Source organism: Lissotriton helveticus, chromosome 9 (genome assembly GCF_964261635.1).
Source record: "Lissotriton helveticus chromosome 9, aLisHel1.1, whole genome shotgun sequence".
Classification (NCBI taxonomy): Eukaryota; Metazoa; Chordata; class Amphibia; order Caudata; family Salamandridae; genus Lissotriton; species Lissotriton helveticus.
Window position 1 is genome coordinate 746,485,699 of NC_136070.1, and position 72,089 is coordinate 746,557,787.

Here is a 72,089-nt window from a genome sequence, read left to right on the forward strand (position 1 = left end):
TTAAAGTTGGAAAATGAAGAAATTATGAAATTGGAAGCAATTGATAAAATAGAACATGAAGGAATCAGTATTATTTGAGTGAAAAGTTGAAGAGAAAATTGGATTGTTTAGAGAAATTAATAAGTAAAACTGCTGGTTTAGAAAAGAATTTGTATGCATGTGTAAATTGTAGGGTAATTTTGAGACATAATTTGAATGTGGAAAAAGGTTTAGTAAATGGAGCAATGGGTAAAATTGTTGATTTTGTTAATTATGTAAATAGAGGAGGGATTGAATTTTTGAAGATCAAATTTGATGAAATTGCTGAAGTACAACAAGTTAGTCATTGTGCAGCTCATTTTTTACTTGTAAAAGAATTGTATGTCTACAGAAAACAGTTTCCTGTTTGTTTGGCATATGCGGTGACCATTCATAAATCTCAAGGTTTAAGTGTAGATTGTGCTTTAGTGAATATTGGAAGTACGTGTTTAAAGAAGGTATGACATATGTTGCTTTGTCTCGAGTCAGAACTTTATCTGTATTGTACTTGATTGATTTTGATGAGACAAAGGTTTGTGCAGATGCAAATTGTGTGAAAGAGTATAATAGGTTAAGAAGAGAATATGATCCCAATTTAGGTCAATATCCAGTAGAAAAAGAAGATTTAAGAATATCTGTTGTGAAACTGTGGAGAAAGAAAATAAACAAGATGAAGTTGCGCTTGGAAGCAAAAAGAAAAAGGACAGTGTTGAAGAGATTGTTGGTTATCGGTTTGAAAATAGTTGTGGTGTCAACTGCAATGCTAATGTAGTTGTTAATGTTGTTTTTTTTTCTTGAACGTTTGCAGCAGCAAATTGTAGAAAATCGGGACAAAAGATTCTGTTCATTGTTGAATTCTGTTTATGAGAAATGTAGTAGTGATAAAAGTAAAATACAAAGTGTTTCAGATATTCGAAATGTTTTGGACATATGTTCTGGTTCTACTCAATGTACGCAGAATATTCAGCAAGATTGTCAGGAATTTTTAATGTTTATGCTTGGTGTACTGGAAGATGAAGGTATAGATATTGAAAACCTTTTTGGCCTTTCTTATAAATGGCAACATGACTGTCAAAATTGTTTGTTTACATGTAGCACTAACATAGACACTGAAAGATTCATATATTTGACTTTACTAGACTGTGAATCAGTGTCTTTTAACAATCTAATTAGAGGAGCAAGTCAAAACATGGAGTGTAGCCAATGTAAATCAAAAATGTCATCAACATTACTTATACAAAGATATGGACAGTATGTTATTGTAATGCTGCAACGTTGCAGAGCTGATGGAAGAAAATTGGAAACGTTAATTAAAAAATTTGTAGCTGGTCAATGTTCAATATCAGGAGAACTTTTGTAGCTGTTGCTATTATTTTTCATGATGGACCTTCTACCACATCTGGACATTACATTGTTTATTTAAAATGTCTGAAAGGTTGGATATATTGTAATGATACTCAATTAGTTTTTAAGCATCGTTTGCCCAAAGAGTTACCAAATTCTTACCTAATATTTTTAAAGGCAAAATTTTAAGATCAAAATTTGCCCTTTAGGATTAGTGCTGTTAAGGTAGATTAGTCTGGTGTTGTAGAGTATTTTGTAAGTGAGGGTGAGGAGGTTGAAGGTGATCCTTTTGTTGATATTGAGGCAGTGTAGGTGTATCATGTGGTGGGTGATGTGGGTGCAGCCGGGGACATTGATGATCACTCAGGTGGAGGTCTTTTGGATTTTTTATAGTTGTTGTAGGTGTTTGGCTGGAATTCATGTGTAGCGTGTTTTGCCACCGTGTAGTCTGCTGCTGATGAGGGCCTGTGTCACTGTTCTTCTTCTTTTGGTTAGGATCCACTTGTAAATGTTGCGGAGCATGTGGAGGGTGTTAATACAGTACGAGGAGACGGTGTAGACCTGGTTACACATGGAGTGGGAGGAGTTGAGGTTGAATCCTATGTTGTGGACATGGTTGGTAGATGTTGGTACTGTTCACAGTGCAGTCAAGTAGCAGGAGTTGTCTGAGGCTGAGGGGGTGGGTCTGAGGATGAGTACCTTCATCTTGTGCCAGTTTGTGTTTACAGTGCTGCTCTTTATGTAGTTGGTGACGTCCTTCATTGTGTCATGGAGGTTGCTTTTGGTGGTATGTGGCTTCTTGGTGAGGAAGAGGATGAGCTGGGTCTTCTTTGTGTAGGAGATGTTGTTGAAGTAGTGATGGTGGGCTACTTGTGTTAGGGTGGCCATGTATATGTTGAACAGTGTCAGACTGAAGGATGAGTCCTGGGGGACCCGTAGATGATATCGGTGGTTTTGGATCAGAAGGCTGGGAGGCGGACGTTCAGGTTTAATATTGAACAACTGCCAAACAAAGGACTTGATGCATACTATTTGGCCGTAAGGAAAAGTGTGTGAAACCATTAAGGACTTTATGCTGTGTATTTTCTCAGCATATATTTGTAAGTAACATTATTTACAGTGTAAGAAAATTAATCATAATGTTTTGTTATTTTATGATTTTTTGAGATGTTATATTTATGTAAGAAATTGCTCTTAGAAAAAAACATTTAAGATATGTTTTATTTTTTATATTGTAATTGAGAATGTTGACTGGTTTTTTTTAAGATATCCTTATGGATTGTCTTTTCTTTGCCTGCTGTTATGTGATGAGTACTATTGAACTCACTGTTTGTAGTGAAATTCAATATATTCTGAGAACATCAAAAAAGGCAAATGAAATGTTTTACAAATTATTTTGTGTTGTAAAATATATATTGTAACTGTGTTTTTTTTGTATCTTCCACAGGTGATAATTTTATAATATATAATTTTTTTATTATTTATTAGGCTTAAGGTAAGTACAAGTATCTGACTCAGCCGCGGCCCGTGGAAGGAGTTGTGGTGGGGTACGCAGGTGGGGCGGGGAGGGGCAGGGTGGGGGGTTATAAACAGCAGAATCTGGATGATTACAGGTAAGTAAACAATTAAATTAATAAAATGAATTTCGTATCCTGCGCCCTGCATCGCAAAATGCGATGCAGGGCAGGGAACGAAAGGGCATATTATCAACAAAAAGCGATACATTATCGCCGCTTTTATCGGCAGGAAACTGCCGATAAAGCGGCGATAATGGCTTGATAATACGGCCTTGGAAATTCCCATAGCAGCCCAGGTTTTGGTGCTAACTTGGGCTGTTAAGGGAATTCACAAGGGCCTATTATCAAGCCCTTTATCGCCGCTTTATCGGCAGTTTTCCTGCCGATAAAAGCGGCGATAATCTAATATGCACCATAGTTTTACCACGCATACTTTTACAAGTACTATCCATTTCCCACGCATAATCTTAATAATGTCTTTGTGTTGACGAACACGCGTTGAAATGGCTGTGACTTACGTCCTTCAAATTAGTTTTTAGGTATACGTGTGACCAAGTCTGATAACATCAGAGTTTAAGGACAAACACCGTGGTGTCTGTGCCTCGAAATCTCGATCACAAAGAAAATAGGACGGCGATAAAATGAAAGTAACAGATATAATAAAAATAACGCTGAAAAACTACTAAAATGGTGGTGGACGGAGTACGTGATCAACGTATGGCACCTCGGCACTACGTTCCAAATAAATCTAGATAAAATACGATTATTAATATATTACAAAATTACAGCAGCGGGTGACACAAACGACCCGGAAAACAAAGCGGCAAATTTAATACCTGAAACAAAGAAAGGTTTGCTTGTTGAACTTCAAGAAAAAGAAAAAAACATGGGCTTCGAAACGAGTCTGCGCATGTTTAGAGAGTACAAATGCTACACAAAAAAAGGAAAGTTTTACATACTATCATAGAAGTGAAGGGGCATATTATCAACAAAAGGCGATACATTACCGCTGCTTTTATCTCCATGTAACTGCTGATAAAGCGGCGATAATGGGCTTGATAATAGGCCCTTGTAAATTCCCATAGCAGCCCAGGTTCTGGTATTAAAATGGGCTGCTATGGCAATTCACAAGGGCATATTATAAAGACCATTATCGCCACTTTATCTGCAGTCTCCTGCCGATAAAAGCGGCAATAATGTATCGCCTTCTGTTGATAATATGGCCCATTGCTCTTTTTTTGACCAGTAAACTTAGGTGCATATTATCAAAGACCGGTGTAAAAATTATCGCTGTTTTATTGGCAGGAAACTGCGGATAAAACGGCGATAATGAGCTTGATAATACGGCCTTGTTATTTCGCATAGAAACCCATGTTAACACCAGAACATGGGCTTCTATGGGAATTAACAAGGACGTATTATCATTGCCCACCCTCCCAACATTAATAAAAAAAAACAGACAGTGCAGGTACCCGGAGCTGGAAGATCATTTTACATTTTACTGCCCTTAAAACGTAGTGTTCCCCGCAATGTGTACGGGGATAGAGGGAGAGAGAACTCAAAACATATATTTTTTAAAAAGGACCCGAGGGGTGCCGCTCCCCGAGACTGCTGGGATTAGGACGTAACCCCCGCATCTTCAAAATAAAACCACAGGAGTGCCGTTCCCCAGTGCTCGAGGCACCTTACAAGCCCCCATTATGCAAAATATTTGACCCTGTAATTTGCCCCTCGGGACCTAATGAATAAATCAGACTTCTCGTTTTTTTTCCACCTTTTCCACCGCGTACAAGTACTGCACGAGTACCCCGCGATTTTTTATTTAAAAAAAAAAAATTGAGCCTAAAGATCCATGTACCACCCCCTGACCAAGACTATAGGGTCAGAATGTTTCTACCCTGCCCCCTTTCCTTATTTCTCAACTTTGTTTTACTGTTTTCTTGTGACTCGGCTCTTGTGACAAATAAGATGGCTGCCAACACTTCCTGGTTTGGAGAATTGACAGCCAATCAGCATCCAGATCCTGCTCGTAATTGTACAGATTTCCGTACGCGTTTGCCGCGATTTTTTCTTTATATAAAAAAAACATAGAACCTAAACATCCATGTACGACCCCCTGAGCAAGCCTAGAAGTTCAGAATGTTTCTAGCCTGCCCCCTTCCCTTATTTCTCAACTTTGTTTTACTGTTTTCTTGTGACTCGGTTCTACCGAGGCACAAGATGGCCGCCAACACTTCCTGGTTTCGAGTGTTGACAGACAGTTCACAGCCAATCAGCATGCAGCTCGCGCTGGTAATTGAACGGATTTCCGTATGCGTGCTGAACTCCGTCTCTAGATATCGCTATGATTTTACTTGCAATTGTCTCAGAAACTACTGAACGGATTTACACCATTTAACAAAAAGCACAATCTGCGTTTCAGAGACCAAGTCTCCACTTCCACTCATGAAAAAGGAGACTTGGTCTCTGAAACGCGTCGAGTTTGCTGCTAAATAAAAGCACGCTGAACCTAAGGACTGTGGCCTGGACTTCGTTTTCTTAAATTAGCTAAAATCGAGAACTGTTGGATTGCCGGGTGTTGCGAGCCCGTCCTGGCCCGCCGCTGCGAGTGGCTGAGGCAATTTTGCCGAAATTGAGTTGGAGATATATATACATATATATATGTGTATATATGTATGTATATATATATATATATATATATATATATATATATATATATATATATATATATATATATATATATATATATATATATATATATATATATATATATATATAAAATATAATTAAGGGGTGATTACACCACCTTACTCAGGATGCAATTGCAGACCTGTGGTATCAGTTTGGAAGGTTAACCAGGGGTGGCACAATACATGCTGCAGCCCCTGGTAGGCGTAGGGTGTACCTATGCCCTGGGTACCTAGAGTACCATATACAGGGGCTCACAAAGGTGACCCAGTAACCAATATGATATGTACCTAAAGTACATGGTATCAATTTAGAGAGAGAACTGTGGGCCTGATTAGCAGGGCCACAGCCATACTAAAGTCGAAAAACCAGTGAATCACAGCAAAAAGTGGGGGTAACCATAGGAAGGAAACCCTACTCTCCTACACAACCCCCCCAAACGCAGGGACATTAAACCTTGACCAGTTGAGTCTTCATGTTCTAAGTGGAAATATCTGGAGAGTCCATCTGCATTGGCATGGTTACTCCCAGTTCTATGTTCCACTGTATAGTCCATTCCCTGTAGGGAAATGGACCACCTGATCAGTTTGAGATTTTCACCCTTCATCTGTTTTAGCCACAAGAGGGGCTTATGGTCTGTCTGAACTGTGAAGTGAGTACCAAACAAGTATGACCTCAGCTTCTTCAGGGCCCAAACCACAGCAAAGGCCTCCCTCTCAATAGCTGACCAACGTTTCTCTCTAGGGGGTCAGCTTTCTGCTAATAAAAGCTACTGGCTGGTTTTGCCCTTCTTTATTCAATTGTGATAGCACAGCCCCTACCCCCAACTCATAAGCATCTGTTTGAACAATGAATTATTTGGAGTAGTTAGGACTTTGCAGAATTAGTGCAGTTCCTATGGCCTGCTTCAGGTCATCAAATGCCTTTTGACTGCTGACTGTCCACTGAAATTTCTTAGGCATTCTTTTAGAAGTTAAGTCATTCGCGGGGTGTCACAATGGAACCATACCCCTTGACAAATCTCCTATAGTACCCAGTCAGGCCCAAGAAAGCTCAGACCTGAGCCTGGGTGGCTGGAGCAAGCCAGTCCATTATGGTCTGGATTTTGCTCTGCAATGGTTGAACCTGGCCTCCACCTACAAGGTGGCCCAGGTACACAACCTGACTCTGCCCTATCTGGCACTTAGTAGCCTTGATGGTTAGGCCTGCCTTCTGCAGGGCCTCCAAAACAATTTTCAGGTGGATCAGGTGATCTTCCCAGGTGGAGCTAAAGACAGAAACATCATCAATATAAGCTGCACAGTAGTCATCCAGGCCTGTGAGGACTTTGTTCACCAACCTTTGAAATGTGACTGGTGCATTTCTCAGACCAAAGGACATTACCACAAACTGATAATGTCCACTAGGGGTTGAAAATGCTGTCTTTGGCTTTGTATCATCAGCTAGTCTGATCTGCCAGTAGCCAGCTGTCAGATCAAATGTGCTCAGAAATTTGGCAGATAACAACTTATCTATGAGCTCATCTGCTCTGGGTATTGGATGGGCATCTGTCCTAGTGACAGCATTGAGACCTCTGTAGTCCACACACAACCTCATCTGTCTCTTACCACCCTGGGTGTGAGGTTTTGGCACAAGGACTACTGTACTGGTCCAAGTGTTCTCTGAAGGTTCACTAACTTCAAATTCCAACATTCTCTGGACTACTGTCCTGATACAGTCCCTGACATGATCAGGTTGCCTGTAAATCTTATTTTTAACAGGGAGACTGTCCCCAGTGTCCACTTCATGAGTGCACCAGGTAGTCTGACTTGGAGTCAGGGAAAACGTATGTCTGAACTGCTGCAGAACTTGCCTGCTGCTGATCAGTGAGGCTGCCTGCCAAGGCTACACGATCTACTTACCCATCATCAGGGTTCTGAGAGAGCAGGTCTGGGAGAGGGTCACTCTCTTCCTCCGTCCTTCATTAGTAGGCATTAGCAAGCCCAGGTCTGCCCTGTCAACGTATGGTTTCAGTCTGTTGACATGAAGCACCCTATTGGGGCTCCTGGGAGTTCCAAGATCTACCAAATAGGTAACTTCTCCCTTCTATTCAACAATAGTGTGGGGTCCACTCCAATTGTCTTGGAGAGCTGCTGGGGCCATAGGCTCCAACACCCACACTTTCTGTCCTGGCTGGTAAACAATCAGTACAGCCTTTTGGTCATGCCAGGCCTTTTGCAATTCCTGGCTAGCCTCGAGGTTTTTGGTTGCCTTTTTCATATACTCAGCCATCCTGGAGCGGAGACCAAGTACATAGTCCACAATGTCTTGTGTGGAAAGTTTGAGAGGTAACTCCCAACCTTCCTTCAGCAGACAAAGGGGTCCTCTTACAGGATACCCTGTAGTGTAGTTCCTATTATCCCAATAGGCTCTGCGCATTGGAATAATACCTTCAATAGTATAGGCCTAGACCAGACGTTAACTAGGTCTTCTATTGTCGATATTAGACTTAAAGTTTTGGGTTTGCCAGCTAGCTCAGAGTTCACTAGAAACTTTCTCGAATAGGCAAGGAGGAGTTGAACCTCCCTGGATAGACAAGAAGGGATTTAGTTTCTGACAACCATAGAAAATGACAACTTTGCTCTCCCCTAATCAAGAGTGTATCTCTAGAGTCGTGTGAAAACAAAAGACAACTTATTTTACTCAGTCAGTACGTGCATTCTTAGTCTCACCAGATTGTAGAGAAAAGGAAGAGACGGGCGTGTTCAATAAAAGATGGTATTTATTGATCAGTCTCTTTTCTCATACAAGAGAAATGGATCGATATTATCGCAATACTTATGGTTAAGTAAAGTGCATACAATAAAAGCAGAAGTATAAAATAATACTGTAAAAACATTTATATGGTTTCTAAGCCATAAGGTGGTTTAAAATGGATAAAATAGATACATACACATATACATTTGACTAATCGTACTCAACTGGTGTTTCTAACTACGCCTACCCCAGTGTACCTGACCTAAGCCTAATACGTGGGCGGGAATAGAAAGTAGTAGTTTAAGTTAAGTTTGTTTTGCCAAGTGACTGACTCAAGAATTCTCTGCAAGGGGTTATTCAGTTCTGTACCTTGAATCTAGGATGGTTGAGAGATGGTATCTCTCGTCTCTGGTCTCGATATTCCAAGCTGCCTGCGAGGGCTGCTCGGAAGCGCCGGAGATGGATTTCTCGGCAGGAGAAAACAGCGTCTCGTTCTCAGCGCGTCAGGAAGGCGGGGCTGCGCCAGCGGGGTCTGCTCTGCTCTGGGCTTCGGCAAGTCTGGCTGCTCCGATCTCGTCACCACCGCATGTGTTTGCTTAAGGCAATACCGGTAATATTTATACCTGTAAGGTGCCAAGATTGACGTAAGGATGGACATAGATATGTCAATAAGGATGTCATACGAGCTGGTCGTTAGCACATTCTTTTGCTGAAGTTCTCGGTGAAATCAAAACAATGGCCGCAGGGTTTTTCCCAGGTTGTCATAGGTTTGATTTGTTTTGAGAAATCCGTATGCCTTATCAGGGGCTGGAGGAATATTGCTTGTCTAATTAGATGGCAAGCGTTATGACCTAATCAGATAACACGTTCCTGTGCCGTGGTGTGGCTTATCAGATAACGGTTTCTGCATCATGGGATGGCTGCTAGTTAACTTGTTAACCAGAACAGGGTCAGGAATAGGGGGATCGATACAGAACCTATAGGAATACATCACACCCACTCCACGCTAACTATGGCCATATTTACGAATCTAGGCATAGTAAAACATACTGTAGAGTATCGTGTATACCTTACCACCCCAAAATACATATAATGCATTTCGAAATTATCTAATATACGGAAAAAGCAGTCACATGTATTATATGCACTCACGCTGTAGAATAATGCTAAAGTAATCACGCATATGTATACACTATTGCTAAGTTGTATATGAGAATTTACACATGAAATGGCTCTTAATACAGAAAAAAAAGTTTGAGACCACTTCATCACAGAATAAAAATAATTATGAACATACCAGCGGGCAGCTTCTATAAAGTTTCTAAAAATAGAAATGTTTGTTCTCTAAGAATAGTTCTTACTTTAAGCAGATGATTAGTGTCCCGAAAAATTGTAAAAATATTTTGGGGCTGCTGAAAAAATTGCTGTCCGTGAACTGGAGGGGAAATTGTTCATGAAATTTTATCATTAAAGTTGAAGGCCAAATTCAGGGTGTTGGGAACGCCGTGTGCTAGCTTGCTCAAAAGTCTCTATTTCTGCTCTGGTGAGAACATCATATCATTTAGACTGTCGAAAAAGCTGTCAACAGCTTCCTGGGAGAGTTCCACTAACTCGGAAAAAGGTGTAACCATGCATTCGTGCGCATGATTGTCTCCATTGATGTTTTGATTAGTATTGCTGACAGAAGGTCGTACCTGATCGATGCTGCTTTCATCTTGAACTTCACTACCCCTTAATCGTAGTGGTGAAGTTTCCACGAATGCCGTCATCAGGATTGGTAGCCGTTGAGGGCAGCACAAAGCATGAGCCGTTATTGGACTCAACAATGTTTCTGCATCCATTGGCGCATCTGATTGTAGCGTCAGACAGGTGTCCAACACGCATTCTTCTCCGCACAGCAAGCACCTTAATACAGGTAAAACACATCGATGCCACATTGGTCGAAATGAAAGAAACCAAGTCATGTTCAGGTCTCTAAGCCGGGAAAGTCCCAGGATTTTTGATATCCGGTCCCGGTATCCAATGGCTCGGATTGTTTCTTCCCTTGTCGCAGGTGTTTTGTCTGTGACATGGTTTGCCATAACGAAATATAAGGACTAAGAATAGGATTCCTGCAATTAGTCCCAAAATGAGGGGAAGTCCGCCAAAAATCGAATGGACGAAATCTGGAAAAATACCCAGTATGGCTTTGAATGGTGTTAATGCCATTGAAAATACTGTCTTAAATACTTTTGAGACTCCACTGGTATCAGAAATATTTAAGATTTCATTCAGGATTTCTGCGAAATGTATGGGGGAATTAGTTGATAACAATGAGTGAATCTCTGCAGTCGTCCTTGCGACTAGGAGATCATACGTTTCTTTTGATGACGTGAGCCTGGTCGGCGTCTTAAGAAGCACTGTTTTCATTCTGCTTAAAGTATCTATTCGAATAGAAGTAATTTTCAAGTTAGGCCATGCCCTGGCCTCCCTGTCTGGAAAGGAGCTGGGGAACAATAAGCGTCCACAGCACTTGACCTTCGCAGTCGTAGTTACGAGATAAGGAGTCCCGGGCATAAGACTACAACATCTGCGGTCCATAATTAGAATGTAACTCCCATTATAGAGTCTTTGAAAAAATGGTTCTATCTCTGTTGCAGGTGTGCCTAGCTGGTGACATGAAAGGTTATTTGAGTTCCCTTCACAGGCTCCATGCAAACTAATTCCATTACACAGAAGTGTACCGCTTAGTGACATCGCACAATTATTGCCACTAAGAAACACTTTCTGTCCTTTATTACTGACACATGCATGTGAATAGGGCAAATTCCATGTTGTCTTAATGTACCCTTTTCCCAATTTTTCGTACATGCCAGCCTGTATATATTTTTGGCAGTATTGAAACCTGAAGGTTGATATTGGAATATTAATTATCCCATGTATTATCCATTCACTGACAGGTCGTTCTGACATTGTCACTGGTAATCTCTCGAGTTTCTCAATTCTCAGGATTGTATAATCAGCACCCTTCTGTGCCATACTGACTTGTTTATCAGTAAGATTAAAGATATTGAATAGTGACGTTGTGTTGATTAAACGCCAATGCACATAGCCTGAACGCAGATTTTGTAACGTCCAGCCAAGCTGTACAATAGAACGCAATTGAGACTGACCGTGTTGTAACAACAGTAAGTCTTGCGATATTATGTCGATTGCTGAAGACACAATGCTGTCCAAAGAAAAAATTCTGGAGGACAGAGTCATTAACCCATTGTCCACTACAGAAAGTGATTTTTCCAAATTAATACGGTCAATTTCCCGTATACTTTCTGCTGTCTCAATTTGAGTAACCTTCCAGGCCTCGTTGTAAGCTGCATATACAGAGGCTGCTATGAAGCGTTTTTGACGCTGTTTGCGCGGTCCCATAATGAAATCACGCAAGTCAGCACCATCAGTAAGTAAAGTTAGGTGTTGCTTAATTTCTGTCAGTGTGGAAGTTTGTAGCCATTGAAGGCATAATTTGCCCACACTGTAGGTGGTTATTATCCCTGGGTGTTGTCTTTGGGAATATCTAGGGTCTGGCCTGGTCAATGTGAACCCCTGTGTTTTGTTCAGGATTCTATCTTGACAGTTATTAGTATCTGTGGGCCAGATCAACCATTGTTTCCAATCAGGATGTGTTCTGTTTTGGTTTAGTACATAGGCTACGTCTATCTCTTCATCTGTAGAGCTATTGCTGTTCATTGTTGGCTTTGGAATAGACGGTTTATTTAAGTCTTTGATTTTGGCTAAGCCAAGACAGGTGGTTTGTTGAACAGTGTCATTTAAAAATATAATTTGTTCTGGGGATCATGCAGGCTCTAAACAATGATTCTATACCTTGTACTTGCCATTCTTTTGTACCCCAAACACTTTTTACTTCAAAATTTTTGTCCCAATAATCAAAACCAAAAGTATTCATTTGTTCAAAAAACGAGTCTGAATATATCAATTTTGTGTTTGTTATCATGGTCTTTGTCCCTGTCTTATTTGACAATTTGAAATAAAATGTTTCAGCATTACTTGTGTTGAATCCTGAAAAGTATGAATATTTGTCATAAAAGGTTCGTGAGCTTCCTTTTGGAGGGGTTGCACAATGTTCCCATTGATTATAATTTAAAACATTTCTAGGTTGTGCCGATTTATGTAAAAAATGGTTACCATAGTGGTTGTAACAGTACATACTATCATAATTAGTCGAACCCTGCAAATAATCATGTTTGGTAAATTTAGCATTATTTACAACAGGGGGTGGTGATGGACAGAGTCTCTGAATTAAGCAGAGTACTCTCACCCAGTCAAGAGATCAGGGCTAGACCCAACACCGTTTTTTAGCTCATTGCACCATCCCAGTTTCAGAACCTGGCTGTATGCAAATTAGTCTGTCCCTGGCCCAGTGCATCATGGGAACAGGGCAGACCAGACTACAAAAGCCAATTCTTACACTGGGAAGGAAACAAGCTTCCGGGGACCGGTTTCTGGCATTACAGCCGTCTTCGGCCCGGCTTGCTTGAATCCTGATGGTGCAATGAGCAAGGGACTCACATCTGAGTATACCCTTCCACGCTTAGGGTGGACAAAATTATTTACAACAGGGGGTGGTGATGGACAGAGTCTCTGAATTAAGCAGAGTACTCTCACCCAGTCAAGAGATCAGGGCTAGACCCAACACCGTTTTTTAGCTCATTGCACCATCCCAGTTTCAGAACCTGGCTGTATGCAAATTAGTCTGTCCCTGGCCCAGTGCATCATGGGAACAGGGCAGACCAGACTACAAAAGCCAATTCTTACACTGGGAAGGAAACAAGCTTCCGGGGACCGGTTTCTGGCATTACAGCCGTCTTCGGCCCGGCTTGCTTGAATCCTGATGGTGCAATGAGCAAGGGACTCACATCTGAGTATACCCTTCCACGCTTAGGGTGGACAAAATTATTTACAACAGGGGGTGGTGATGGACAGAGTCTCTGAATTAAGCAGAGTACTCTCACCCAGTCAAGAGATCAGGGCTAGACCCAACACCGTTTTTTAGCTCATTGCACCATCCCAGTTTCAGAACCTGGCTGTATGCAAATTAGTCTGTCCCTGGCCCAGTGCATCATGGGAACAGGGCAGACCAGACTACAAAAGCCAATTCTTACACTGGGAAGGAAACAAGCTTCCGGGGACCGGTTTCTGGCATTACAGCCGTCTTCGGCCCGGCTTGCTTGAATCCTGATGGTGCAATGAGCAAGGGACTCACATCTGAGTATACCCTTCCACGCTTAGGGTGGACAAAATTATTTACAACAGGGGGTGGTGATGGACAGAGTCTCTGAATTAAGCAGAGTACTCTCACCCAGTCAAGAGATCAGGGCTAGACCCAACACCGTTTTTTAGCTCATTGCACCATCCCAGTTTCAGAACCTGGCTGTATGCAAATTAGTCTGTCCCTGGCCCAGTGCATCATGGGAAAAGGGCAGACCAGACTACAAAAGCCAATTCTTACACTGGGAAGGAAACAAGCTTCCGGGGACCGGTTTCTGGCATTACAGCCGTCTTCGGCCCGGCTTGCTTGAATCCTGATGGTGCAATGAGCAAGGGACTCACATCTGAGTATACCCTTCCACGCTTAGGGTGGACAAAATTATTTACAACAGGGGGTGGTGATGTACAGAGTCTCTGAATTAAGCAGAGTACTCTCACCCAGTCAAGAGATCAGGGCTAGACCCAACACCGTTTTTTAGCTCATTGCACCATCCCAGTTTCAGAACCTGGCTGTATGCAAATTAGTCTGTCCCTGGCCCAGTGCATCATGGGAACAGGGCAGACCAGACTACAAAAGCCAATTCTTACACTGGGAAGGAAACAAGCTTCCGGGGACCGGTTTCTGGCATTACAGCCGTCTTCGGCCCGGCTTGCTTGAATCCTGATGGTGCAATGAGCAAGGGACTCACATCTGAGTATACCCTTCCACGCTTAGGGTGGACAAAATTATTTACAACAGGGGGTGGTGATGGACAGAGTCTCTGAATTAAGCAGAGTACTCTCACCCAGTCAAGAGATCAGGGCTAGACCCAACACCGTTTTTTAGCTCATTGCACCATCCCAGTTTCAGAACCTGGCTGTATGCAAATTAGTCTGTCCCTGGCCCAGTGCATCATGGGAACAGGGCAGACCTGACTACAAAAGCCAATTCTTACACTGGGAAGGAAACAAGCTTCCGGGGACCGGTTTCTGGCATTACAGCCATCTTCGGCCCGGCTTGCTTGAATCCTGATGGTGCAATGAGCAAGGGACTCACATCTGAGTATACCCTTCCACGCTTAGGGTGGACAAAATTATTTACAACAGGGGGTGGTGATGGACAGAGTCTCTGAATTAAGCAGAGTACTCTCACCCAGTCAAGAGATCAGGGCTAGACCCAACACCGTTTTTTAGCTCATTGCACCATCCCAGTTTCAGAACCTGGCTGTATGCAAATTAGTCTGTCCCTGGCCCAGTGCATCATGGGAACAGGGCAGACCAGACTACAAAAGCCAATTCTTACACTGGGAAGGAAACAAGCTTCCGGGGACCGGTTTCTGGCATTACAGCCGTCTTCGGCCCGGCTTGCTTGAATCCTGATGTTGCAATGAGCAAGGGACTCACATCTGAGTATACCCTTCCACGCTTAGGGTGGACAAAATTATTTACAATAGGGGGTGGTGATGGACAGAGTCTCTGAATTAAGCAGAGTACTCTCACCCAGTCAAGAGATCAGGGCTAGACCCAACACCGTTTTTTAGCTCATTGCACCATCCCAGTTTCAGAACCTGGCTGTATGCAAATTAGTCTGTCCCTGGCCCAGTGCATCATGGGAACAGGGCAGACCGGACTACAAAAGCCAATTCTTACACTGGGAAGGAAACAAGCTTCCGGGGACCGGTTTCTGGCATTACAGCCGTCTTCGGCCCGGCTTGCTTGAATCCTGATGGTGCAATGGGCAAGGGACTCACATCTGAGTATACCCTTCCACGCTTAGGGTGGACAAAATTATTTACAACAGGGGGTGGTGATGGACAGAGTCTCTGAATTAAGCAGAGTACTCTCCCCCAGTCAAGAGATCAGGGCTAGACCCAACACCGTTTTTTAGCTCATTGCACCATCCCAGTTTCAGAACCTGGCTGTATGCAAATTAGTCTGTCCCTGGCCCAGTGCATCATGGGAACAGGGCAGACCAGACTACAAAAGCCAATTCTTACACTGGGAAGGAAACAAGCTTCTGGGGACCGGTTTCTGGCATTACAGCCGTCTTCGGCCCGGCTTGCTTGAATCCTGATGGTGCAATGAGCAAGGGACTCACATCTGAGTATACCCTTCCACGCTTAGGGTGGACAAAATTATTTACAACAGGGGGTGGTGATGGACAGAGTCTCTGAATTAAGCAGAGTACTCTCACCCAGTCAAGAGATCAGGGCTAGACCCAACACCGTTTTTTAGCTCATTGCACCATCCCAGTTTCAGAACCTGGCTGTATGCAAATTAGTCTGTCCCTGGCCCAGTGCATCATGGGAACAGGGCAGACCAGACTACAAAAGCCAATTCTTACACTGGGAAGGAAACAAGCTTCCGGGGACCGGTTTCTGGCATTACAGCCGTCTTCGGCCCGGCTTGCTTGAATCCTGATGGTGCAATGAGCAAGGGACTCACATCTGAGTATACCCTTCCACGCTTAGGGTGGACAAAATTATTTACAACAGGGGGTGGTGATGGACAGAGTCTCTGAATTAAGCAGAGTACTCTCACCCAGTCAAGAGATCAGGGCTAGACCCAACACCGTTTTTTAGCTCATTGCACCATCCCAGTTTCAGAACCTGGCTGTATGCAAATTAGTCTGTCCCTGGCCCAGTGCATCATGGGAACAGGGCAGACCAGACTACAAAAGCCAATTCTTACACTGGGAAGGAAACAAGCTTCCGGGGACCGGTTTCTGGCATTACAGCCGTCTTCGGCCCGGCTTGCTTGAATCCTGATGGTGCAATGAGCAAGGGACTCACATCTGAGTATACCCTTCCACGCTTAGGGTGGACAAAATTATTTACAACAGGGGGTGGTGATGGACAGAGTCTCTGAATTAAGCAGAGTACTCTCACCCAGTCAAGAGATCAGGGCTAGACCCAACACCGTTTTTTAGCTCATTGCACCATCCCAGTTTCAGAACCTGGCTGTATGCAAATTAGTCTGTCCCTGGCCCAGTGCATCATGGGAACAGGGCAGACCAGACTACAAAAGCCAATTCTTACACTGGGAAGGAAACAAGCTTCCGGGGACCGGTTTCTGGCATTACAGCCGTCTTCGGCCCGGCTTGCTTGAATCCTGATGGTGCAATGAGCAAGGGACTCACATCTGAGTATACCCTTCCACGCTTAGGGTGGACAAAATTATTTACAACAGGGGGTGGTGATGGACAGAGTCTCTGAATTAAGCAGAGTACTCTCACCCAGTCAAGAGATCAGGGCTAGACCCAACACCGTTTTTTAGCTCATTGCACCATCCCAGTTTCAGAACCTGGCTGTATGCAAATTAGTCTGTCCCTGGCCCAGTGCATCATGGGAACAGGGCAGACCAGACTACAAAAGCCAATTCTTACACTGGGAAGGAAACAAGCTTCCGGGGACCGGTTTCTGGCATTACAGCCGTCTTCGGCCCGGCTTGCTTGAATCCTGATGGTGCAATGAGCAAGGGACTCACATCTGAGTATACCCTTCCACGCTTAGGGTGGACAAAATTATTTACAACAGGGGGTGGTGATGGACAGAGTCTCTGAATTAAGCAGAGTACTCTCACCCAGTCAAGAGATCAGGGCTAGACCCAACACCGTTTTTTAGCTCATTGCACCATCCCAGTTTCAGAACCTGGCTGTATGCAAATTAGTCTGTCCCTGGCCCAGTGCATCATGGGAACAGGGCAGACCAGACTACAAAAGCCAATTCTTACACTGGGAAGGAAACAAGCTTCTGGGGACCGGTTTCTGGCATTACAGCCGTCTTCGGCCCGGCTTGCTTGAATCCTGATGGTGCAATGAGCAAGGGACTCACATCTGAGTATACCCTTCCACGCTTAGGGTGGACAAAATTATTTACAACAGGGGGTGGTGATGGACAGAGTCTCTGAATTAAGCAGAGTACTCTCACCCAGTCAAGAGATCAGGGCTAGACCCAACACCGTTTTTTTAGCTCATTGCACCATCCCAGTTTCAGAACCTGGCTGTATGCAAATTAGTTTGTCCCTGGCCCAGTGCATCATGGGAACAGGGCAGACCAGACTACAAAAGCCAATTCTTACACTGGGAAGGAAACAAGCTTCCGGGGACCGGTTTCTGGCATTACAGCCGTCTTCGGCCCGGCTTGCTTGAATCCTGATGGTGCAATGAGCAAGGGACTCACATCTGAGTATACCCTTCCACGCTTAGGGTGGACAAAATTATTTACAACAGGGGGTGGTGATGGACAGAGTCTCTGAATTAAGCAGAGTACTCTCACCCAGTCAAGAGATCAGGGCTAGACCCAACACCGTTTTTTAGCTCATTGCACCATCCCAGTTTCAGAACCTGGCTGTATGCAAATTAGTCTGTCCCTGGCCCAGTGCATCATGGGAACAGGGCAGACCAGACTACAAAAGCCAATTCTTACACTGGGAAGGAAACAAGCTTCCGGGGACCGGTTTCTGGCATTACAGCCGTCTTCGGCCCGGCTTGCTTGAATCCTGATGGTGCAATGAGCAAGGGACTCACATCTGAGTATACCCTTCCACGCTTAGGGTGGACAAAATTATTTACAACAGGGGGTGGTGATGGACAGAGTCTCTGAATTAAGCAGAGTACTCTCACCCAGTCAAGAGATCAGGGCTAGACCCAACACCGTTTTTTAGCTCATTGCACCATCCCAGTTTCAGAACCTGGCTGTATGCAAATTAGTCTGTCCCTGGCCCAGTGCATCATGGGAACAGGGCAGACCAGACTACAAAAGCCAATTCTTACACTGGGAAGGAAACAAGCTTCCGGGGACCGGTTTCTGGCATTACAGCCGTCTTCGGCCCGGCTTGCTTGAATCCTGATGGTGCAATGAGCAAGGGACTCACATCTGAGTATACCCTTCCACGCTTAGGGTGGACAAAATTATTTACAACAGGGGGTGGTGATGGACAGAGTCTCTGAATTAAGCAGAGTACTCTCACCCAGTCAAGAGATCAGGGCTAGACCCAACACCGTTTTTTAGCTCATTGCACCATCCCAGTTTCAGAACCTGGCTTTATGCAAATTAGTCTGTCCCTGGCCCAGTGCATCATGGGAACAGGGCAGACCAGACTACAAAAGCCAATTCTTACACTGGGAAGGAAACAAGCTTCCGGGGACCGGTTTCTGGCATTACAGCCGTCTTCGGCCCGGCTTGCTTGAATCCTGATGGTGCAATGAGCAAGGGACTCACATCTGAGTATATCCTTCCACGCTTAGGGTGGACAAAATTATTTACAACAGGGGGTGGTGATGGACAGAGTCTCTGAATTAAGCAGAGTACTCTCACCCAGTCAAGAGATCAGGGCTAGACCCAACACCGTTTTTTAGCTCATTGCACCATCCCAGTTTCAGAACCTGGCTGTATGCAAATTAGTCTGTCCCTGGCCCAGTGCATCATGGGAACAGGGCAGACCAGACTACAAAAGCCAATTCTTACACTGGGAAGGAAACAAGCTTCTGGGGACCGGTTTCTGGCATTACAGCCGTCTTCGGCCCGGCTTGCTTGAATCCTGATGGTGCAATGAGCAAGGGACTCATATCTGAGTATACCCTTCCACGCTTAGGGTGGACAAAATTATTTACAACAGGGGGTGGTGATGGACAGAGTCTCTGAATTAAGCAGAGTACTCTCACCCAGTCAAGAGATCAGGGCTAGACCCAACACCGTTTTTTAGCTCATTGCACCATCCCAGTTTCAGAACCTGGCTGTATGCAAATTAGTCTGTCCCTGGCCCAGTGCATCATGGGAACAGGGCAGACCGGACTACAAAAGCCAATTCTTACACTGGGAAGGAAACAAGCTTCCGGGGACCGGTTTCTGGCATTACAGCCGTCTTCGGCCTGGCTTGCTTGAATCCTGATGGTGCAATGAGCAAGGGACTCACATCTGAGTATACCCTTCCACGCTTAGGGTGGACAAAATTATTTACAACAGGGGGTGGTGATGGACAGAGTCTCTGAATTAAGCAGAGTACTCTCACCCAGTCAAGAGATCAGGGCTAGACCCAACACCGTTTTTTAGCTCATTGCACCATCCCAGTTTCAGAACCTGGCTGTATGCAAATTAGTCTGTCCCTGGCCCAGTGCATCATGGGAACAGGGCAGACCAGACTACAAAAGCTAATTCTTACACTGGGAAGGAAACAAGCTTCCGGGGACCGGTTTCTGGCATTACAGCCGTCTTCGGCCCGGCTTGCTTGAATCCTGATGGTGCAATGAGCAAGGGACTCACATCTGAGTATACCTTTCCACGCTTAGGGTGGACAAAATTATTTACAACAGGGGGTGGTGATGGACAGAGTCTCTGAATTAAGCAGAGTACTCTCACCCAGTCAAGAGATCAGGGCTAGACCCAACACCGTTTTTTAGCTCATTGCACCATCCCAGTTTCAGAACCTGGCTGTATGCAAATTAGTCTGTCCCTGGCCCAGTGCATCATGGGAACAGGGCAGACCAGACTACAAAAGCCAATTCTTACACTGGGAAGGAAACAAGCTTCCGGGGACCGGTTTCTGGCATTACAGCCGTCTTCGGCCCGGCTTGCTTGAATTCTGATGGTGCAATGAGCAAGGGACTCACATCGGAGTATACCCTTCCACGCTTAGGGTGGACAAAATTATTTACAACAGGGGGTGGTGATGGACAGAGTCTCTGAATTAAGCAGAGTACTCTCACCCAGTCAAGAGATCAGGGCTAGACCCAACACCGTTTTTTAGCTCATTGCACCATCCCAGTTTCAGAACCTGGCTTTATGCAAATTAGTCTGTCCCTGGCCCAGTGCATCATGGGAACAGGGCAGACCAGACTACAAAAGCCAATTCTTACACTGGGAATGAAACAAGCTTCCGGGGACCGGTTTCTGGCATTACAGCCGTCTTCGGCCCGGCTTGCTTGAATCCTGATGGTGCAATGAGCAAGGGACTCACATATGAGTATACCCTTCCACGCTTAGGGTGGACAAAAATATTTACAACAGGGGGTGGTGATGGACAGAGTCTCTGAATTAAGCAGAGTACTCTCACCCAGTCAAGAGATCAGGGCTAGACCCAACACCGTTTTTTTAGCTCATTGCACCATCCCAGTTTCAGAACCTGGCTGTATGCAAATTAGTCTGTCCCTGGCCCAGTGCATCATGGGAACAGGGCAGACCAGACTACAAAAGCCAATTCTTACACTGGGAAGGAAACAAGCTTCCGGGGACCAGTTTCTGGCATTACAGCCGTCTTCGGCCCGGCTTGCTTGAATCCTGATGGTGCAATGAGCAAGGGACTCACATCTGAGTATACCCTTCCACGCTTAGGGTGGACAAAATTATTTACAACAGGGGGTGGTGATGGACAGAGTCTCTGAATTAAGCAGAGTACTCTCACCCAGTCAAGAGATCAGGGCTAGACCCAACACCGTTTTTTAGCTCATTGCACCATCCCAGTTTCAGAACCTGGCTGTATGCAAATTAGTCTGTCCCTGGCCCAGTGCATCATGGGAACAGGGCAGACCGGACTACAAAAGCCAATTCTTACACTGGGAAGGAAACAAGCTTCCGGGGACCGGTTTCTGGCATTACAGCCGTCTTCGGCCCGGCTTGCTTGAATCCTGATGGTGCAATGAGCAAGGGACTCACATCTGAGTATACCCTTCCACGCTTAGGGTGGACAAAATTATTTACAACAGGGGGTGGTGATGGACAGAGTCTCTGAATTAAGCAGAGTACTCTCACCCAGTCAAGAGATCAGGGCTAGACCCAACACCGTTTTTTAGCTCATTGCACCATCCCAGTTTCAGAACCTGGCTGTATGCAAATTAGTCTGTCCCTGGCCCAGTGCATCATGGGAACAGGGCAGACCAGACTACAAAAGCCAATTCTTACACTGGGAAGGAAACAAGCTTCCGGGGACCGGTTTCTGGCATTACAGCCGTCTTCGGCCCGGCTTGCTTGAATCCTGATGGTGCAATGAGCAAGGGACTCACATCTGAGTATACCCTTCCACGCTTAGGGTGGACAAAATTATTTACAACAGGGGGTGGTGATGGACAGAGTCTCTGAATTAAGCAGAGTACTCTCACCTAGTCAAGAGATCAGGGCTAGACCCAACACCGTTTTTTAGCTCATTGCACCATCCCAGTTTCAGAACCTGGCTGTATGCAAATTAGTCTGTCCCTGGCCCAGTGCATCATGGGAACAGGGCATCAGGATTCAAGCAAGCCGGGCCGAAGACGGCTGTAATGCCAGAAACCGGTCCCCGGAAGCTTGTTTCCTTCCCAGTGTAAGAATTGGCTTTTGTAGTTTGGTTTGCCCTGTTCCCATCATGCACTGGGACAGGAACAGACTAATTTGCATACAGCCACGTTCTGAAACTGGGATGGTGCAGTGAGCTAAAAAACGGTGTTGGATCTAGCCCTGATCTCTTGACTGGGTGAGAGTATTCTGCTTAATTCAGAGACTCTGTCCCTCACCACCCCTTGTTGTAAATATTTTTGTCCACCCTAAGCGTGGAAGGGTATACTCAGACATGAGTCCCTTGCTCATTGCACCATCAGGATTCAAGCAAGCCGGGCCGAAGACGGCTGTAATGCCAGAAACCGGTCCCCGGAAGCTTGTTTCCTTCCCAGTGTAAGAATTGGCTTTTGTAGTTTGGTTTGCCCTGTTCCCATCATGCACTGGGACAGGAACAGACTAATTTGCATACAGCCAGGTTCTGAAACTGGGATGGTGCAGTGAGCTAAAAAACGGTGTTGGATCTAGCCCTGATCTCTTGACTGGGTGAGAGTATTCTGCTTAATTCAGAGACTCTGTCCCTCACCACCCCTTGTTGTAAATATTTTTGTCCACCCTAAGCGTGGAAGGGTATACTCAGACATGAGTCCCTTGCTCATTGCACCATCAGGATTCAAGCAAGCCGGGCCGAAGACGGCTGTAATGCCAGAAACCGGTCCCCGGAAGCTTGTTTCCTTCCCAGTGTAAGAATTGGCTTTTGTAGTTTGGTTTGCCCTGTTCCCATCATGCACTGGGACAGGAACAGACTAATTTGCATACAGCCAGGTTCTGAAACTGGGATGGTGCAGTGAGCTAAAAAACGGTGTTGGATCTAGCCCTGATCTCTTGACTGGGTGAGAGTATTCTGCTTAATTCAGAGACTGTCCCTCACCACCCCTTGTTGTAAATATTTTTGTCCACCCTAAGCGTGGAAGGATATACTCAGACATGAGTCCCTTGCTCATTGCACCATCAGGATTCAAGCAAGCCGGGCCGAAGACGGCTGTAATGCCAGAAACCGGTCCCCGGAAGCTTGTTTCCTTCCCAGTGTAAGAATTGGCTTTTGTAGTTTGGTTTGCCCTGTTCCCATCATGCACTGGGACAGGAACAGACTAATTTGCATACAGCCAGGTTCTGAAACTGGGATGGTGCAGTGAGCTAAAAAACGGTGTTGGATCTAGCCCTGATCTCTTGACTGGGTGAGAGTATTCTGCTTAATTCAGAGACTCTGTCCCTCACCACCCCTTGTTGTAAATATTTTTGTCCACCCTAAGCGTGGAAGGGTATACTCAGACATGAGTCCCTTGCTCATTGCACCATCAGGATTCAAGCAAGCCGGGCCGAAGACGGCTGTAATGCCAGAAACCGGTCCCCGGAAGCTTGTTTCCTTCCCAGTGTAAGAATTGGCTTTTGTAGTTTGGTTTGCCCTGTTCCCATCATGCACTGGGACAGGAACAGACTAATTTGCATACAGCCAGGTTCTGAAACTGGGATGGTGCAGTGAGCTAAAAAACGGTGTTGGATCTAGCCCTGATCTCTTGACTGGGTGAGAGTATTCTGCTTAATTCAGAGACTCTGTCCCTCACCACCCCTTGTTGTAAATATTTTTGTCCACCCTAAGCGTGGAAGGGTATACTCAGACATGAGTCCCTTGCTCATTGCACCATCAGGATTCAAGCAAGCCGGGCCGAAGACGGCTGTAATGCCAGAAACCGGTCCCCGGAAGCTTGTTTCCTTCCCAGTGTAAGAATTGGCTTTTGTAGTTTGGTTTGCCCTGTTCCCATCATGCACTGGGACAGGAACAGACTAATTTGCATACAGCCAGGTTCTGAAACTGGGATGGTGCAGTGAGCTAAAAAACGGTGTTGGATCTAGCCCTGATCTCTTGACTGGGTGAGAGTATTCTGCTTAATTCAGAGACTCTGTCCCTCACCACCCCTTGTTGTAAATATTTTTGTCCACCCTAAGCGTGGAAGGGTATACTCAGACATGAGTCCCTTGCTCATTGCACCATCAGGATTCAAGCAAGCCGGGCCGAAGACGGCTGTAATGCCAGAAACCGGTCCCCGGAAGCTTGTTTCCTTCCCAGTGTAAGAATTGGCTTTTGTAGTTTGGTTTGCCCTGTTCCCATCATGCACTGGGACAGGAACAGACTAATTTGCATACAGCCAGGTTCTGAAACTGGGATGGTGCAGTGAGCTAAAAAACGGTGTTGGATCTAGCCCTGATCTCTTGACTGGGTGAGAGTATTCTGCTTAATTCAGAGACTCTGTCCCTCACCACCCCTTGTTGTAAATATTTTTGTCCACCCTAAGCGTGGAAGGGTATACTCAGACATGAGTCCCTTGCTCATTGCACCATCAGGATTCAAGCAAGCCGGGCCGAAGACGGCTGTAATGCCAGAAACCGGTCCCCGGAAGCTTGTTTCCTTCCCAGTGTAAGAATTGGCTTTTGTAGTTTGGTTTGCCCTGTTCCCATCATGCACTGGGACAGGAACAGACTAATTTGCATACAGCCAGGTTCTGAAACTGGGATGGTGCAGTGAGCTAAAAAACGGTGTTGGATCTAGCCCTGATCTCTTGACTGGGTGAGAGTATTCTGCTTAATTCAGAGACTCTGTCCCTCACCACCCCTTGTTGTAAATATTTTTGTCCACCCTAAGCGTGGAAGGGTATACTCAGACATGAGTCCCTTGCTCATTGCACCATCAGGATTCAAGCAAGCCGGGCCGAAGACGGGTGTAATGCCTGAAACCGGTCCCCGGAAGCTTGTTTCCTTCCCAGTGTTAGAATTGGCTTTTGTAGTTTGGTTTGCCCTGTTCCCATCATGCACTGGGACAGGAACAGACTAATTTGCATACAGCCAGGTTCTGAAACTGGGATGGTGCAGTGAGCTAAAAAACGGTGTTGGATCTAGCCCTGATCTCTTGACTGGGTGAGAGTATTCTGCTTAATTCAGAGACTCTGTCCCTCACCACCCCTTGTTGTAAATATGGTAAATTTAGCAGACATCACTAAGTCAGACATCATATTCTTTATACTTTCAAAGTCCCAATCATCAGCAAATGAGCTTGGTTTTACAAAGTCACTCAATGAGATCTTGATTTGGTGTGGATATTTCAGGATTTCGACCGGACCATAAATTTCATAGTCAGTATTGTCCCATGCTACCCCACCCGGTATAGGATTGGCTGTGAAGTTGACTGAAGAAAGTTCTCTTTTCTCGACGTGTGAAGATGTGTGTGGTTTGAGGATCAAGTTGATTTTCTGACTTGCTGTGTCCATTTTAGCATATTTTCCCTCAATGAAGCGTCCCAAAGTTAGTATCATGATGAGCCAAAGTATGAGGATAAATGCACCAAAGCCCACCCAAAATTCAATCCATGGAGAAATCAGATAGGTTTCTTTCAGTTGTTTCAAAAGTTCTTTAGCTTTATCTTTAAAGGTTTTTGTTGATGGCTGTGTTTTTGATTCACTGAGGTCTTCAGAGGAATCATCGAAGTTTATGAAGTAGCCGGATGCAGTTCTGTCAATTGTTCCAATTGCTTCAGGATTACTGTTTCTTGCATATTCGTTTGTTACTTCATTGTAGGTTGGTGTGTCTGTACTAAATGTTTTTATTTGGGTTTTTAGAGGTCTGAGTTCCAATGCATTGTTGCATAGTCCTTGTTGTTCTTCTGTAGGCGTTTCGAATGTGATTAGCCTCTTAGTTAGGACCTCTGTATTAGTAGCAAACCTTGGTGTTCTACTACTTATCGGGAGTCCACTTGGCCTACTGTTTGTTATCGGCCACATGATTGTGGTTTTACCAGGTCGATGGATACAACTCGGTTCTCCTTTTTACCAGCAAGCGGCGGTAGTACAACTGATCTTGTCCCGTTGATAGGCAAGACAGGAACTGCTTTTCTGTAAGAAGGCCCAAATTCCTTCTTTACCGCGATCTTTTCTCTGACTAGATCCCCGACTTTTGGAATCCAGACAGGTCTTGCTGGGACAGGTGGTGGTTCTTCAGTGGTTGTTGGCTGCTGTTTCAACTTTATGTTGCTCAGGTCTTTTCTTGTTTTGTTTAAGTCCTGCAAAATAGCCAAACGATCTTTGATATCAAAGCATTTTTTCTTCACCACTGAAGTCTGACTGTCAAGATCTAAGACTAACATCCTAGTTCCAAACAATAATTCGTACGGACTGAATCCCTTCAGAGAATTTCTTGGCAGGTTGTTTAGACTACGTTGGACACTTATTAGATGTTTGACCCACCCAGCTCCCGAACCTAATACCTTTGCTGTTATAGATTGCTTTATGTCACGGTTTTTTCTTTCTACGATTCCGTTTCCCTCGGGATGAAATGGACAAGAGTACCGCAATGCAATGCCCATGCTGGTCATGGCCTCCTTATAAGCTCGAGAGCTAAAAGCAGGACCCTGGTCAGAATGCAGCATGCCAATTGCATATGTGCCGATAAAGACTCGCAAATCTTTTATAACAGTTCTGGCGTCAGCCGATCGCTGGGGCCACATCCATATGAATCTCGTGCATGAATCCACTGTGACCAGGATGTATTTATAATTACCATCCCTTTGTAAGGGACCACAGTGGTCCAGATAAACACAGGCTAATGGTTTATCTGAGATTAGAAGGGGCGTCTGTGCTGGTCGTTTCACCGTTGATACTTTCATTCTCTGACATATTTCGCATTCTAGAACATAGTTCCGTGTTTGTCTTCTCATTTGTGGCCACCAGTATCTCTGTTTTAATAATGATACTGTGGCTGAGACGCCAGCATGTACAGAAGCAAGCCCTTCGTGTGCCGCTATGATTAGTCCTAACCTATGTTCCGTGTTTGGAATTGCCCTATCCCCCACTCCAGGGATTCGAGCAAAAGGAACATTGTTTGCATCAGTTATGTATGAGTATTTTACTGGAAAGCCTTTCGGGAGTGTTTCTATCGAATCCTTTTCTGTAGCGCTGACAGCCTGTAATATTTCGCTGTCTATTTTTGTTTTTGACCGTGTGATGGCAGCTACGGAAGCCGTTTGCACAGCTGCCTTCGCGGCCTCATCAGCCAATGAATTCCCTGCAACGTGAACGCCATCACGTTGATGACTCAGTGTATGTATCACGTGAGTCTTTGGTAGTTCTTTTTGTAAAAGAACTACTTGTTCCCAAAGCAGTTTTTGCTTTATTGTTGCACCTGTGTCATCTTTGTAACCGTTTTGAATCCATGTCTGCAAATCGTTGTTATATGATTTGACGCAGTAATATGAATCGGACACTATAAGTGTCGGGAATTCGCGATCTGCATTATCTAGCGCCATTTTCAATGCTATTATTTCAGTCTGTTGTTCTGAATTAGTTTCTACTGAGTGTGTTTTTGTTAATAGAAGTCTTAGTTTACCTCCGCGCCACACTTCTTTTGTAATCTCACATGTGGGGTTGTATGCTTGTTCTCCCCAAACGGAGGGTTGAGCACGTCCGTCTGTATAGATTACACAGGCGTATTGTCGTAAGGGCAGAATGTCGATTGGCAGAGGGAATGTTCTTTCATATTCTAGATTTTTCAATTCTTTTAATTCTGGATCAAAGTAGTACTTTACTTTGTCCGTTGTAATTGAATTCCCCCATTGTATCCATTCCGGATTCAATGCTGTTGTTGGTAAATTATACGGTGTTGTTAATGCCTCAAAGGCTGATTCTGCTGTTCTGACTGTAATACGTCTACCGTCAGCTTTATCTTTTTCTCTAGCTATTGCGGTTTGAACTGCATGAACAATGTTTTCTTTAATGCTGAACTTCTTTTCAGCTTCTGTGTACAAGTGTGAGTTGAATGCAATTGGTACCTTTTCTCCCTCATTAGAGGTCAGGTATGTGAATCTGCATCTTCCTGGGATGACTCGAATCACAAGATTGCGTGTGTTATCACGTGTTTCTTATTTTGTTTTTATTAACATGTCTGTTTGTAAGGATCTCAGAATTTCTGTGTGTATGTGAGTCCAATTGGTTCTTTTAAAATCTGGTTTTATTAGATCATAAAGGGGCTTGACCCTTTCTGCGTAATTTGCAATGTATGTTCTTCCGAAATTTAGGAAGCCTAGAATTGACTGAAGGTTTTTTAGTGTTCCAGGTGCTTGGAGTACGGCACATTTCTCTAGGAAATTGTCAGCCAGGCTTTTGCCTTCACTTGATAATTCATATCCTAAGAACAGGACTGTTAGATGGGCAATTCTAGATTTTTTAAAGTTGAATTTGTAACCCTCTGCTGCGAACCCAAGTATTATGGTGTTCACTCTCTTCAAGTGAGTATCCAAGTCATCATCTGTTAGGTATATGTCGTCGACATAAGATAATGCTTCGTCATCATATGTTTGTAGTAACTCTGTTACCCTCGCTGAGAATAATCCTGGGCTGTTCTTGAACCCCTGGGGTAACCGACAGAATTGTTTTTGAGCGCCATTTATTGAGAATGCGGATAAATATCTGCTCTCTGGTGCTATGTTTTGACAAAAGAATCCATTAGAGATGTCTAATGTTGTTTTGTATTTTTTGCGCACTATGTTATTCATTAGTGCAGCACTATGCGAGTTTTGCACTGCAAAAGTTTTGCAACATGAGTTAAGGTGTCTGTAATCCAAAACTAGACGATATGTATTGTCTGGTTTGGAAACCGGAAACAAAGGGTTGTTCATTTGTGAGGTGCAAGTTTCAATCACCCCCTGGTATTCTAGTTGATCTAGGATTTCTTTTACCTGTTTTTTAGCTTCTTGCTTAATTGGGTACTGTCTTTGTGCAGTAGGTTGTGTTTTTAACTGGATTTTGTGAGGAGGAGAGTCCTCATCCCATCCTACGTGATTTTTATATAAAGCAGGAGCTTGAGCTACTGCCCACTTTCTGGCAAGTGTGTATTTTTTATGAATTGGGATATGATTTGAGAAGGCAGGCATAATTATTTCTTCGCCATGAGGGCAGTCCCTGACAAACTCTGGTGGCCAGTCTTTTTCAGCTAGAAGGATGTCATAGCCCTTGGAGAGATTATCCCAAAATAGTCCCCTTATTTTTCTAGTCTTATCCCCTTCTATACGTAAAGTTATTTCATATATTTTGTGAGGTTTGCTAACTCTGGTGTCTGCAGTTTCCACTTGAAGATATTCATTCGTGTCCACTGTCTCCAGATGATTCATAAGGACTTTGCGAGCTATGCTCACTTCTGCTGCGCTGTCTAGCATTGTTTGAGCCCATTCTCCGTTTTTCAGTTGTGTCCTCAGTATTCTCGGCATTGTTAACTACTTTAATACTGGCTACCTTCTTTTTTGGAAATTGTAATTTCTTTTTTAGATGAGCAGGTTCCTTGTCTTTGGACTTGGCGTGCTCTTCTCTTTGTTCTGATCGTCCTCTTCTTTCCGATTTCTGCGAGGAAGTCTGAAAAGATTGAGAGGGGCGTGTATCAATTTCTTGATATCTATCAGGCTTCTTAATATTATCCCTATTTCTAAGGTTGTATCTTTTCCCAGAGGGCTCACTTTGGGGAGACCTGTGTCCTTGGTTTGGAGATCTTTCTCTCCGCCGAGGAGACCTTCCTCTGGACTGGAATTTCTTTTCTTTAGGATTGGATTGTTTGTTTCCATCCCAGCTCTTTTTTTTGTGATGTTAAATTGTTATTAAAAAATACTTTTTCAGGACTTTCAATCAGTCGGGGTTTTACTGGTATTCCACCTAAACTATCTCTACCTAGTTCCTCATAGGATTTTTCTATAATTCTGGCAATTTCAGCTGGTTGGTCTGCTATATCTGTTTCTTTTAACCTTTGGCGGATCGCCACGTTTGCCGCTTCTCCCTTTATGTTGGCTAATAGTATTGCCGAGACCTGCTTGAAGTCTTTTAGTAATTTCATACCAAGAGTTAAAGCGGGTTCTGGACCGTATTCATCTTGAATTTGTTTTAGCACATCTGGTATTATCGAGATGGATGGAACACCATGCGTTTTTGTGTAAATGGAAGCAAAGACTGTACCCCAAGTGTCACAGTCCTCCACGTGTGGTGCGATTCCCATTGGAAGACAGATAGTCAGAATCCTGTGTTTTTCCAACGGGTGGTGTCTGGAAACACCGCCTCTATTTGGGTGATTTTTTGTGCTAACCAGAATGGTATTTGTTCCCGTTTACCTGGTACTTTACCTAGGCAGGACTGTATGTTCTGTGGTGTAATTTTATTTGTGTTCCCCTGATGAGGGGTCAGCTGTGGAATTTTAATTGCTGGTTGGATTGTTGAAGTCCGCATTACATATTGGACTAATTGTCTATGTACTTTTATTAATTGTTTTAGTTGTATTAAAAGATCTGCTGCAGACATTCTTTCGATGTCTGGATGTGGTGTGTATCCGGCTAGGACCGGCCACGTTGCTCCTGGTCTACCTAATGGACCGAGCCTGGTGATGTGATTATTATGTTTTAGGGCGCCATTAAACAAGAGCAGGTGCTCTTGAAATTTAAGTGGTACTTCCACCTCCTCGAAAGGAGTGTATTCATTAGGAGGATCCTCTGTTTTGTAATAGTGGAAGTGCTTTGTTACAGCGTTTGCTGCTGGAAAGTGTATCCATGAATAGAATACCTCTGTCTGCCGATATTCGTGTGCTTCAATTACGAATATGACTGTGCCACCTCTAGGTGTCAGTCCATTTTCTATAAGTTTTAAAGTTATAGATTTTCTTACGTTGACCGGGATGAGTATTATATCCGGGTCTGCGTCTTGCATAGTATTATCAGCTGCTACTAGTTCAGCTGCTAATCTAGCTGTCTCTCTTTCTTCATCACTGTCTACCATTTTACCGACAGGAAGGTTATTCCGTTTGTTTGCAGATCAGGTTTCTTATGGAAACAAAGATTAGATGCACAATATTTTGGAACAGTGTATCCTTCAACGTTGACTAAACCAAGAACCATACATAGGACTTTCCTCCTGCGAGGTTTGGCGGATATGACCTTTCACCCACTCCAGACGTCTTTGGAGTATTATGGGAAAAAAGGGGTCTGAGTGAAAAAGCACGACTGAGTTACTCTAATGTCTTGCGTTAGTTTTATCGCCTTTCCAAACGTTTGGGCGACATGTAGTGTAGTTCCTATTATCCCAATAGGCTCTGCGCATTGGAATAATACCTTCAATAGTATAGGCCTAGACCAGACGTTAACTAGGTCTTCTATTGTCGATATTAGACTTAAAGTTTTGGGTTTGCCAGCTAGCTCAGAGTTCACTAGAAACTTTCTTGAATAGGCAAGGAGGAGTTGAACCTCTCTGGATAGACAAGAAGGGATTTAGTTTCTGACAACCATAGAACATGACAACTTTGCTCTCCCCTAATCAAGAGTGTATCTCTAGAGTCGTGTGAAAACAAAAGACAACTTATTTTACTCAGTCAGTACGTGCATTCTTAGTCTCACCAGATTGTAGAGAAAAGGAAGAGACGGGCGTGTTCAATAAAATATGGTATTTATTGATCAGTCTCTTTTCTCATACAAGAGAAATGGATCGATATTATCGCAATACTTATGGTTAAGTAAAGTGCATACAATAAAAGCAGAAGTATAAAATAATACTGTAAAAACATTTATATGGTTTCTAAGCCATAAGGTGGTTTAAAATGGATAAAACAGATACATACACATATACATTTGACTAATCGTACTCAACTGGTGTTTCTAACTACGCCTACCCCAGTGTACCTGACCTAAGCCTAATACGTGGGCGGGAATAGAAAGTAGTAGTTTAAGTTAAGTTTGTTTTGCCAAGTGACTGACTCAAGAATTCTCTGCAAGGGGTTATTCAGTTTTGTACCTTGAATCTAGGATGGTTGAGGGATGGTATCTCTCGTCTCTGGTCTCGATATTCCAAGCTGCCTGCGAGGGCTGCTCGGAAGCGCCGGAGCTGGATTTCTCGGCAGGAGAAAGCAGCGTCTCGTTCTCAGCGCGTCAGGAAGGCGGGGCTGCGCCAGCGGGGTCTGCTCTGCTCTGGGCTTCGGCAAGTCTGGCTGCTCCGATCTCGTCACCACCGCGTGTGTTTGCTTAAGGCAATACCGGTAATATTTATACCTGTAAGGTGCCGAGATTGACGTAAGGATGGACATAGATACGTCAATAAGGATGTCATACGAGCTGGTCGTTAGCACATTCTTTTGCTGAAGTTCTCGGTGAAATCAAAACAATGGCCGCAGGGTTTTTCCCAGGTTGTCATAGGTTTGATTTGTTTTGAGAACTCCGTATGCCTTATCAGGGGCTGGAGGAATATTGCTTGTCTAATTAGATGGCAAGCGTTATGACCTAATCAGATAACACGTTCCTGTGCCGTGGTGTGGCTTATCAGATAACGGTTTCTGCATCATGGGATGGCTGCTAGTTAACTTGTTAACCAGAACAGGGTCAGGAATAGGGGGATCGATACAGAACCTATAGAAATACATCACAACCCAAACAGAAGTTCAAAAGGGCTGTAGCCAACCCCCTTCTGTGGGACCTCTCTGTAAGCAAACAAAAGGCAGGGCAGCTGGATGTCCCATCTCCGCCTGAGCTTTTCAAGGAGACCCTTAATCATGCCCTTTAAGGTCTTGTTGAACCTTTCAACCAGACCATTGCATTGTGGGTGATAGGGTGTGGTGAACTTGTAGTTCACTCCACACTCCTTCCACATTGCAGTCAAGTAACTAGACTTAAAGTTTGCACCTCTGTCTGAAACAACCTCCTTAGGGAAATCCACTCTTGAGAAAACTCCCAAGAGGGCTCCTGCCACAACATGTGCAGTAGTGGTGCTAAGTGGTATAGCTTCTGGGTACCTGGTGGCATGATCCACTACCACCAGGATAAACCTGTGCCCAGATGCGGTCTGAGGAGCCATTGGTCCAACAATGTCAATCCCCACTCGTTCAAAGGGAACCCCCACCACAGGTAGTGGTATAAGGGGGGCCTTTGTAATGCCACCTGCTTTGCCACTGGCTTGACACGTTACACAGGAGCGACAAAACTCCTTGTGTCTTCTGACATGTGGGGCCAGTGAAAGTAAGAGACAAGCCTGTCCCAAGTCTTGTTCTGGCCACGATGTCCTGCTAAGGGAATATCATAGGCTAGTGTCAAAAGGAAGCCCCTGAATGCCAAAGGTATATCCAACCTCCTGGAAGCACCAGGCTTGGGGTCTCTACCCTCTGAATACAGGAGCCCTTCATCCCAATAAACTTTATGGGTGCCACTAGCATTCCCTGCAGCCTCAGCAGCAGCTTGCTGTCTGAGGGGTTCAAGAGAAGGGCAGTCCAACTGCGCCTGCCTCAGATCTGCCCTTGAAGGTCCCCCTGTCTCAAGAAACTCAACCTGATCAGGTTCAAGATCTTCTAGGACAGTTCCTTCTTCAGGCCCACAATCAGCTTCCTCAGAAGGCTGATACTCATCCTGAGGCAGGGGGAAGGCACTGCCTTAACCCTACTGCTCCTTTTCCTAGTAGGCAACTGGTCCATTACTCCAGAATCCAGTGCCTGTTCAGTGTTAGACCGTTTGACCTGTGACCTAGTCACTGCAAGGACATGTGCAGAGATTCCTGACATTTATGTATGAGTCCTAAACTCCACTTCAGACCAGGCTGAAGTCTCTAGGTCATTACCAAGCAAACATTCTACAGGGAGGTCTGAACTAACAACAACCTTCTTAAGGCCAGTTACCCCTCCCCAGGAGAAATTAACAACTGCCATACTATGTGTGGTAGTGACATTACTAGCATTGGTCACTAGGAAAGCTTCACCTAGTATGGTCTGTCCAGGGCCCACAAAGTCAGGTATCACCATTGTGACACTGGCACCTGTGCCCCTGTAGGCCTGAGCCTTTTTCTAATTGACTAAAGGAGTTTGACTGTACTTGCCCAGGTTCCTGGGACTCACAGAGGAGGACATATCCATGCCTCCATCCATCACAGATCAAAACAGCTTCAGTTGGTGTTCTGACTATGCCAGAACCCATCCCAGTTCGCTTGGTTAACCCTACTACACCCTTCTGATGAGAACCACCACTTGGAGCTGAACTAGGGAGAACAGTTGCCTTAGGGGCAATGGTGGCTGGAGCTGTCTCCTTCTTGGTGCAATCACTGGTCCTGTGAGTATTAACTTTACAAATCTTGCACCATGGTTTCTTTGGGCCTTCTTTCTTTTTGGATTGTTGGGGACCCCCACCATTAGAAGATGTTTGGGGACCTTGTGAAGACTTCTGGTCTTTAGCTTTCTCTCCACCCTTTTGGTCTTGCTTCTTCTGATCACCACCTTGGTTCTGTACCTTCTGCTTCACCCTGGTTCTGCCTTCTTTCCCAATTCTTGGGGAGAGGTCAGACCAGAGTCAATCAGGTGCTGATGCAACAGCTGGTTTTGACAGTTACTAAGAATCTGTTCTCTCATGATTAGATTATACAATACTGTATAGTCACTCACTTTACTGCCCAGTAACCAGCCCTCCAGAGCCTTAATAGCACAATCTACAAAGTCAGTCCAGTCCTGAGTCTGTGTTTTCTGGGTATCTCTGAACTGCAACCTATACTGGTCAGTGGTTAGGCCAAACCCATCTATTAGAGCACTCTTCAGGACATTGTAATTGTCAGCATCCTCTTCTCTGACAGTGAGGGTCTTGTCTCTACCTTTGTCTGTAAAGAAGAGCCACACGATTGCTGCCCACTTCTTAGGGGGTACCTGCTGTACTTTGCAGGCCCTTTCCAGAGCAGTTATCCATTTGTGGATGTCAACCCCAGTCTGATAGGGAGGGACAATCTTGTTTAGGTTTCTATGGTCATGAGACCTATCCCTACCACTAGGGAAATTGCTGCCACCAGGGGACTCTAGTCCCCTCTTTTGTCTCTCTCTTTCAAGAGCCAGGGTCTCTTTCTCAAGGGCAATGTCTTGCCTCTTGCTCCTAAGCCGGACTTCCTTCATCCTAGCTTCATGTTCCCTCCTCTTAGGAGAACTCCTATGAGATGAGGCAGAGGACCCAATTGATGAACTCAGGATTAGATTATACAATACTGTATAGTCACTCACTTTACTGCCCAGTAACCAGCCCTCCAGAGCCTTAGTAGCACAATCTACAAAGTCAGTCCAGTCCTGAGTCTGTGTCTTCTGGGTATCTCTGAACTGCAACCTATACTGTTCAGTGGTTAGGCCAAACCCATCTATTAGAGCACTCTTCAGGACATTGTAATTGTCAGCATCCTCTTCTCTGACAGTGAGGATCTTGTCTCTACCTTTGTCTGTAAAGAAGAGCCACAAGATTGCTGCCCACTTCTTAGGGGGTACCTGCTGTACTTTGCAGGCCCTTTCCAGAGCAGTTATCCATTTGTGGATGTCATCCCCAGTCTGATAGGGAGGGACAATCTTGTTTAGGTTTCTATGGTCATGAGACCTATCCCTACCACTAGGGATATTGCTGCCACCAGGGGACTCTAGTCCCCTCTTTTGTCTCTCTCTTTCAAGAGCCAGGGTCTCTTTCTCAAGGGCAATTTCTTGCCTCTTGATCCTAAGCCGGACTTCCTTCATACTAGCTTCATGTTCCCTCCTCTCAGGAGAACTCCTATGAGATGAGGCAGAGGACCCCATTGATGAACCAGAATGGTTGGATTCTACTGAAAGTGATCTGTTCCTTCTAGGTACACCAGTAGGCCTATGTGGAGGGATAGAGGGAGGCCTTCCTAGGCCCTCTCCATCTCCATGTAGTCCTGTGTCTTCCAGGTTGGGTTCAGGAACCCCTTCCTGGTCTGCATCCTCACAATCCTCAGAGTCCTGGTGGGGGAACGCACTAGGATCTTCTTCTAATGATGGATGGCCCCCCTCCCTACTACCTTGGGTATTTGGATCTGATGCTTTTTCTAAGTCATCTGCCACTAAGATATTTATCATGTGTTGGGTGGTGGGACTCTGTGCTTGCTTTAATTTCCTAACGGCACACAAACCTCTTAACTCTTGGAAAGAGAATGTGTCATATTTAGTTGGCAACACTTGGCTGTCAACTTGCAGAGGCACACTAGGCCCTGCTTTTAAAGCCATGAATAGTGAGGTGTGGTGTGCGCGCCTACTTACACTATTTGGTTTCCTACTAGAACCTCTCTAGGAGTTGTAGTCAGGGTGTGCTAAGCCCTTACCACCTACAACTTCTAAGTTCAGTAGAACTTATGTATTATAAGTCTTGATTTATATGTACCTACTGGTACCTTAATGTGCTTTTTCAAATTATATTCTCAAGATTATTTGGTAAAACAATGCAAGCTGTAATCCCACATGCTGCACACCAATGTGAGAAGTTGGCCTGGTATATGATGTCCACTATTCTAGTGGGCAACTTGCACCAGTCCAAACGACCCTTATTGATGGTAGGTTGTAAAGTCTACCTTATAGAAAGCTACCCTAGTGGTAGCTTTGGAGAGCAGCCTTCAGGCTACGACTTAGAGGCGAGTTAAGCAAGTTGTTTTACCTTTTATAATCTCTTGAATGATCAAATGAAAGCACACCACACAAGGTATATATCAAATATATATGTATTTACTCTAAACACAACCCCTCTGGACTCTTTATGAGTTCAGAGGTAAAAGTACAATACAAGGAACTTAATTAGCATATGATAAGGTGCACAGTATACGTTATGCCCTAAGGGCCTCACAAACCATATACTAAAATAGTGGTATAAGAACCATGTGTGGAATAGAAAGCAGGCCTAGGCCCTGTGGTATCACTGGGGCTATCTAGAACCACCAAAGGTTAGGGTGTAGAAGGCCCACGGGAGATGCGTGCAGTGTCTAAACACAGCCGCGGGTTACCATTAACTTTCTATGCAGAACGAACAAGTTAAAATTTTAAAGATTAAGGGCACTTCTATGTGAACTACGATGGAACCCTTTTTGAGTTAGATACTTCGAGGTCAAGACCCACGAGACTACCAGAGTAGTCGAGTAGTTACCTCACCCACGGAAGCCGGGTGCATAGGTGTCTTTTGATGTCGGGTTTTGTAGTCGAATCCAATGGAGAGCTGCGGAGAAGTGCTACAGGCGACAAGAGGAGAAGTGTCCGGGTGGATCCAAGGGTGGATCCGAGATGTGAAGAACCTGGAAGCAGAAGGGACAGAGTGTGGGTCACTAGCCAGTGACCAGGATGGCAATGGGAAGCTGCCAGCCAATGTCTGGTAATTTCAGACGAAAGAGGTAAAGCTTGTCTCTTCAGCCACGTGGTCCAGGAGGCGTCGAAGACAACCAGGAGCTGGATTCGAGCTGTCCCATGGAGAATCTAGTTGAATGCTGTAACGGAATCCAGATTGGACCCAACAAGCCTTGGCAAACGCAGAATGTAGAGTTTGGCTTTGGTGCAGACCAGCAAGGTCTGAGGAACTTCTTCTTTGGGGAGAAGTTGGAGCAAGCCTGGAGCAACCAGGAAAGCAAAAGAAATCAAGGATTGGTCTTCTTGGAGGCTCACTAGCCAACGGACTAGGAACCACAAAGACGCGTCAAGCTGAAATGCACAAAGCGAGCCCACGAGACACTCGTGGAGTGTGGGCCTCTGAGCTTTGGTGCAAAAGGTGCTCGGGCTGGGGCTTCAAGCACCCCAGTGCACAACTTCGGGATACCTCCGGAAGTAGGTGCAGGATGCAAAATGCAGGATGTCCAGGAGTTCCGGTCCCACATCTCTCGTGTCAGCTATGGGTCTCAGCTTTGCTGGGAGCTCGGTTCAGCTTCAGAGATGTCTAGAAGTCTGTGTCCTGTGTTGCAGATTCTTCGGGATCCGGCAGGAGCATCGAAAATGCAGACAGGCAAAGATGCAGTTGGTGCCTGTTTGAACAGGGTGGTCACTCCTTGACCACAAGGGAGATTTCTTTCATCTTCCAGTCGATATGGAATGTTGAAGGTCCAAGATATATGTTGCAGAGCTTCATCCAGGGTAATCTAAAGTATCAGGGACTGGGCTCCTATTCTTATAACAAGATTAAGGGTTGGACTAACTCTAGGGTCCCACCTATGGAAGGACCTAGGAATGGGTTGATTACACCCCTTCCCCAGAGCTGGGACTGAGTGCCCCAGCAACCGATTTGAACTGGGAAATGCATGGAGCACCTTTTGTGTCCCAGGAAGTGTCTGAAAAGCATTCACTGAATGCAACCCACCCTGCCCCAATACACTAAAGCCTGTCTGGGGAGGTACTGGCACCTCCTTGGACAGAAAATCTATTGTCCAGGCCTCCCCTGCCAGAGTTTCATCCAGCAGCAGGAGGGCAGACTCGTGTCTGTGGCAGCAGCATCCATTTTGCGATGCTGGGGCTCTGTTTAACCTTAACCGGGTTTAACAGTAACTACGGGCTAGATGTAGGTAATTTAAAAATACCGATTCTAAATTACCGAATTTTACCGATTCGGTATTTTAGAATCGGTATTTGTGATGGAGGCAAAAAATCTGTAATTTTTACAGATTCAGTAAAATTCGGTATCTGCCATTCGGAATTTACCGAATCGGTATTTACCGATTCGGTATTTACCGAATCGGCACTTCCCATTCAATCCTATGGGCCTTTGGCCCATAGGAATGAATGGGAAATACCGATTCGGTAAATACCGATTCGGTAAATACCGAATCGGAAAGGAAAGAAAAGTGAAACTTAGGAGTCAGCCAATCAGGTGCTACCACCACCCCCTCCCAACCAGGAAGTGGCTACACCCAGGCAGCTGCAAGTAATTAGAAGCTTCTGAAAATGCAGAGAAAGCAGAGATGAGTGCCTGAGCCACAGGAAAACTTTTTTGTGCATTTAAATTTTGGAAATGGCAAGCAGCAGTGAAAAGGAACTTCCAGAGAGGAAGAGAAAAATTAAATTTAGCACCATGGAGCTGCAGGTCCTCGTGGAGGAGGTGGTTAAAGAACACCAGAAATTGTTTGGTAAGCAGTCCCTGACTGTGGCTGAATCTGCCAAAAGAAAGATTTGGCTGGAAATACAGTCGAAGGTGAATGCTGTAGGAGTGACTCCAAGGGACATAGATGACCTGAAAAAGAGGTGGTATGACCTCAGGAACCTGACCAAGAAGAAAATTGCAGAGCAGCGCAAAGAGGCAAACAAAACTGGAGGAGGGAAGAACCGTGCCCCTCCCCTGACTGAGCTGGAGGAGCTGGTGGGGTCCACCATTGGACCTGAGAGCGTCTGTGGACTGGGAGATGCAGACAGCTCAGCCAGAGCTGCCACCAGAAAAGGTAAGACGCATGCACAGCAATCACCCCCACACCATCCCCTTCCCTTTTCCCTATGTGGCAAAGTTTACCCCACTCCAGTAGAGGTAGTACTATGCAGGAGCTATGCATTATGGGACATGTCGTCATTGAAAGACCTACCATGTCATACAGCACAGCAATCAACAGGTTAGGCAAAACATATCAGTCATAATGAAGCTGAGGCAATATGTATAGTGTTACAGTGATAATACTTTAATTGTAGAAGCAGTGAGGCAGGAGCACGGAGCTAATGTACGCTTTTATGTCCACAGGCGAGACATCTCGCAGGCGTACCAGGGAGAAGGAAGGCACTGCACCACTGAGGGATGACAGCCAGGAGGCAGGCTCAAGTGCAGAGAATGTCACAGGGGACACTGATACACCAACACCACTGCTACCATCCCAAGACCTTGAAATGTCTCCACATCTGCAGGAGTCCCCAGAACGTTCAGGATCCCCTCTGCTACTGTCCTCACCTGAACTGCCTGCGTCACTGCCACAAACAACACCTGCACCTAAAAAGAGCAGGAGGCATGCAGTTGCTCCACTGGTTGAAATGGAAACCTCAGCAGGTGAAATGGAGGGGGATGGCACTCAAACCTTGGCTGGGGAAGCAAGCACTGCCACATAGCAGTCCAGTGCAGAGGTTGCCCGTACAGTTAGCAGACGCCACAGGCCCCGAGATAGCAGTGCTGCACAACATGTGGAGGGTCCCAGTGTTTTCCGTGGGCTGGAGGATAGCATGGTCAAGATCTAAGAATGCAGGGGAAGGCCATCCAGTCCGTGCAATGCCAGATGAGGCACCTGAATACACATAAGGAAAACATAGGGAAGGGCATCAGTGCACTGGTTGATGAGAACAAAGAGATGGCATCAGGTATGAGGGAGATGGCTGCAGGGATGCGGGAGATGGCCACAGGTATGCGGGACATGACACAATCGGTGCAGCTTCTGTGCACTAAAATGGACGAGGACAGGTCAGCAAGGCGCAAGGACAGGCAACATGCGCAGCAACAAACTAAGGCAATGAACCGCCTGGCCACAGCCACTTCCCTTCTATGCAGATGATGCATCAACATGCAAGAGGGACTGACACACAGCCGCAATGAGGTGTCTAGGGGCCTTGCAAGGGTAACCAGTGCTGCAGAGGTGCTGCTTAATGCACAGACGATTCAGAAAAGGGGGTGGTGATGAACAGAGTGTCTGAATTAAGCAGACCACTCTTTCCCAGTCCAAAGATCAGGGCTTGATCCATCACCGTTATTTAGCTCACTGCCCCATCCCAGCTCAGAACCTGGCTATATGCAAATTAGTCTGTCCCTGGCCCAGTGCATCATGGGAACAGGGCAGACCAAACTACCAAGCCAATTCTTCACCAGAAAGGAGACAAGCTTCCGGGGACCGGTTTCTGCCATTTCAGGCGTCGTCGGCCCGGCTTGCTTGAATCCTGATGGAGCAGTGAGCAAGGGACTCATGTCTGAGTATACCCTGCCACACCTATAGTGGCCAAAAACGATTCAGAAAAGGGGGTGGTGATGAACAGAGTGTCTGAATTAAGCAGACCACTCTTACCCAGTCCAAAGATAAGGGCTTGATCCATCACCGTTATTTAGCTCACTGCCCCATCCCAGCTCAGAACCTGGCTATATGCAAATTAGTCTGTCCCTGGCCCAGTGCATCATGGGAACAGGGCAGACCAAACTACCAAGCCAATTCTTCACCAGAAAGGAGACAAGCTTCCGGGGACCGGTTTCTGCCATTTCAGGCGTCGTCGGCCCGGCTTGCTTGAATCCTGATGGAGCAGTGAGCAAGGGACTCATGTCTGAGTATACCCTGCCACACCTATAGTGGCCAAAAACGATTTAGAAAAGGGGGTGGTGATGAACAGAGTGTCTGAATTATGCAGACCACTCTTACCCAGTCCAAAGATCAGGGCTTGATCCATCACCGTTATTTAGCTCACTGCCCCATCCCAGCTCAGAACCTGGCTATATGCAAATTAGTCTGTCCCTGGCCCAGTGCATCATGGGAACAGGGCAGACCAAACTACCAAGCCAATTCTTCACCAGAAAGGAGACAAGCTTCCGGGGACCGGTTTCTGCCATTTCAGGCGTCGTCGGCCCGGCTTGCTTGAATCCTGATGGAGCAGTGAGCAAGGGACTCATGTCTGAGTATACCCTGCCACACCTCTAGTGGCCAAAAACGATTCAGAAAAGGGGGTGGTGATGAACAGAGTGTCTGAATTAAGCAGACCACTCTTACCCAGTCCAAAGATCAGGGCTTGATCCATCACCGTTATTTAGCTCACTGCCCCATCCCAGCTCAGAACCTGGCTATATGCAAATTAGTCTGTCCCTGGCCCAGTGCATCATGGGAACAGGGCAGACCAAACTACCAAGCCAATTCTTTACCAGAAAGGAGACAAGCTTCCGGGGACCGGTTTCTGCCATTTCAGGCGTCGTCGGCCCAGCTTGCTTGAATCCTGATGGAGCAGTGAGCAAGGGACTCATGTCTGAGTATACCCTGCCACACCTATAGTGGCCAAAAACGATTCAGAAAAGGGGGTGGTGATGAACAGAGTGTCGGAATTAAGCAGACCACTCTTACCCAGTCCAAAGATCAGGGCTTGATCCATCACCGTTATTTAGCTCACTGCCCCATCCCAGCTCAGAACCTGGCTATATGCAAATTAGTCTGTCCCTGGCCCAGTGCATCATGGGAACAGGGCAGACCAAACTACCAAGCCAATTCTTCACCAGAAAGGAGACAAGCTTCCGGGGACCGGTTTCTGCCATTTCAGGCGTCGTCGGCCCGGCTTGCTTGAATCCTGATGGAGCAGTGAGCAAGGGACTCATGTCTGAGTATACCCTGCCACACCTATAGTTGCCAAAAAACGATTCAGAAAAGGGGGTGGTGATGAACAGAGAGCACAAACTGCTGCTCTGGATGTACCGGAAATTGAGGAAAGTACCAGTAGGAGCAGCATGACAAGCCCCCCTGTTGTTGAGACACGGAGGAACAGCAGGCGCCATGGTGAGCCAACAGCCCAAACACCCAGTGAGAACAGCCAGCCACTTTCATCTGCCACTGGTAGGCGTGGCCGGAAATGACTTTAACAGCCCACACTCCATGACCTTAAATGGGGAAGTGAGTCGGGACTACCATTAGTAAATGGATGGCATTTGTGTTGCACATTTGTGCTTTTGAATACCTGTGTAGTGACAAATATTAAACTACGTTGGGTTCATACTCCACCTGTCTGTGTCTCTTTACTTACTCCAAAAAAATTCCGTGTGATCTCTGCCCGTCTCTGTCTGCCATCTGTTGGTGGCGCAACACCTGCTGGGTGTGGTTCAGGCAGTGCATGTTCATCATCGTGGTCCTCATAGTCGCTCAATTCCACCTCTGTGCCCTTCTTTGTAGCAAGGTTATGCAACATTGCACAAGTTGCAATTATCTTACAGCAGATGATTGGTGAGTACTGCCATGCCCCTCCACTTTTGTGGAGGCATCGGAACCTGCTTTTTAACAGGCCAAAGCAAAGGTGCGCTCCATAACATTCCTAGTAGATTTGTGTGCCACGTTGTATCGTCTCTGGCTGCAGGCTGAAGGGTTGAGGTAGGGTGTCAGGATGAATGAGCGGACGGCATATGCACTATCCCCGATATGTAAATGAGAAAGCCATTACTCACATGCACACATACACATACATGTGCTATATCTATCAGGGTGTGTCACAGTGTCTTACCTAGCAGGTATCCTTCGCCAAATTCCTCCGCTGTCAGGCGTGTGTAGATCCCACTGTTCTGAAAGATGTAGGAGTCGTGGTCACTTCCTGGGAACTTGGCCACAATGTCTGTGATTATGTTGTTGGCATCACAGATTACCTGTACATTGATAGAGTGGGTTGACTTCCGGTTTCTGTAAATGTACTCTGTGGCAGCAGGTGGGCATATAGGGATGTGGGTGCCATCAATACAGCCGATGACGTGTGGGAAATGTGCAATTTGATAAAAGTCCTTCTTGGTCTTGAGCAGTTCCGCTTGTGTATTAGGGAAGCAGATGTAATGATGCATCCTCTGCATCATGGCCTCTAGGAACTTCCTAAAGAAACGGGAGAGGCAGCTCTGAGACACCCCACCTACCACAGCAATGACCCCTGGTAACTCTCAGATGCAAGCAGGTGTAGGCTACATAGAACCTGCACATGGGGTGGAATGGCATGCGCCCTTGGGGTTGGGTGCTCCAAAAGTGGGTGCAGGTCCCTGATCAGTATTCCTTTGCAATATCTCTGGCTCAGTGGGTTGAAAGAGCGTTATCCTCTGTCTGTACACTTGCACCTCCCTTCTCCAGACCCTCTCTCCTGCTGCCTGTAGCCATAGCCGCCTTGCTATCATGTAGAATGCCGCCATTCTGGTTACACTGTTGCATTTTGGGGACTTTTTTATGGCCTGCACCTGGTCATCACCTGTTTTCAATCCATGGTAAATACCGACTCTTAAATACCGAATTTGGGGCCAGATGTAGGAAAAACGTATTTACCGATTCATAAATACCGAATTTTACCGATTTGGTATTTATGAATCGGTAAATATGAAGGAGGGAGATTTAGGAAGAATCGGTAATTGAATTACCGATTCTTTAAAATTCGGTATTTACCGATTCGGTAAATACCGAATCGGTATTTCCTATTGATTCCTATGGGTTGTGAAGCCCATAGGAATCAATGGGAAATACCGATTCGGTATTTACCGAATCGGTAAATACCGATTCCTGCAAGGGTGGAGGGGGTGTCACTTTGACACCCTCTAGCACCCCAAATACAGGCATGTGTGCCATGTGGCACACAGACATGCCCTAAGGGCATGTCTGTCTGTCACATGGCATAGGTGTGCATGCACACATGTGCATGCACACCTGGATTCGGTATTTTACCACCCATTTGAATTGGGTGGTAAAATACCGTATCTGTATTGCCTTTGGGACTCAGAAGAGTCCCACCTACATTTGGATTTACTGAATCGGTAAAATTACAGATTTGGTATTTTACAGTATCGGTAAATTTACAGATTCGGTAAATTTACCGATTCTGTAAAATAAATGCCCCTACATGCCAATTCTTAAATACCGGTCACTAACGGCCGAAATCGGCCGTTACCGATCGGTATTTAGGTTCCTACATCTGGCCCTTGATGAAATTCGGTATTTTAGAAGTGTCCTACATCTCAAAACTCATTTTTTACCATTTCTCATTTACCGATTCGGTAAATAAGAATTCAGTAAATTACCGACTCGTATTTACCGAATCTGTCTTTTTTGAGCCCCTACATCTCAATATCCAAATACCTGTCGGTAACGGCCGAAAATTCAGTATTTTCGTCCGTTACCAACAGGTATTTGGCTACCTACATCTGGCCCGAAATTCGGTATTTTCGGCCGTTACGACTGATATTTGGCTACCTACATCTGGCCCTACATGTCTTCTCCCCCTAGAAGGGTGGAATGCTTCCCCCGCTGCCAGAACTGGTGGGGGGGGGTAGTATTCCAAAGTATTTGACACATTACACAACATGTTTTGATAAAGCCAAACCAAAGTTAGCATTAACCACGAGGATTATAATGCACTTAAGAGTATATGGTATGGCGACAACTTAGAACAGCTATAAGGAGATGGTTCTGAAAGCTGCAGAGGGGCTCAGCTCATGCTAGGGCACCCTCCCACACAAAACCAAGCACTCTGCCTCCAGGATTGTCAAGGCCTGCCATAGGAGTGACTTATAGGTAAATATGTGTCTATGTATAGATATTTATATAGATATATTTATTTATTTTAGGTTTTTATAGAGCGCGTAGTCACCCAACGGGTATCCCAGCGCTGAACCTCGTGGTCCTGAAGGATGGAAGTGCGGGAGAGAGGGTGAATTAAGGGAAAAGGAGGGTTTTAAGAGATTTCCTGAAGCGCAGGAGGTTGGGTTCTGATCTGAGTTTCAAGGGGAGCGCGTTCCATTGTTGCGCTGTGTGGACCGAGAAGCGGCGGCCTCCTGTGCGGGCCTTTTTCACCCTGGAGACCACAATAAGGATATAGGTACACGATATCTAAGTAAGGGGTGATAACACCACCTTGCTCAGGCTGCAATTGCAGACATGTGGTGTCGGTTTGGAAGGCTAACCAGGGGTGGCACAATACATGCTGCAGCCCCGGGTAGGCCTAGGGTGCACCTATGCCCTGGGTACCTTGAGTACCATATACAGGGGCTCACAAAGGTGACCCAGTAACCAATCTGGTATGTACCTAAAGTACATGGTATCAATTTAGAGAGAGAACAGCTAGGATGTGGGACTGATTAGCAGGGCCACAGCCATACTAATGTCGAAAAACCTGTGAATCACAGCAAAAAGTGGGGGTATCCATAGGAAGCAGACCCTTCTCTCCTACACTGAGCCTGTAAAAATTACTGTAAAAGAAGAAGCAATTTACCCAAATACTCCACAGTACAAATTAACACCAGAAATTATTGAAGGGATAACACCAGTGATTGATAAGATGATTGAACAAGGGATTCTGAGAGAAATAAAGAGTAACCCATGTAATTCACCTATAATGGGATTGAAAAAGCCTAATAGAACCTATAGGATAGTACATGATTTTAGAAAGCTGTATAAAATTGCTGTTCCCTGTTGTCCAATTGTACCAAACCCTGCTGTAATATTGTATAAAATTCCCCATGATGCAGAATGGTACACAGTTTCTGATTTGTGCCATGCATTCCTTTCCATTACATTACATGCTGATACCCAGCCACTATTTGCCTTCTAGTTTGGTGAGTGTGTTTTTGCATGGTGCCGAATTCCTCAAGGGTATACTGAGTCATTTCATTTTTAATCAGATTCTGAAGAAATCCCTAGAAAGTTTGAAAATGCCTGAGAAATCTGTTATGGTCCAGTATATTGATGACCTATTGGTGACATCAAGGACAAAAGAGGCATGTATTACTGACACAATTGCAATATTTAATCATTTGGTAGCAGGAGGACATAAGGTGTCCCCATCTAAGCTGCAGTTCTGTAGAAGTACAGTATTTAGGTCATAAGATTGAAAAAGGGATGAAAAAAGTAACAACAGAGAGAATCAGGATTATTAAAGGAATGAGAGCCCCAATGACACAGAGATAGGTGAGAATATTTCTCGGAATGGTTGGTTATTCCCGACAGTTGATACATGGATTTCCATTGATTGCAAAACCTTTACAGCGATTAACAAAAAGTGATTGTGAGAAGGAGGAAGCGGGGCTTACCTACGGGTCATCCTGGAAAGAACACTCCTGCGTCCTGGGTCAGCAGAATGCAACCTGGGATTTGAAGGATGACCCGAGCTGACAACAATCAACATTCCTGTATGCTGTCTCTTCACAGAGAGACTACGAGAGCAAACCGGAAGGGGGCGGAGATGAACTCGGAAGTGATTCTCCCGTCCCAATGTAAGGAGGGCGAAACAGGAAGGAGTTGTCTTGGACTAATGGCAGTGAAGCAGCATGATTGTAGGAGGAAGAGGACGGAGATTGCAGGAGACCCGGCGAGGACGACGCGGAGACCCAGGAAAACGCAGAGACCGACAACGACCGGGAAGGAGATGAGGATCCTGATGAGCAGTGGACTGAGCAGTGGTGGTGCCCACCGGAGGAGGCTGTAGAGTGGCCGCAACTCAGGAGAGTTGTGGCGGAGCCGGTAAGTCATAGCGTCTCAGGGGACACGGGGGAGGGTGAACGGGAGGTGGGATGTGTAGCTAGGGAAGGGCACGGGTAGCACATTGTAGAACTGCGTGATCCAGAGGTTCTGGTGTGTAGCGCAACATTTGTTTTATTTCCTTAAAACGGTGCACTTTTATGTACTGGCACCGGCAGTAAGCACTATAGTTTTCCCCATTTCTCTTTTTATTTTCCGGCATGTGTCCAACCTTAGTGCTTTAAAACACATTTTCCTTTCCCCCTCTTTGAATCAATATTCATTGAAGCTGTCCCTGGCCACTCCCTCTCAACCAACCTCTAATCACTCCCAGGTGTGGTGACTGGTAGAGACTGAAACCCCTGATTAAACAGAGTATCTGATGGCTCCCTTTTATCTCCTCTTCTATGAGCCTCTGGGGAGACACCATCAAGACCGAGGAGGAGCCCGGAACATCTATCGCGGAAACCCCGTCCAGCTCAACGCAGAGTGAATCTGGAGAAGAACAAGGGGAAATATATTCTGCACCAATTGATAAATCACTTTCTGATAATAAACAGCATACTTTTGGGAAATATATTCAGCCTCCTTGCCTGTTTATCAAACCCGCCCTCCCACAAGTGGTGTCAGAAGTGGGATTGAAAGGCAACATGGAGGCTGCATTAGCTAAAATGGCGGAAAACCAGGAACACTTGGGGAAGGTGATGGAATGCTTCCCGACAGTAGTCGAAGGAGATCGGGGTAAGCTGCAACAAGTACTCACAGAACAGAGCCAGACCCATGGAGCAGCTATGGATAAGATTACCAAGGCACTGGGACATCAGAGAGGACTCACCACCCTTCCCTCTGTAGTCCTACAATGATACGTAAGCGGCGAAGACCCTGATTATTTTTTCAATAATTTCGAAAGGATGGCCACGGCCGCATCATGGCCACCCTATAAATGGGGCCAATATTTGGGACCTATCCTGTCTGGGGACTTGCAAGCGGATACCAAGCAGCCACAGTTCAAGGGGTGGTACCATATGCAGACATAAAGAGGTGTATCTTGGAGAGGTTGGGGGTAGACAACGAGACCTACCGACTGAAGCTACAACAGATGAAGAAGGGACCCCAAGAGACCCCTAGAGCTTTGTATTTTAGGGTAAAAGATATGGCGGATCGCTGGTTAAAACCAGCCACTACAGATAAAGACAGGATCATGGCCATAATGTATTTGGAGCAATATTTGTCCTCACTTCATCCACCCATTCAGAGGTGGGTGCGACAACAAGCTAATTTGACCCCTGAAACTGCAGTAGAAATCGCCAGTGCCTACAACAGAGCCCAAGAGATTCAAAAGGGGCGAGAGGAGTCCACCGGAAAGACGGGAGGCCCAGGAGTACATCTTCATCCCCAGTCGCCTCTAGTAAAGAAGCCCTAACCAGTTACCATAATTCCCGGGGCCCCGATAATCAGACCACCTACTATGAGTCCTCAATCTTTCCAATGTGGAGGGATGGGAAATATTGCATGGTTCTGTCCTCAAAAGGAAGAACCGAAGGAAAACGGCATGGCTCGAAACTACTATTGCTCCCAGTCAGAAAAGAAGCTCCCACCCAATCGTTGTACCGTATCCTGTGACAGCCTTGGCAGATACAGGTTGCCTCCACAGTGTGGTTCGACCTCAAAACCTGGGGTCATGCCTCAACCCAATTGATGGAACTGTAGCCATACGGTGTGTTTATGGTGATACCAAACCATATCCAACCACACAGGTACAGATACAACACGCCCAAGATCCAGGAACCACGTTAACCGTGGGACTCATATCCCGATTACCAGAGCAAGCTATACTTGGAAAAAATTACCCGAAGTAAGTTATCTCAGTTGTTACATGGCAACAAAGCGGAAGAAGAAGAATGGTGGGCCACAGCACCTTTTTCGCAGGATACAGATAAGGACTGGCCACCGTAAAAAATCAAGAAGATTAGGAAACAAAGAAGGGCAGAGAAAGGCAAGGGTCCGTTGGTTCTGCCAATCATACAAGATGAGAATCCATGGGAAACCGACAGAAATTTCCATGCGGCACAACGAGAAGATCCAGTGCTACAAGAGGCGTGGAACAAGGCCCTAGAGGACGAAGACCCTTATCACATATTTCTTTAAGAAGAAGAAACTGTTGCACAGGGAAGGGAACCCCACCCAGAACCCCCAGTTACTAACCCTCGGTCCATTCAGGGATAAATTGTTGTATCTAGCCCACAGTCACTTATTGGGAGGACATTTTGGGGTAGACAAAACTGAAAAACAGATTATGGAACGGTTTTATTGGCCTGGCATATGCCCGGTGTGCCAAAGAAACAACAGATACCATCCTCCCAGAGCACCCATTCAACCCCTTCCCATTATAAGTGAGCCTTTCAGTAGGATAGGTATGACATAATAGGACCTTTGTTACCGTTCCACAGTGGATGCCTTTATGTTCTTGTTATGGTAGATTACGCTACCCGGTTTCCAGAAGCCATACCTTTACATAGACCTGATGCCTCTAACATAGCTAAAGCCATGATAACAGTGTTTTCCAGGGTGTGATTCCCAAAAGAGATTCTGACGGATCAAGGGACTCCCTTTGTGTCTCTTTAATGAAACAAGTCTGTGTACTGTTAGGGGTGAAGCAAATTAGGACGGCTGCCTATCATCCTCAAATGGATGGGTTAGTTGAAAGGTACAATGCCACTATTAAAGTCACCCTCAAGAAACTCCTAGCCCTAGAGTCTAGAAAATGGGAGGACATGTTGCCTCTAGCCTTATTCGCCATCAGGTGTAAAGAACAAAAGAGTACAGGGTACTCCCCCTTTGAACTGGTATATGGGCACAAGCCACGTAACTTTCTAGAGATGACCCAAAGAGAGATGGGAAACAGAAGCTAATGATGCCAAGCCACTGACTGAATACGTTTCTAATTTACGTACCCACCTAGGACAAATCAGGGCAATTGTAAGGAACAACTTAGAGGAAGCTCAGACAGCACAGAAAGGACAATATGACAAGGGGGCTAAGGTCAGGAGTTTTGAAATAGGGAACTCTGTGTTACTAATGATGGCTTTCTCGGATCATAAATTATTGGGGCAGTGGCAGGGTCCATATACTATCACTGAAAAGGTCACTCCTGCGACCTATCGGGTTGAGACCGATCCAGCTAGACATATCTCTCAGATTTATCATGTGAATTTGCTAAAGATATGGGAGGGCCCCGTACCCGCAGATGTAAACAAGGCTGAAGCACAGACTCCTTTATTTCACCATTGTATAGATACTAGCCTCCCACCTGAACTTTTAGGTAATCTTGTAAAAGTACTAAGTCCAATACAGGATACTTTCTCTTCATCCCCTGGTAAGACCAAACTCTTAGAACATGGTATAAAAACACCTCCTGGGAAACGGGTACGCCTTAGGCCCTACTGTATCCCTGAGGCTCGATGCCAAACCATTAAAAATGAATTACAAAAGATGTTGCAAATGGACATAATAGAGCCCTCTATAAGTGAATGGAACTCACCCATTGTCCTTGTGCCGAAGCAAAATGGCTCGGTACATTTTTGTATTGACTTCAGAGAAGTCAACAAGATCTCTGCATTTGACACATATCCTCTTTCCAAAGTGGATGAAATGGTTGAGAGAATAGAGAAGGCCAAGTACATCAGTACCCTGGATTTGTGTAAAGGGTATTGGCAGATACCCCTCCGATAACGAGACCGAGAGAAGACAGCCTTCTCTACTCCCGATGGATTATACCAGTCTAAAGTGCTACTCTTTGGATTGAACAGGGCTCCAGCCACATTTCAGAGAGCCATGAATGTAATACTGCAACCTCATGAGAGATATGCTGGGGCATATATTGATGACATAATCATTTATATTGATACCAGGGAACAACATTTGGTACATCTCTTCCAGGTCATACAAACCTAAGGGCGATATGGCCTCAAAATCAATCCTGCTAAGAGTCATCTAGCAGGCCAAACCATTCGATATCTCGGATATCTGTTAGGAGAGGGAGTGATAAGACCCCAAACCTCTAAACTAGCTGCCATTTCACAGATACCTTTACCCCAAACCAAGAAAGATCTCTGGGCTTTCCTGGGGTTACTTGGATACTATCGTCGGTTTATTCCGAGGTTCTCCCAAATTGCAGCCCCTTTGACTAACCTACTCCAAAAAACTGTCAAGACAGAGGAAATACTAAGACACCCTACTATGGACATAGTACAGGCCTTTGAGTCTTTGAAAGCGTCTCTCACATCTGAAACTGTTTTAGTTAGTCCTGACTATTCTCTACCATTTGTCCTTCAAACCAATGAATCCGATCAGGGAATAGGAGCCGTCTTGTCACAAGAAACACCCCAGGGTGAAAGACCTATCCTATACATAAGCTGTAAGCTGTTTCCCAGACAGAAAAATTATGCCACCATAGAGAAATTTGATTTGATTTGATTTGATTAAAATTTATATTGCGCAGAACAATAACCCGCAGGCATCAAGGCGCCTAACATTAATATCAAATCGTCCAGATCAATCATCCTTACACATAGGCCTTCTGAAAGAGGCGCGTTTTTAAAGCACCGCGGAAAGTCTGTAGGGAGGGTAGGGATCTAAGGTCCAGAGGGAGATCATTCCACCATTTGGGAGCTAAGGTGGAGAAAGCCCTGCCCCCCCATCTGGCTCTTCGCACGCGAGGGACTGACAGAAGCAATTTCCCGGAGGAACGCAAATTCCTTCCCGGGATGTAGTGGGAGATGATAGAACCCACTCCATAGTCACAGTTTCTTGCAATGGCTCTGTATATCATACACAAGACCTTAAAGCGTACTCGGTACTCTACAGGGAGCCAATGCAAAGTTTTTCTAGCCAATGTGGCCGATGAGCGTCTGGGCACATCCAAGACAAATCTAGCCGTGGCATTCTGGACTACCTGCAAGCGCTGCAGAAGGGTCTTATTTAGCCCCGCATACAGCGCATTGCAGTAGTCCAGGCGAGAGCCAATGAGTGCGACCGCTACTTGCTTTCTGGACTGCACAGACAAGTATTTCCTGATCCTTCGCAGGGTGTGGATAAGACCCCAGCAGGTGGAAATGGTCCTGCTCACCTGTCTGCCCATATCCAGGGCAGGGTCTATCATCAAAGAAGCTTTAGCCATCAAGTGTGCCATAGACACACTGCGATATTATCTCGAGGGTCGGGAATTTACCTTATACACAGACCATGCCCCTTTAGAATAGTTGTTATAGGGAAAGGGGTCCCAGTAAGTGTGCTTTTAATGAAAACAGAAATACTTTATGCTGTTCTATGTAAAACTAATTACACGATTTTCATGAGTGATGTTATTTATTCACATCCTCATCCAAGTACATTTTATGTAAAAGTGTATTCAATATATATAGATAAACAATGTGCCCAGAGAAAGGTGGGGAAGAGGTGGGGTGGGTAAGTGGTTTGTGAGGATTGGGGTTAAGTGAAAAGTTTCAAAGGTCAAATGTGGTCACAAAATGAATAGTTGACATCACATAAGCATGTTTTTAGAGCCACATAAACAACATTTGTAGACCTATGCCATATGCTAAAACACAGTAACAATAATCTGTTGTTCATGGGTAGGTGTAGAAGTAAAAGTCGACGTTTCGACCCCTGAATGGCTTAGGTTGAGTTCCACCTTACTATGGGGTCTTCTTCAGGACTAGAACGTGAAGTGGGGTGGGGAGGGGCACTGGAAAGCAGACATTAGTGCGGGGCAGAAGCAATAAAGGAAGGTTGGGCCCATAGGCTCCTACTATCAGAGAGCGTGCTACAACCTGAAGATATATGCAGTACGTAATGAGACCGAAAATGCTCCTGTGTTTGTCCAAAATGTCTGGAAAAATGAAAGAAGACAAGCCCGTGCCTCAATCTGCCAGGGGAATCAATTCCACTCCATGAGGCTGCTCAGGCGACGCCTATCCCGATTCCACACTTCTATAAACTTAGCCTGGATTAAATTGTTTTAGAGTATTCTCCACACACCCGATGTCTGCTCCAATTTAGCAAAAATGGCTAGCCAGGAATAAAGGCAATAACGAGAGAGTACTGAGGTGGTTTTTGTCACAACAACCCTATCGGTTCCAAACCAAACATCGGAAGGGAAGCAAACAGGGAAATGTGGATTACCTGTCTAGGTTTCCCCAAATTCAGAACCCCAGTAGAAAGACAGCAAGGGGAAGGAGATGGGAGAAGGAGCGGGGCTTACCTTTGGGTCATCCTGGAGAGAACACTCCGGCGTCCTGGGTCAGCAGAATGCACCCTGGGACTTGAAGAACGAACCGAGCCAACAACAATCAACATTCCCGTATGCTGTCTCTTCACAGAAAGACTACGAGAGCAAACCGGAAGGGGGCGGAGATGCATTCGGAAGTGATTCTCCTGTCCCAATGAAAGAAGGGCGAAACAGGAAGGAGTTGTCTTGGACCAATGGCAGTGAAGCAGCATGAGTGAAGGAGGAAGAGGACGGAGACTGCAGGAGACCCGGGGAGGACGACGCGGAGACCCAGGAAGATGCGGAGACCCAGGACGACCAGGAAGGATCCTGACGAGCAGTGGACCGAGGAGTGGTGGTGCCCACCGGAGGAGGCTCGAGAGCCGTTGCGATGGAGCCATTGAGTCATAGCGTCTACGGGGACACGGGGGAGGGTGAGCGGGAGGCGGGAGGTGTAGCTAGGGAAGGGCACGGGTAGCGCATTGTAGAACTGCGTGATAGAGAAGTTCTGGTGTGTAGAGCAACATTTGCTTTATTTCCTTAAAACGGGGCACTTCCATGTACTGGCATCGGCAGTAAGCACTATAGTTTTCCCCATTTCTCTTTTAATTTACCGGCATGTGTCCAACCTCAGAGCTTCAAGACACATTTTCCTTACCCCCTCTTTAAATCACTATTCATTGAAGCTGTCCCTGGGCACTCCCTCTTAACCAACCTCTAATCACTCCCAGGTGTGGTGACTGGTAGAGACTGGAAACCCCTCATTAAACAGAGTACCTGATGGCTCCCTTTTATCTCCTCTTCTATGAGTCTCTGGGGAGACACCATCAAGACCGAGGAGGAGCCCGGACCGTCTACCCCGGAAACCCCGTCCAGCTCAACCCAGAGTGAATCTGGAGAAGAACAAGAGGAAATATATTCTGCACCAATTGATAAATCACTTTCTGATAATAAACAACGTACTTTTGGGAAATATATTCAGCCTCCTCGCCTGTTTATCAAACCCGCCCTCCCACAGTGATGTAAAACATCCAATTGTGTTGAATGAGGAAGAGATGGAAGCTTTCGAGGAACTGTAGTCTGTCATCGATGACTACAGCCGATTACCATTCTCGCGAGATACGAGATTCTGCTCCATGAGCCTACCGCATTCGGCGGCCCCTTTAAAACCGCGGATTTTCGAGATGGCCGCTTATCATCTTCAGCCAACACCGGAGATACCGTCGCGCCCCCTCCGCGAGCTACGCCCGGAGCTAGGGCGGAGAAACTCCCGAATCGTATGCTGGTAAGCGCAGAATCCTTGAACCTCCCAACCGCCTTCCCTTCCCGTCACGCTTGCGCCGCTATCCCTGCACGGTATCTTCAGGGGCCTTGACAGGTTTATCTCGGGAATTTAACAGTATTGCCCCCTGTAGTATGTATGTCAAGCTTAATCACCGTATCCGCCCGTATTTAATTGAAATGAGGCGGGAGATACAGCTCACCTTTATGTCCTCCCTATCGATTGATCCTGTCTCCCACCCTATTTTCCTGTGCCTATTTATTCCCACATTTGGAGTTATTGCCAAATCCTTATTGTCGCATAGGCCGCCGCACGCCCCGGCACCCTCCTTCCCCCCCTTCCCCCCCTTTCCCCTCACCTCCCGTCTATCTCTGTCTACACCCTTGCCAACCTCTGCACACGTCCATATAATCCTTTGTGTACCTCACTTTAACAGGACCGAAGCTTCCATTCATCGTGAGAGGATAGTCTGCTTACCCCCTCTGCGGATTGTACGGCCTTTTTGAAAGGAAGGGATGGAACCTATCTACTAATCACCTCGTGAAGCCTAACATGGTAGGAGTCTTTCAAATATGTACGACATCTTAGATTACTGACCGGTTTCCAGATTGAGATATAAAGGATGTTTGGTTCCCTTACAGCTGTGAGCTACGCCCCCCCTTCTGTGGCTATGGTTGTCTATCCCTAGACGACCCCGTATCTTTTGGCATCTCCTCCAGAGTCCCGCCGTATTTTAAGAAAGGTATCTGTCGGGCACCTATGCCCTTCTTCTTTTTTGCTCATTATATATGTTAGTCTTGGTGTCGGGGTGACTCTTTTGCACTCACAGGTCGATTCTCTCTGGTTGCGTGTGTATTTAAATATTGCTGGTGTATTCACTTGCCTTAAACTCGATCCAAGCTTCCCCACACTGATCTATTTGACTGCTTTTTCTCCTGGCATATCCTACTTCTTTTCTTTTCCCCCCCGGCCCTATATAGTTTTGTGAACCTTTGCTAGTCTCTCTTTTTAATGTTGAATTCTCTATCTAACCTTCCTTGAAACCACATTTTTGACCGTTCTTGAATTTTAAATTGTATAAATTCCCTTTTTTTCTAGACGTTGCTCTCCCCCGAGGCCCCCCTCTCTCCACATTTTCGCCCTGATGATGGTGTAGCCCCGGCTGGGGCCTCACACCGAAACGTGTGTTGGCGTTCCTTACCATCTGAAAACCACCTGAATGATTCGGGAAATTATTCCAACTGTTCCCGACTGACCGCTGAACATAACATCGTTGTGGAGTGATATATGAATTTATGGGATCTGGTTGATTTGAGTTGTATGCATGCTGGTATGAGAGTTTTGTATGATGTGTGGGCCTTGGTGTAGAATGCAATTGTATTTTGTCATTCTTTATATTTAACAGTTATGAACTATATGTAATGAATTTTTCAGATTATATTTATGCAATGAAGAATAATGCTTTATAAAAATAAAAAAAATATTTTTTCAAATATGTGTTCAGGAATCAATAATGTGGTTTAAGGTTAGCAATAATATATGTGGACTTTCTTGAAGCCCCTTTTCTTTGAATATATTGGGCAGGTAGTCCTCCCTCTATTTGATACGTCTACCCCGGAAATCCCGTCCAGCTCAACCAAGAGTGAATCTGGAGAAGAACAAGAGGAAATATATTCTGCACCAATTGATAAATCACTTTCTGATAATAAACAACGTACTTTTGGGAAATATATTCAGCCTCCTCGCCTGTTTATCAAACCCGCCCTCCCACAGTGATGTAAAAAATCCAATTGTGTTGAATGAGGAAGAGATGAAAGCTTTCGAGTAACTGAGAAACTGGTTGTGCGAAGCCCCAGTATTGGGAATGGCAGATTATGGGGAAAACATTGAGTTGTACTGTAGTGAAAGAGACGGATGTGCACTTTCAGTACTAGTGCAAAGGCATGGAAGAATGAGACGGTCAATAGCATATTTTTCAGCTGTTTTGGACCCAGTACCAAAAGCATTGCCTGGATGTCTAAAAGCAGTAGCAGCTACTTGTGTGAGTCTGAAACAGAGTCAAGGCATTGTGATGGGATATCCTTTAAAGGTATATATCCCACATTCAGTTGAAATACTTTTGACAAGAACAAAGACCCAATTCATGACACATAGCTGATTAACCAGATATGAAAAGGTGATTTTGGGTGCAGACAATGTACTGATTGTAAGATGCATAAGTGTGAATCCTTACATGTTATTGCCTGATTCTGTAACTGCAGAGGTCAAAGATGACGTTGATCACAATTGCTTTGATGTACTTGAATTCTGCACAAAGCCCCACCCTGACGTCAGAGATGAACCTCTAGAAGAGTCAGATTATGTGATGTTTGTGGATGGATCATGCTTGAGAATGAAAGAAGGAATTTTCAGTGCTGCATATGCTGTATGTACGGTGGCAGACATAATGGAAGCATCTTGTTTGAAAGGAACACATTCAGCCGAAGTTGCTGAGCTGGTTGCTCTGATTCGAGCTTGCAAACTGGGAAGAAACTTCCAAATCACTGTGATCAAGGATAGCCAGTATGGCTTCAGAGTGGTACATGATTTTGAACAGATCTGGTCCCAGAGGGTATTTATGACTTCTTCAGGATCTCCAATTAGGAATGATGAGTTTGTGAAAATGTTGCTTGAAGCAATACAGCTGCCTAAACAGATTGCGGTAGTAAAATGTGCTGCACACAAGAATGGAGATGACTACATTACAGAGGGCAACACATTTGCTGATGAAATAGCTCAATATTGTGCCAGACATATGATCTCAATGAATCGGAGGAAGGAAAAAGAACATGTTTCATGTCCTTTGATGTTTACTAACACAAATGAAACGTGGGAAGAGGGGAGACAATTGCAGGAAGAAGCAAGTGATGATGAAAAAGAGATATTGATAAAATCAGGCTGTAGACGAAGAGAGGAAGATGAAGTTTGGGTTTACAGGGATAAAAGACCAGTTATGCCTGATAGCATGATCTCTAACATGGCACAGATGTACCAAGGACAGGCACACATAGGTAGAGATGCAATGATCAGACTTTTTAAACACACTTGGTACAACCCAATATTTAGGGCTATAGCTAAAAGCCTTTGTCAAAGATGTCTTAAGTCAACAGTTGAATCGTGGAAGGAAAACAGTAGTGAGTTTGGGAACAATAGGACGTGAAGGAGGTCCTTTTACCAGAATGCCACTAGATTTCATTGAAATGCCCCCAAGTAACAGACAGAGGTATGTCTTGGTGGTTGTCTGTTTGTTTTCTCGTTGGGTGGAAGCCTATCCGACAAGAAGGAATGATGGAGTTACTGTAGCAAAACTCCTACTGAGAGAATTCATTCCTAGATATGGTTTTCCAGCAACGATTGAAACAGATAGAGGAAGTCATTTCCAAAATGAAGTTATCCAGCTGATATGTGAAGCATTAGACATTCAACAAAAGCTACATTGTGCCTACAGACCAGAGGCTTCTGGGGTGGTTGAGCAAGTAATTGGCACAATCAAGAATAGGCTAGGGAAAATGTGTCCAGCCACAGGACTCAAATGGCCAGATGCCCTACCACTTGTGCTCATGAGCACAAGGAGCGTACCAGACAGAAAACTAGTTTTGAGTCCTCATGAAATAATAATGGGACGAGTAATGAGACAAGCATTTGTACTTGTCAACAAACTGCTGGCTATAACTGATGATCTTATTCTGGACTATTGCAAATGATTGGTGTTGGACCTGGTATCATTGGCGTGAGCCCCCCTTCCATTTATTGCTGATTGCCTCCTCTGTTTTTGACCTGTTTTTATGTTTTTGGCACTGTGCCACTGCTATTCAGTGCCAGAGTCCAAGTGCCCCCTATGTTACATTGATGTACTGATTAGTGACTCCATGATTTGGTTATTTGATTTACTTGTCAGACTCCAGTACAGTGCACCATGTGTGCCCAGGGCTTGTAAATCAAACTCTGCAGATGGGCTTGCTGCACTGGTTGTGCCACCCACAGAAACAGCTTGTAAAGTGTGTCTCAGGTCTGCCATTGCAGAGCCTATGTGCAGTCTGGTACTGCCATGTGGACTTGGCAAGTGCACCCACTTACCAGTCCCTAAACCTTCCCTGTTCTTCATATCAGACACCCCAATGGTAGGCCCGAGGGCAGGGTGCATTGTAAGGATAAGGTAAGACATGCCCTGGTGTATGTGGCATGTCCTAATAGTTTATTACAGTCATTTTCGTTTTTCACTATTGCAAGGCTACCTGTTCTGCATAGGCCAGAATGACCAGTTTGATTATTACATCTTATAATCCATTGATTCAGGGAATATGGTAGAAATTCGAATTTAGTATGCCTAAACTCAGAATGATAAAATACATCTTTTTAGTAAAGTTGGTTTTAACATTCTGTGTTTGAAAATATCACTTTTAGAAAGTAGGTATTTTCTTGCCTAACTATCCAAGCCTGCCTCTGCTAGGTTGTGTATTCCTTGTCTGGATTTTGAGTGACAGGGCTGGGGGATTCCAGAAGACAGGCTGAGTCATCCCAGTGTTGAATAGAGATATCTGCATCGAGATGGGAGGGAGGAGTTGCACCTGGGACCTGAATAGGGCTATGCCTTCCTTCCACAATGCTGGCTCCACCTCCTGTGGTGTGTCTGATGTCTCTGCCCTGCACTGTGAAAGGAGAGAAGGAGTCCTGTAAACAAAGTGCTCCAGGACTGACCAGAACTGGTTTTGACTAGGCAAAGGCCTCTCTGCCTTCAGAGAACAAAGGGAAAAGTAGAATAAATATTGGGACCCAGACCCAAGAACTTTATATCACTCCTGGGAACAAGACAACCCTTTTGCCAAGGAGAGGAACAAAGGAAGCTGCAGGAGTTTAGACTGCCCCTCTACCAGTGTGCTGTTTGCTGGGTTGGCCTGCAGTGGTTTCTTTATTGCCAAAGAAAGGAGAAGGAACTTTCAATGAAATGTCATCATCTTTCAGAATATTGCTCCAAGGGCTTGAACTTATGCTTGCCTCCTGCTGAAGTCTTAGGGACAAAAGACTTCACCTCCAGCTCCCCCCCTGAATTTCCTTGCTGGGAATTCCAACTGCAGAAGCCTGCGTGTCGCTGGGATTGCGTCGCATCAAGAGAAGCGTGTCGCTGCCACAGCTGTAATCGTCGCATCGCCGGAGAAGCGTGCCACCGCCGCCTCTCCCCAGAAGCGTGTCTTCATTGCAGCTGCCTGCTGTTGCATCACCGGAGAAGCGTGACTCCACCAAGAGGATCGCCGTCGCATCACCGGAGAAGCATGTCGCAGGGCCTGTCACAGCTTCAAAGTACAGAGCCATCGCAAGGCTGCCAGGGTGTGTACGCATCGTCCTCGCATCGCCGCATCACGGGCGCCATCTTCTCGCATCGCACCCGGAGTGTCGCATCGCATCGAGGTACCATCTTGTGCACTGCAACCAGGCCGCAGGTCGAGAATCTATGCATCACCTCCGCTCCGGTAAGGATCAAGACGCATCCTCTACTCTGCGCAAGCATTGAGGCGCAACTCATCATCTCTCCCGAAGCACGGAACCAATTCATATCCTACTCTGCAAGCCTTTTGTTTGTTTTGTGTTACGCATCCAGGTACTTTTGTGAGAACTGTGTCACATTTATCACTAACTTGAACTAAGCAACTTTTACCAACTTTAAGTCAACTTTAAGTACAGTATTGCGGATTTTTGTGGTATGTGGTCTTGTGTTAAGTCTATATAAAGAGTACTTATTTTTATAAAACCTGTGTGGTGTCCATCTGTAGTGTTTTCACTGTTTCACTGTATTACTGTGTATATTCACAAATGCTTATCACACTGCCCCTGAGATAAGCCTGTCTGCTCGTACCAAGTACCAAGGGGGTGAGCATGGGTTATCCAGTAGTATAATCCCCATGTCCTGACTTAGAAGCAAGGGTCCCTATTTGGACAAAGGTGTATACCATTGCCAACTAGGGAACCCCAGTTCTAACAATTGGCTGATGTGGTGCATTCTCTGTTTCGGTTTAAACAACAGAAGAGTGTAATTCATCAAATGAATGGGAGCACGCATGGAAAGAGAATATATATGGAAATCTATTTGATTTATATAGAAAGCCCTCATTCACCAACCTGGTTGGTGACATGCTTCATCATCGGGCCCCGCCGGGAGAAGCCGAATGCCTCCCCGGTGTGCTTCGACGCCAGGTTACTGCGGAGCTGGTTATTGTGAAGATTTTTGTGAAAGTGATAAATTAAAAATGTCCAGATTGTGTCTCACACAAAAAAATTTTATTAGGTGGCCAATCTGACATATTAAAAACGATGTGTTGGGAAATTACCAAATTAATTGTTCGGCTGTTTCTACTTGGGGTGGGGTCAACATGTTTCTGCCCTTAGTGTATAATTTTACTGGGCATTCGTCAGGACCATGAGAAGTGCACCTCGGCGGTATGGGCACGCTAAGGCCCACCATTACCTGAGGACGTGAAAGTTAAAAAGGAGTGTAAAAAGGTGCAAACAAACCAACAAGTTTATGGGGTTAAATTACCTCTAGTCAGAGGAACCTGTTTAGTCTGAAATAGAAAAAATAACACACAGACATATAAAAGACAAAACATGTAATTAATGCCTAAGCATCGCTGGTTTGTTGCAAATAAACCATGCTATAGAGAAAGTGCTTCTGACTTACCACCCTTAGGTGACAACTGTAGCGGTATTTTACAGAAATGGACTAGCCGTGAAAGAAACGGCTGGAGGCGATACATGCAAAAGGAAACTGAAGAGGTGTGGCGCCGCGGCCAGGGCGACTGACGCTGGAATCTGGGGACCACGGTTCGATCCCCGGCTCCGGCGGCAGGTTAGCCCAGCACCATGTGACTCTGGGCAATAGCTCGCTTAATCTTCCTGACGGCCCCCAGCGCCTAGAGACCCTTACGGGTGATTGTGCGCTTTACAAATGTGGACTTTTTCCGCATCATAGAAAGCACCTGAACGCCTACTCTGGCATTTAGCGGTAATGGTAGTGTGGGTTGGAGATCCATTGGCCACTGTGCGGGCCAGTGAGTCGAAGTGACAATGCTATAACCCAACACACTTGACATAGTAATCAAAGAACTCTCACTTGTGAAGTGAATGATCCACACCCCATAGGTCTCGGGAGGGGGGTGGAGGCGAAAATGGCACACCCTACGGGAGGAAGGACGGCACAAAAAACAAACAAAAATCGTAATAAGGCATGAGGCAGAAGCTAGATTCATGGACAGAGTACTTAGCTTGTGGAAGAGTGAAACTCACGCCCGCGACGCCTGGCACTCGCTCGATATCTGCATGCACTCTCTGACCGGACCTCGTGGATGAGGGTCAGTGGCGGCGGTATCGTTAAAATAGTAACTGAGGAGAGCTAGCCCCGGGAGTGGCCAAATGCGTCACACCCAGAGGGAAGGGCTCTCCTCCAATCGGATGATCCGATTAGCCGTGACGTGTGGCGCAGGGAAACTGAGAAGCTAGACTGCTAACCTCAGTGGCAGTTCAATAACGTTATGTACAAATGAAATAAAAAGATTTTAAATATTAGTATAGAACTGGTGGGAGTGAATAGTAACCGGATAAGAGCTAATTTCCAATTGAGGACATTGTTTGGCTAATTATAAGTTACAACAGCAAAAAACGTGGTGCTGGCAAATGTGACAGCAGTACCGCTAGTGGGAATTTCAACAAACTTTATTAGGTAGAGCTGTAATACATCCGAACAGTAGTGGAACAAAAAAGTCCAAGAATTGTGGCAGAGGTTTTACTCTATCTCTGTTTACAGTGTATTTGCACACTCAATCGCTTGTAATGGCAAAAAACTAGAGGAAATATAATTTGGACAGGTATTTCTCATTCTTGGTGAGGTGTATCCCAGTGCATGCATGTTTGATAGTGTCTTGGTTTTAATGTTTGAACACTGTAGACCATGATATACCATCATTTAGAGGTAAACAACAAGAGAGAAAGGGTCAGTAGGTGACTCTTATACCCCTTGTACAAATTATATCAAAACAACAAAAGAGTACCTATAAAGAAGGAAACAATCTATCCATGAGAGCGTAGAAATTTACTCCACCACCATAGATTTAGAATAAACAATCCAACAAGTAGGACGAATGTTAGTAAGAAAGAAGAACCCTCAGGCACCAGATAAACATTTGGCTGCCATTCATCTTCATTGGGTCCTTCATATGAAAACATAAAATTCTACGTAGACAAAACAAGGGAGGGCATGTTAAAAAGAGTATCGACTGCCACCCAAATAGAAAAATTATTTTAATGTGGGGGTAGTTCTAACTCTATTAAAAACGTGATAGAAAGACGGACATATAAGTGGTTGAGTTACTTTGAACCACTTGTCCTAAAAAAGGGTCGACGTGTTTCTGCTAATGAGCCCATCATCAGCTCAGCATTCCTCAGGACCATACATACCCTCGCCTCAGAAGAGGCACACACTATGGCGCCAAATCTTCGGGGAGTAGACAGTAAAAAGACTACACCAACTTGTTTGGGGGTCTATGCACTGCAAAAGTCACGTGCTGTCCTTCCAAATCGTTAGGACTGTGAAATCTGAAAAAAATTGTTAATAGAAAGCAAATAAAAGCGTACATCTGTACCCCTTCGCAAAAGATTCAATGCATATATACAGAGACCATTGTTAAATGAAATAAAACATCCTTCTTGGTCAGATTGTATAAAATGTGCTTGATCAGCGTTTCAATATTGCATTGCCTCGTTGTATATATTACAATTCCTAGACACTGTGAGCAAGTGCAGTGATCCTTGTGATAGCCACACCGCGGAACATAATGACAAACTAAAATATGTTCCCAAGGCTAACTATGCCTGTTTTCCATCGTCTTAGTAAGTCCGACTTGAACCTTAATATAAGACGTTTTTTCTTTAAAACAAATTAGGAAGTGCCCATATTATGTCAGATATATAGAGAGATTACACCTTCAAAATAGTGGAATAATGCCGTAAACAACGTGTCTACTTACTAAGTAAATTAGGGAGACAAGCCCCCTGGGCTTGTGGCAGGGGAAACCTTCACACCCGGATAATCACTGAAACAGATAAACAGACAGGGGTGTTTCCCATAAGTTTCTCTATCTCAGCTATGGGTGGACTAGGTTTTAGAAGTGCACCCGCCTCAACAACGTGGTAGTATGTTAATAGAAAGCAACTTACTTAATGCCGAGCGACTGCCCGCCTGGTAACGTACTCCGGTCACATCCACGGCCCGTATACAGCGGCTCCGTGTTGACGGTTGTTTTTATTTTTTTGATTCTACGTCCACGCCGTTGCCTGTGATCACGTGGTCGCTGGGCTTAGTGATTTTTGCATTTTCTTAAAGGAAAAGCTGCTTATTTCTAAACGCACGTAGTTTTTTCAAAACTTTATTAGTGTCTCAAAGGCTGGAATTCTTATACAGGACGGATACTGCCGTATTAGTGACTTACTCCCTCACGCTCATGATGCTCCAGATTGAGCTAGTGTATACTAATTATGAGGAAGCAATATACAACCATCCGTCAGACGGTATGAACGGAAGGGTGAATAAAGTCAATATAATACAACTACCTGGGCAATAGAGCATAACAGATTATATAGGTGAGTTTATCGCCGCATCACCGACCCCCAGGGTATGTCATCATTTAATCCTTCTGTATGTGTGAAAAGACGGTAAATCCATCTTTGTTCTTTTTCAAAGATGGATTTGTCAGTACTCAGATTTAATTGCTCTATTACCGTCCATCGAATATCATTGGGGCAATGTCCTTGATCTACAAAATGTTTAGTTACTTTTGTTGTCCCTTTGCGGCATCTCACATTACTGCGGTGCTCGCAGATGCGCAATTTAATTTTTCGTGTGGTCATGCCCACATATTTTAGGTGACAGGGACACGTGATCAAGTAAATGACATTAGTTGAATTGCAATTCGTATGGCTACGAAGGTGCCATAGTTTGCCCGCTTCCAGATTAAGTGTCTTAGTCGCAGTTGTAAGGTGGCAGACACTACATCCACCACAGGGATAATGCCCTACAACAGGAGGCATTCCCCAGGCAGTCAACACACTCGGGTCCTGCATTATGTCATTAGCTCTCGGACGGGTGTGTACCAATGCGTCCTGTAAACTTCTTTCCCTTTTGTATGAGAATAGAGGTTTTTGCCAGTTCCGCCCCTTGCTGTTTAGGATCTGCCAGTGTTTACTGATAGAGCGACTGACAGCGTTGGAAATGTTGCTGTTGTTGTTTAAAATCTTTAACATCACTACAATTTCTGCAGATGCGTAAGTACTGTCCAAAAGGCAGGTTTGTCCGCAATGAACGCGGATGAAAACTTGCAAAATGAAGCAAATTGTTTTTGCTGGTAGGCTTATAGTAAGTCTTGGAGGTCAGTTGGTCGCCGACTCTGGTTATTGTGACATCCAAGAATACGATGGATTCTGGATGGTGTTGGTGGGTAAATTTGAGATGGGGGTCACAGGTATTTACCCAGTCGAAGAAAGCCAATAGGCTGTCCTCGGAGCCTTTCCAGATTAAAAGCACATCATCAATGTACCTCTGCCACACGATAACATTGAGAGTGTAGGGATTGGTCGCAGCCAGTATGTGGGTCTGTTCAAAATTATGTACATATAGACCCGCTATACTGGGGGCAAATGTGCTGCCCATTGAGGTCCCTGTCTTTTGTAGATAGATTTTATCCAAATATTGGAAAAAATTCCTTTTCAGGGCAAGTGTGGCACAATCGATGACAAAGGTGCGGGAAGTGGTGTAGTCCCACGTGGTCTTATCTAAGACATCAGCCAAGACCTTTATCGTTGCATCCTGCGGAATGCAAGTGTATAAACTTTCTATGTCTAGAGGGACTAAGAAGCATGGTTCTTCAGGCATTTTGACTGTCAGCAACAAAGCAAGATGGCTTTTGGTGTCCTTTATATACGTGCTGGTAGACTGTATTAAAGGTTTAAAGAAAAAGTCGCAATACTTTGACAATGGCTCCAATAAGGAACCAATACCCGAAACTATCGGTCTCCCCGGGGGGGGGGGGGGAAGACGATTCCTATGGGTTTTGGGTAAGCAGTAGAAATACGGAATCCGTCCTTCAGACTTTGTCAAAAAATCGGCTTCATGTTTGCTTATGAAGCCATCACGTTCCGCTGTCATTACGAGCTCCAAGATTTCATCTTTCAGAAAGGGGGAGGGATCTTGATCAAGGACCACATAGTTTGAGGTATCATCAAGGAGACGTCTACATTCTTGATCATATGGGTCAACATCTTGAATGACAATACCTCCCCCTTTATCTGCGCTTTTGATGACAATGTCAGTATTTTTAGCAAGTGATTCAATTGCTTTATATTGACCAGCAGTAAGATTTTTAAAAGGAGTGGGTTCTGTGAGTGACTCTACCTCGTGAAATACTGCCTGCTCAAATGCAATTAATTCAACAGGAACCTGATGTGCAAGGGGTGTGAAGGTAGATTTGTTTCTAAAAGTAGTGTCTCTAGTTGCAGTTTGATTGTCATCTGACTTCTGTGATTCAAAAAAGACTTTGTTGAGCAGCGCGCATCTGCGAGAGTATACCATAACAACATTTTTTTTTTAAAAACAGAGCCATTTTACATGGCACAATGATGAAGGAGTATCTAACTAATAAGATCGCTCCTAAAGGTCTTTTGGTGGCTAATGCTCCCCGCATTTTCTGGAAGATAGTGTATTCTGAAAAGAATGGGCACAGATAGCCTGGCACTGTACACATGATTGGGCACTCTTGATTATTAAAACGGCATTACGCCTTTCAGAGGCCCTCTTAGTGGAAATACAGGCAACGGAGACACATATCAAATCAGCAATAACAGGCTTCAAAAAGAAACTTGAGGAGTTCAATAAAGAACTCAATGAATGCAAAGATAATCTTGCCCAATCTAAAATCCAGAAATTCCAGAAGGATCTAAAGAAATGGTCATTTGATAAAACCTACCCATATGCTAGCTATGACTACACGCCGCCCAACCGTACCAATTACAATTACGATACCTCTGAGGATTCCAATTCCAGTGGTTCAAGCGGTGGTAACCCAGTAAATAAACAACGAGGCAGGGGTAGAGGCAGAAAGCAATATAATACCCCACAATGGCCACCCTATCAACATTTTGATGGGATGGGTTTTCCTCCAAATCCATACAACCGACCAATGTTTCCACCAAACATGGGTTGGAATCCACATTTTGCACCTCCACAACATTTTCAAACTAACATGTATCTCCAGCCTTTTTTAGGGCCTGGCCGGAGGGGCCGGGGCAAGAGGAGAGGTGCGAATCAGGTCCATTGGGAAACACCAGAGTCGGTGGGCGACAATACACGGAGCAAGACCCAGGAACAGAGGGCGGGTCCGAGCAATGCCAGAGTTTGATCACCAACTTGTCATCGTTTACTTTAAATGCTGATGAGATTGCGGTCTTGGAAAAGGGGTTGGGATTTATCCCTACACCTCGCCTAGACCGATTCAAATTACTCTGCGAACTAAATGACTTTTTCAGAAAGCTCAGATTAAAAGTCTTTTTTGAATCACAGATGTCAGATGACAATCAAACTGCAACTAGCGACACTACTTTTAGAAACAAATCTACCTTCACACCCCTTGCACATCAGGTTCCTGTTGAATTAATTGCATTTGAGCAGGCAGTATTTCACGAGGTAGAGTCACTCACAGAACCCACTCCTTTTAAAAATCTTACTGCTGGTCAATATAAAGCAATTGAATCACTTGCTAAACATACTGACATTGTCATCAAAAGCGCAGATAAAGGGGGAGGTATTGTCATTCAAGATGTTGACGCATATGATCAAGAATGTAGACATCTCCTTGATGATACCTCAAACTATGTGGTCCTTGATCAAGATCCCTACCCCTTTCTGAAAGATGAAATCTTGGAGCTCGTAATGACAGCGGAACGTGATGGCTTCATAAGCAAACATGAAGCCGATTTTTTGACAAATTCGAAAGGACGGATTCCGTATTTCTACTGCTTACCCAAAACCCATAAGAATCGTCTCCCCCCCCCCCCGGGGAGACCGATAGTTTCGGGTATTGGTTCCTTATTGGAGCCATTGTCAAAGTATTGCGACTTTTTCTTTAAACCTTTAATACAGTCTACCAGCACGTATATAAAGGACACCAAAAGCCTTCTTGCTTTGTTGCTGACAGTCAAGATGCCTGAAGAACCATGCTTCTTAGTCTCTCTAGACATAGAAAGTTTATACACTTGCATTCCACAGGATGCAACGATAAAGGTCTTGGCTGATGTCTTAGATAAGACCACGTGTGACTACACCACTTCCCGCACCTTTGTCATCGATTGTGCCACATTTGCCCTGAAAAAGAATTTTTTCCAATATTTGGATAAGATCTAGCTACAAAAGACAGGGACCTCAAGGGGCAGCACATTTGCCCCCAGTATAGCGGGTCTATATGTACATAATTTTGAACAGACCCACATACTGGCTGCGACCAATCCCTACACTCTCAATGTTATCCTGTGGCAGAGGTACATTGATGATGTGCTTTTAATCTGGAAAGGCTCAGAGGACAGCCTATTGGCTTTCTTCGACTGGGTAAATACCTGTGACCCCCATCTCAAATTTACCCACCAACACCATCCAGAATCCATCGTATTCTTGGATGTCACAATAACCAGAGTCGGCGACCAACTGACCTCCAAGACTTACTATAAGCCTACCAGCAAAAACAATTTGCTTCATTTTGCAAGTTTTCATCCACGTTCATTGCGGACAAACCTGCCTTTTGGACAGTACTTACGCATCCGCAGAAATTGTAGTGATGTTAAAGATTTTAAACAACAAGCGCAAGATCTAACCAATAAAATGTTAACCAGAGGCTATCCAAGCAAAATCCTAAAACAAAGTTGCAAGAGGGCGAGAAATCAAAACAGGGATGCTTTCCTGGAAGAATATGAAAAAGATGACAAAACGGACATACCATTAACCTCTGTGACGACATACAGCAACATTTCTAACGCTGTCAGTCGCTCTATCAGTAAACACTGGCAGATCCTAAACAGCAAGGGGCGGAACTGGCAAAAACTCCTATTCTCATACAAAAGGGAAAGAAGTTTACAGGACGCATTGGTACACACCCGTCCGAGAGCTAATGACATAATGCAGGACCCGAGTGTGTTGACTGCCTGGGGAATGCCTCCTGTTGTAGGGCATTATCCCTGTGGCGGATGTAGTGTTTGCCACCTTACAACTGCGACTAAGACACTTAATCTGGAAGCGGGCAAACTATGGCACTTTCGTAGCCATACGAATTGCAATTCAACTAATGTCATTTACTTAATCACGTGTCCCTGTCACCTAAAATATATGGGCATGACCACACGAAAAATTAAATTGCGCATCTGCGAGCACCGCAGTAATGTGAGATGCCGCAAAGGGACAACAAAACTAACTAAACATTTTCTAGATCAAGGACATTGCCCCAATGATATTCGATGGACGGTAATAGAGCAATTAAATCTGAGTACTGACAAATCCATCTTTGAAAAAGAACAAAGATGGATTTACCGTCTTTCCACACATACAGAAGGATTAAATGATGACATACCCTGGGGGTCGGTGATGCGGAGATAAACTCACCTATATAATCTGTTATGCTCTATTGCCCAGATAGTTGTATTATATTGACTTTATTCACCCTTCCGTTCATACCGTCTGACGGATGGTTGTATATTGCTTCCTCATAATTAGTATACACTAGCTCAATCTGGAGCATCATGAGCGTGAGGGAGTAAGTCACTAATACGGCAGTATCCGTCCTGTAAAAGAATTCCAGCCTTTGAGAGACTAATAAAGTTTTGAAAAAACTACGTGCGTTTAGAAATAAGCAGCTTCTCCTTTAAGAAAATACAAAAATCACTAAGCCCAGCGACCACGTGATCACAGGCAACGTCGTGGACGTAGAATCAAAAAAATAAAAACAGCCGTCAACACGGAGCCGCTGTATATGGGCCGTGGATGTGACCGGAGTAGGTTTCCAGGCGGGCAGTCGCTCGGCATTAAGTAAGTTGCTTTCTATAAACATACTACCACGTTGTTGAGGCGGGTGCACTTCTAAAACCTAGTCCGCCCATAGATGAGATAGAGGAACTTATGGGAAACACCCCTGTCTGTTTATCTGTTTCAGTGATTATCCGGGCGTGAAGGTTTCCCCTGCCACGAGCCCAGGGGGCTTGTCTCCCTAATTTACTTAGTAAGTAGACACGTTGTTTACGGCATTATTCCACTATTTTGAAGGTGTAATCTCTCTATATATCTGACATAATATGGGCACTTCCTAATTTGTTTTAAAGAAAAAACGTCTTATATTAAGGTTCAAGTCGGACTTACTAAGACGATGGAACACAGGCATAGTTAGCCTTGGGAACATATTTTAGTTTGTCATTATGTTCCGCAGTGTGGCTATCACAAGGATCACTGCACTTGCTCACAGTGTCTAGGAATTGTAATATATACAACGAGGCAATGCAATATTGAAACGCTGATCAAGCACAATTTAAACAATCTGACCAAGAAGGATGTTTTATTTCATTTAACAATGGTCTCTGTATATATGCATTGAATCTTTTGCGAAGGGGTACAGATGTACGCTTTTATTTGCTTTCTATTAACAATTTTTTTCAGATTTCACAGTCCTAACGATTTGGAAGGACAGCACGTGACTTTTGCGGTGCATAGACCCCCAAACAAGTTGGTGTAGTCTTTTTACTGTCTACTCCCCGAAGATTTGGCGCCATAGTGTGTGCCTCTTCTGAGGCGAGGGTATGTATGGTCCTGAGGAATGCTGAGCTGATGATGGGCTCATTAGCAGAAACATTTCGACCATTTTGTAGGACTTGTGGTTCAAAGTAGCTCAACCACTTATATGTCTGTCTTTCTATCACGTTTTTATTAGAGTTAGAACTACCCCCACATTAAAATAATTTTTCTATTTGGGTGGCAGTCGATACTCTTTTTAACATGTACTTACTTGTTTTGTCTACGTAGAATTTTACGTTTTCATATGAAGTACCCAATGAAGATAAATGGCAGACAAATGTTTATCTGGTGCCTGAGGGTTCTTCTTTCTTACTAACATTCGTCCTACTTGTTGGATTGTTTATTCTAAATCTATGGTGGTGGAGTAAATTTCTACGCTCTCATGGATAGATTGTTTCCTTCTTCATAGGTACTCTTTTGTTGTTTTGATATACCATCATTTAGGCCTTTTAGGTGGGCCCCCAAACGGTAGACCCAGCGTTGTTCTTTTTCGAACAGTGTGTTGGTGATATTTTTCCCGGTGCATACTTGTTCGATAATTGTCCATTTCAGATCGTTTGTGGTGTGGTTAGATTGGAGAAAATGTTCACTCATTTTGCTGGTAACCTTACGACACCTGATGTTACTACGGTGTTCGCAGATTCTGTGTTTGATTTTGTGTGTGGTCATGCCTACGTACCTCATTTGGCACGGGCAAGTGATCAAATAAATTACGTTTGTAGAGTTGCAGTTCATGTGAACTCGCTGGGTCCACAGTTTGCCTGGTTCCAAAGTGAGTTGATTAGTGTGTGTGGTTAGGTGGCACACACTACAGTTTAAACAGGGGTAATGTCCAGTTACCCATGGGATACCCCATGCATCCGTGATAGATCTCTCCACAGTCGGGATGTCATTCTTGGGGCATGTATGGACTAAGGATTCTTTGAGGCTCCTTCCTTTTTTAAAAGAGAATAGAGGTTTTTCCCAGGTTTTGTTGTTGCTGGTGATAATATTCCAATTTTTGTTAATTGACTTCTTCATTGCGTCTGACAGACTACTGTATGTGGTAACACACGTGAGAGGTACTTCTTGGGGCTTTTTTGTGTTGTCTTCCAATAGTGCTTCGCGAGGTTGGTTCTGAGCCCGCTTGTAGCCTTTGTTCAGGATGTCTGTAGGGTAGTTTCTAGATTTGAGTCTTGAGGTAAAGTCGGATGCTTGTTCTCGGTAGTCCTTAATATTACTGCAGTTTCTCCGAATCCTAAGATATTGGCCATATGGTAGGGTCTCCCTAAGGGGCCTTGGATGAAAGCTTGAGAATTCAAGGAGGTTGTTCTTGGCTGTTGGTTTGTAATGTGCTCTGGTGGTTAGAGTTGTACCACTCACTGTGATTACCACATCTAGGAACACAATTTCTTGATTGCTGCTGCAATGGGTGAATTACGATTTTTGTCTGTTTTTTGTGTCGTCCTTCCTCCCGTAGGGTGTGCCTTTTTCGCCTCCACTCCCCTCCCGAGACCTATGGGGTGTGGATCATTCACTTCACAAGTGAGAGTTCTTTGATTACTATGTCAAGTGTGTTGGATTATAGCATTGTCACTTCGACTCACTGGCCCCGCATAGTGGCCCATTGATCTCAAACCCACACTTCCATTACCGCTAAACGCCAGAGTAGGCGTGCAGGTGCTTTCTATGATGTGGAAACAGTTTACTTTTGCATGTATCGCCTCCAGCCGTTTCTTTCACGGCTAGTTCATTTCTTGTAAAATACCGCTACAGTTGTCATTTGACTACCACCTAAGGGTGGCAAGTCAGAAGCACTTTCTCTAGAGCATGATTTATTTGCAACAAACCAGCGATGCTTAGGCATTAATTAC